The sequence below is a fragment of the Contarinia nasturtii genome, unplaced genomic scaffold (genome assembly GCF_009176525.2).
Source record: "Contarinia nasturtii isolate CC-2019 unplaced genomic scaffold, AAFC_CNas_1.1 Cnas_scaffold_1037, whole genome shotgun sequence".
Taxonomy (NCBI): domain Eukaryota; kingdom Metazoa; phylum Arthropoda; class Insecta; order Diptera; family Cecidomyiidae; genus Contarinia; species Contarinia nasturtii.
Genome location: NW_022198383.1, coordinates 2143507 through 2212596, shown reverse-complemented (window position 1 = coordinate 2212596; position 69090 = coordinate 2143507). Strand labels below are relative to the sequence as shown.

The window sequence follows — 69090 nt, the reverse complement described above, 5'->3', positions numbered from 1 at the left end:
ACTATTATTGCGATTGCCAAAATTCCAATTGAACACCAACGAAGAAATGGAAGTTGAGCTTGAAGAAATGAAAAAAGAACAAGCCAGAATACAATCATTAGGTAAAAATTCAGCCGTTCTTATGCCAATCGATGAATCGTCAAGCGATGACGAATTTGCTGATCAGTGGATACCCAATTTGGACGGTGATGAACCGGAGGAAGAGCAAACACCCGTATCACCGCCAAAACCAACGACCGACCAAAAGAAGAAAAAGAAAAATAAGAAAAAATCCAAGCAAACAGCTTCTTCTACCGTGACGGTCGAGTCCGAAGACAGTGAAGAAGAAGAAACAATGGTTTTGGAACAAATAACATAAGTAAAAATGCCAGTGTATGTTTTTAATTCGTTAAGATAAAATTCATCCGTTATTTTCTCTTTTTTTTTCATTTTTCTTGAAATAAATTACAAATTCCGAAACGTAATTCAAGTTAAGTTCATTTTATGAGTGATTTTTGTTTTCATCGTTTTTGTTTATTGATACTACAATTTATAATGCGTTTTCATTTAATTCTAATCGATTTTATCTCTCGTTCGATTTTGCCCTAATCATTAAAAACCTAACCGTCCCAAAAATGAAACAATTTTTTTCGCACAAAATTTCATACCAACAATTTCGTATGGGATAGATTTTCTCTTAGAATTTTACGTTCTATATATGGAAATGATTGCGTTGTCGACTTTATTTGCTTTGAACTGAGATTTGAGTCTTTAATGCACGAATTATAACTGAAATCACAAACGCTCAGGAAAAAAAAGACTACACAATTAATTCGATGTAATGCTACGAGAAGATTTGAGCGTTATCAAATTGCGATTGAATAATTTTTTTTTTTAGATTTTTCTTTACTTTTTTTATGAATACAAATGAAATCGATCAAACAATATACAATATAAAATTGGGGGGAAAATGTTATAAGCAGCTAATAAACTTATAAATCAATAGAAATCAACATGAAAATAATTTGTATGTGATATTTAAGTGCCGTCATTGCCTCCAAGTCCGTTCTTCTGGTCGAGCTTATTTGAATTTGATTTCACCATATAGATAAAGTAGGTAAGAATCTCTTTTTCTTTGATCGGTATTGTTTTGAAATGCTTCATGATTGTCTGTGTTTTGAGAGAGCGTGAAAGAGAAAGTGAACGAAATTAAAGAAAGAGTTCAAATGTCAATTTGATAAAGAGTTTAAAACAAGTGTGCAATACTTACATCTGACAATTGTGCCTTATTCATGCCAGGCCGGGTGGCTACTTTATAGTGTTTTTTATAGCGACGAAGTGTGTTCACTTGCAGTTGATATAGATCAACTTCTGGTACATCGGTGTCTGTTTCGTTGCTGTCGTCTTCTGATTCCTTCCGACGCCGCTTCGAACGAGCGCATTGAATTCGTCCTTTATGATAGTCACAGATGTATATATGTTGTGCCTGTTATACAAACGAAAGCAGAAAAAGAAGACATAAAAATCTCATTAGCACACCAATTAGCAAATTCATACGTCAACTGGCCAATTGAATTCAATACACTTGCAAAACACACAAGTCACACAAAGTCAAATGACGAAAGAAAAGAGAAAAAAACGACACATTAGTTTTATATATATATACCTGTGGGTCGATGCTGAGTTTTAGGCGTCTCGAAGTCACAGTTTTCTGTACGCGTTTACTGTACGATGCATTACCGGCCGCATTTCTACACCGTTCATTCTCATCGATTAAACAACAAATTTGATCTGTGGGACCACGAGAGTCCTCTTCCCCCGTACTAAAACCGTTCATTTTTTCTTTCTTTTCGCTTATAGCGTCTTTACTTAAAATACTGACTAATTAAATTTAAAAAAATAATTCGTCTCTTTTGAATATGACACGTGTTTCGATTCAAACAACAAAAAAAAACCTTCACTGCTGGCTTATATTGTTCCAATGTTATTTCGTTCTTCATTCAATCTCTCGCGCACAACACACACTGAATATATTATCTTCAAAACATAGTCTTCTGCCAATTGTTTCAATGTTTATTGAAATCGCACGCAACAAACAACACCTCCGACAGATATATTTTCACTTTCTCTCTACCGAAAACGTATACGAAACGCTTGAAATCTCCGGGACATAATTAGCATAAATGCTATGAAATTATGTTTGCACATTTGTGAAAATTTCGTAAATCAGCCAAAAACACGAAAGAATCAATGGGATTTGATAATGTTTGGTCACCGTATTGTCCACTGATTAAGCCGATCGAAGAAAAAAAAATTCCATACAAGCAGAAATGGCCTTTATTCCCTCTATTTTTTTTCCACACTACTTTTGATGATATTTTGCTTTTGTTGGAATCCAAAACTATTTTACCGAATAATTCGGTACACAAACAATTCCAATTCAATAAATATCCAATGGAAAATATTTAATCAACAAATTTTCTTAACAAATGAACACATTTTTTGCACCAAAATTAATCAAAAAAAAATTGTGTGTGTCGGAAAGTATTTGATGCGAGAGAGCGATTTTTGTCTGTTGCTCGAATGAATGTTAAACACTACGAGTCTTTATTATTTTGTATGTTGCTCAAAGAAATCACAATATACTAACACAAAGCCCCCAGCCGATCAGCAGCACCACATATATGCATTTACAATATATATATAGCTCGAAGATGCATTGGTGTGCGAACGACCGAATTTACGCATTTAGCGTGTGTAGTTGTGAATGAGAACAAACATAATGGTGTGTTCACAGTCGTAAAGCGCCATCTAAATATCGGTTCACTTGATAACGTCAATCGAATATTTTACATTTATTTTGGTGGACATTCGATTTGTTGACCATTTCTAAATCAATTTCATCATTAAAATGTGGCATTTTTTCTAAAATAATGGCAATAAATTCACGGAAATGTGTAAAATCATTGATCTAACGCGACCACTTGTCGTTGCGTTACTTTGTCACCGCAATAAACATCGACAACGTAATTTGGTGCTCGATTTGCATTGGTCGTTGTATGTTTACGATGAAGCGGCACGAGTTATTACGTCGTTTGCTTACTATCGCCTCATACCACTGTACAAGTCATCGGTAATGCCATTGAGATACAGTCATATACATGCGCACATACACAAATACACGCCCAAACCCGTGCACATGCACGTACACATCTATCACACAGCGGAATTGTAAATCGAACGACAGGAGAATGAGAAGACTCACTAAACAATGCTTAGTATTACATTGCAATTCGTGTCGGTTAGTACGGCCAAGTGATTAGTTCCGTAAGTTCACGCAGGAACGTTTTTTTTTTGTCAAGAACATACAGAGTCAAGATACAACGTACGTCTGAAAGCGGCGACATCGACAGCTAAAGAAACAAACAACACCACCAAAAAAAGAGTACACAAGACTATATAGCATTCGTAGCAATTTCGAGTAAACGCAAACTATTGATGCGTCCAATCTAACATTTAATCGGAATTTTCGGTTTTTTTTTCTTTCCCTTTCGTCAAGCGTGTTTTGTTCACGTTTTTCATGATTGTTGTGTGCCTTGGACTGTTTTGGAATTGGTAATCGTGTGACCAACGTTAATGTGTGATAAGAATTAAAATAAAATAAAAACGAAGGAAAGAAATTGCAAACTTATTCATTTATCTTGAATCACAATAATTTTCCTTCCGGTTTCAAATTCGATGTTTGCTTGGCAGTGATTTTTATCTCCATTTATTGACGGGGCGGTGTGTAATTTTGGGTGTTTTAATATATCGAATAATTTTTATAATTAAAAGAGAGAATAGAAATACACACAGACACATACGAAAATAAAAGAAATTTTGATTATTGAAGGAGTTAGTGGTAGAAGTGCAACGTAAAAATGGCTACAAATAATGTATTTAATAAGCTCAAGAATAAGGAGCTCACCGACGATGAGCGCACTGAAATGAAGGAAAAATTCGCTGATGTAAGTATGAAATATCAAGTGAAATATAATGAATTCGCAATTGCAAAACAAGTGTAAATTTTGCAACTAAACAATACATGATATTTTGCGTATTTCTTTCAATGGGTGTGCGATATGATATGAAACACTCTTTTTTTTACTTCGCGCTGACGTACAAAAGACACACTGTGACAGACAGACAGACAACAAGAATGGTTTGTCGTGTTCGCCGATCTCTTCGTAAGCATTTTACAATTTGCCAACGAAATGATTTACGATTTTCGTGGCCCTCGTAAATTAATTCATCAATTCAATTGCGGGAATGAAAATGAAACAAAAGGAAATAAAACCAACAATAAATGTTGAGGAAATTTCAATGCCGATTCGAAGAATGCGCACAATAAATTTCGCAGCGAAGCATTGTAAAAATCGACAGCATGACATTTCCATTTGGTGGAAGAAATTTGTGTAATTCCGAAACTTCATGTAATAATTTTTGGGCGGTACACACAGACAGTCGGTTTTGATTATGCGTCTTCTTCGATGCGTTTGTAGTTGTGCGTTTGTATTTTGCTAACTCGCCGAATATGGCAGAAAAAAAAGAAAGAGCTCAATGCAATGTATAAATACACATCATCAAATGGAATCGGCCGCTGCCGCCGCTCTCTCTCTCTCACTCATCACTCGATAACAAGTGAAATCCATTGCAGCTCATCATAATCGCAATGGGGAAAAAAACAAACCGTTTGATTAGTGTAATTTATGGAAGTAATACTGCAAGCTTCAAGGCAAATGCCATGTTATTTCATTTCGATTTATGTATTCCTGCATCTGGCTAGTTGCTGGCTGGTGTGCGCTTTATGAATACACTGCACATCGAGATGTGCTCGTACAAGACCATGGCCATTTTCTTCTTTCTATTTCAATGAAAAATGCAATAAAAAAAAACATACAAATTCGTTTGCCCACACAGTTAGTGACGTGCCCTTTTTACAATTCTACGAATCCAATCGCCCGTTAGAGCTCACGAAAGATAGAGAAAATTGAAAAAAAAAAAACAACGAACGAATGAAAAAAACAGCGAAGAAATAATGAAATATACAGTTTCTCAAAATCCAGACAATATGATTCCATTATGCGCCATATCATCAACATTGTGGCTTCTTGTGCTCCATGGACGCGTTTTTTTTTCGCTGATAGCGATATATTATTATTATTTTCGAAGTATTTTCTGTGTATATTGCGTTTCGAGGCGATTACAGAACATTAACCTAATGATATCACTCAACTATCGACAGTGAAATTGCCGAAAATAGGTATTAAGTGATTTTGAGTGTGTGGAATGCGCATTTCCCCAAATCAATTTTTATTTCTCTTTCAATTATCACTTAGTATTTTGTTTCCATTTTCCGATGAAGACGCTGGAAAGCAAATGGTTCACAAGTCACGAACTGCTTTTCATGCTACATTTCCCTATCTACACCAAAAATGTAATTCCATTGTGTGCGAGCGGTTATTTCAATTGTGGTTGCTAAAAGAAAAGAAACAGAAGCACACAGATGAAAAAAATATCATATTTCATTATGATTCGACTCATATTTTACATTAGTTGTTTTCTTCAGTTCAGGTTTAGAAACGGAATAATTTCATTAGAGATTTGATTGGCTGCTGCGAGCTGTCGACGTTTTTGTTTGACGATGTGGCTGCTTTCATGATTATCATCAGTGGCGAGAACAGTTAAAACGCAATTTAAGCCATCATTCGTTGCGAAGCACAAACTAAGAACGCGTTTAAGAACATTTTTCTTTCTTTCTCTCTCTGTCTCTCTGTCTCTCTGATGTTTCTTCATCGATCCATCTCTGTCTTGTGCACGGTTTGAATTTGCATTAATCGCGATTTACCGTAAATAACACACATAAATACAGCAGATGTGTGATGCTTATGATTTATAAACCATGTTCAATTACACTCACATAATTCTGTTCCACTTGCCATTTTTTATGGTGATCCGCTACTTTTTTCCCCCTCATATATTTGACTCTGTCTTTTTCTCTGGTTTTTGTTTTGTGCGCCCGCGCTTCTTCTCTGGTAACCGCGCACGATCACACCAAACATTGGCATCGCGGCAATTGAATTCAAGATCGTGGTACAGGGAAAAGGCATTTCGCGGCCGCAATGAAGAAAGAAAAGAGAATGTACTGAGATTTTGAGATTTTTTTTTTGTATTAAGCACTGCCACAACCGCAACTCGCGCGCTCAACATTATTGAACGACCGAACGAACAAATGAAAAAAGCAAACAAGCTAAAGATTTCACATATATATATTTAAGCAGCAACAACAACGCCCATATGTATGAAACGTTAATTTCATTGTGTTGCTCACTTCATCTTCCCACACTCTGGAAATATATATATATTAGTTCATATTTCTTGTGTCTTGTTGTTGTTGCTGTTTTGGTTCTCGTTTTTTGGTATATTCAATCTCGGTGCTTGCTCATTTTTTTTTTCACTTCGTTCATTCAACAAAATTGCCGCATATTAACTGGTGTATTATTGTTTTCGGGTAAAAATACTTAGAAGATAATATGAGATGATATAAAACATAACACCATCTTCATGCAAACTAGATAGAGAGAGCTAAGCAATACTTGTTGTTTGGAGAGACGACTTCCTTTCATTCAAACACTATTCATTTGTACTTTTATCCGGCATTTTTTGTTGTTGTTGTTTTGTACATTCAATTCAAGAATGGTTTTTTAATATATACAAATGCTATATATAAATATAAATATCATTTGAAGTGTTTTGTTTGTTTTTATAAATGTTTTTGTTTTCTTTGGTGAATATTTCCTTTGCGTATATGATGAACTTCGACAATGATGACGATGATATGTTCATAATGTTTAAATATCCGTACTTCCGATTGCATCTTGTCGTTCATTGTACACCACATAATATGAACTCCGTATGGAAATGGATTGGAAGTCGTTGCATATTTATTGATAAAACGTCTTTAAAAAACAGTTCGACCGCCGTTGAACTGGTTAGTTTCTTCCATTCACGAAACCGGTATCTCGTCGAATCTGTGTGTTGTTGTTATACTTTTTGTGAAGCACACGGCATCGTCCCCCCGACGAGTAAGTCGAGTGTATTTACTGCTTATTGTGCGTGGAATGTCATCGCTATGACATCAATTAAATCAGCTTGGTCGTCTTTTTCAGCGTGTGTTGCAAAACGAGTTTTATACGTTGCTTTTATATTGAAAAGCATCGTGGTACGATGTGAGGCATCAGTTCGTTTAAGAACAATCGCGGATGACACCATTCGTAAAACTTTGTCTATTCAAAGAGACATAAGAATTCTCATCTCGCAACTATTGCCGTATATTTTCTCATTTAATTCACATTCAACGGCACATTGTTTGACATCTGCGCCTCTCGCATCACACAGAACGGTTAAACGGTTTGCAAGTCACTGCACCGAACATGTGTGGCATAACCTTCCTTTATTGCGTTGTTTGTCTTTTATCAATCGATTTTAATTCAAACATTTCAAAAACGCTTCTTTCTTTTTTCTTCAATTTCACATCATTGTCTTATAATTTTTTTTACTGTCGTCGTTTGTTTATTGTCGCCATGCCATTGCATTGTGGCAGACGATTGAATAAAATGATGATGAATGAGTTAAATTGTTTGGGGCCAATCGAAATGTCGCATCAAGTGCATTCACATTATTTGTGATGGGTTCCTTCTTCTTTTGCAATCATTTCAATTAAAATAAATCCACAAAATGATTCTGCCAGACCGTGATATCTATCTCTCCACCCACTCCATGATTTGTAACAGCACAACAGAGTCTTTGTCGAGTTTGAACTGTTTTTAATTAAATAAACGTGCCCAACACCAAGCAACGTCTTTTATTTTAAGATTTATTATTCTGACTTTTTCAACATTGATTTTGCCTTTTCATTCAACGGCAGTTATATAATAAACAACTTTGACTCAGCAATTGCTTGAAACTATGGTGAAAAAACAATTGGCAAACTAAGAATCAATGCTAAAAAGAGAGAACAAACAAAAATAACCTCAAACATTATCTGACAAACACCGGCTTTTTTCCACCTTGTTTGGTTCTACCTTCAGAATTTGCATTTGCTTCGTGATTTTTTTGCTATTTCTCTATCCTTCTCGTTTCTGCTTTGAGGACAATCGATAATGTTTGCTTTTTTTTTCTCTTTTGAAACATAAAAAAACGTGCGCTCAACACACAAAAACAACAACAAACTTATGACAAAAATCAATGTTAAACGCACCGTTTTAACGATACAGTAATTAAAATTGAATGGAACAAAAAAGCGGGCAAACAAATCTGGCAAAAAGACATGTCACTATGTCACGTTCGATTCTTTATGCGCAAGTAATTAATGTGAATGCGCATGTAAGTTGATATTTCATGAGACAAGTCATATAATAAATTCTACTATGTGACAAACACAAAAAAGCACACATATATGAAATTCATAGAAAAAAAAAATTGAGATTCCATTTGTGCAGCGGCTCAGAACAATACGTTTTAGATGCGAGGGTTCAACTTGGTATAGTCGAGTCGGTAAATCACTAGAATTAGCAACATATGGGTTTATGTGCATTTTCAGTTGATTAAAATTTATTATTGTTCTATGATGAACTTTTGCATCCAACATTCGACAATCGTTCGCATCTCACGTAATCAATCAGCGTCTTTTGTTCACATTTTTTTTATGGGGTACACCGTGGCTACTTGTTTTCTATTTAACTACTACTGCATCTATGAAATTTGATCCGCTTAAACAATAAACAATAAGCACGCACACGTTTGAAGTGTACCAAACTCCATTTAAATGTACCAAGTACACACACATAAAGTATACAAAAGTGTCCGCATTTGCGGCCACTAGAATTTCTTGTTATTCGGAGTTGGTATACACGTATTCTTTATCGCGCAAACAAAGATTGTAAACAAACAAACTAAAATACACCGAAGATAGAGAGAGAGAAACAACAAAATAAAAAATAAACGTCCTACATACAAACTACAATATAAAAAAAAAACAAGAAAAAAGAGTAAACAGAACACAAGTTTTACGATGCGCGCGGCTTCGGAGCGTGCACAAAGAAATCAATTATTAATATCGATCCATTGAATATGAATAATGGCATGGTACAACGACAGAAATGCTAATTTCTTTTCGTTCATTTATTTCGGAAGGTTATTTCGCAAGTGCCGATAGTAGTCTGAATATATGCAATTGTTCTTTTAAATTGAGTTTCTTAAATTTTGAAATGAAATCAGGTTAGTCGAAAAAGTTGGAGCTAAAACACTTGGGTTTTTAATCAATGTCACCAGACAAACGAAAACTGAACCACACATTTAGTTTGTTGTGAGTATACGTTTTAATTTAATAGTGAACCGTGTGTTCTGAGTACGTAATCGTCGATGTGACATAATACCACATAGGAATTTCCTTCACTTTTTTTTATCGCGATAAAGCATTAATGACATCAGTACTGCACCCCGCGGTACCATCGTGACCGGCATAAAACAAACAAGGTATATTGACCAAAAATAGCACATTGCTAAAAAAAAGTGAAAATTGTGTCGACATAAAGACACCGCCATTATTCAATAGCAGCACCATTGCGACATCACATTGTTGTGGGCTGAATACAAAAACCGCTCGCTTGCTGCTTGTGCGATTCCATAAAACTATTTGCATGTTAATAGTGCCGTTAAAGCAAAGTATGCTGTGTACTTTACACACGTCGCATGTTATGTGATTGTGCTTGACTATTTTTGTGGTGAACCACCACCCGAATGGATGAAATTGCAATTAACCGTTTCATTTAATATTGCATTGAAGTATGCGATGATGACGCTTCGATTGTAATTCAAAATTAATGTCTGTCATCAAAACAAACCCATTCACTTGGATTCCGATCATAGTTTTCTTTCTACTTTACAATGCACACATTAAAGGTACAAATAAACCACATTTAGTATGGAGAACCATAGAGTGAAGAGACCACTTAATTGTTGTCTAGTTAATCGGAATATGAATTATACTGTGACTGTAGCAAACACACACATTTTGCATTCGACTTTAATTTGCTTAACAAATCTGAAACCACTTTTAATGAATATATCAATTTAATCGTGTTGTAAATTCGCCTCTAACTCAATCGTAAGCAAAGTCACATCAAAATTTCACTGACACACACAATAGCGGGAAAATACTGAATTTCTATAGTGAACAAAAAAAAAAAAGATGATTCACGACCAATTACAACCTATCTAGATACACTATCATCAAATATGCCGTCACAATGTTGAAAAACCTTAATAGGTTAGTCGGTAATTTAGCCACTTTCTGCAGGTATCACGGTTTTTTTTAATGACAGCGCTTTCATTCATAATTTTCGTGCGAGAAATTTCAAAAATTATATTTTGCCAGCAAGTTTTCGTTTATAAAAACCATTTTCATGTGTTAAGTATTCAACAATGTCGTGATTTTGTTTTTTTTTTTTTATAATCGTATGAATATATCGACGGCGGTCAGATAAGTCTGATGATGAATGAAGGGAAAAAAGAATGGAACATTCACCACAGGCGAAAACGTTACTCGACGTTTGTTGTTTGTTGATGATGATGTTGTTGTGTCGTAAAATGTGAATGACTCATTCATTTCTTCTTCTTCTTCTTCTTCATTGTGTGGACAAAACAACATAGGACTGAAAGCATAACAATGTAGATTGCTTTATTCAAACAGGTCCAACTGAATAATGAATCGAATTATCAAGCCCAATCAATGAATCATCCTTTTTTCCGATAAGAATAGAATACTGCCAACTGATAACGACGTGATTGTCTTTTTCATTAGAAACAAAAAGTGACACGTCAACGCAATAATATATGTTATCGATAATCAATAATTCAACAAGGAAAAACTTTCGCAAATATGCAAAAAATTCCAATCGTTTATTAAAAAAGATTTATTACAACCGAAGAAAAAAAGCCATGTTTGCATTATGACATGTTTGCGCTACACGATTAACCATCCAGTGGATTTAATTGCAGTGCTCATCATGCACGCGCTATTCACATCTGTTTCGATAGACGAGCTGCGATGATGATGATGATGATGTTGAGTTGGAATGCAATTTAGGAACCATTTTTCCGTTAGTCTCCAACAAACATAGCCTATACGTGTAACTGTGAGATCCAGCAAAAAAAAAATTCGATGCGATTTTTCAAAATGCAAAGAAAACAATAACGAGCAATGCTGCAGCGAGAGAGACCCATCATTATTATTTGCACATTGTACTCTATTCTATACGCAATCGTTGCCTGTAAACATATAAGCGGAAATTCAATTCCTCTGCTATGCAATTTACTGTGCTGCAACTGCACATTTAAATGGGCAATTTTATGTTAACACTTATGTTTCGATGGAGACGTTTCAATTCGATCTCAACTTGAAATTCAAGAAATTAAACGCGTTTAGTGCTTTTTCAAGTGTTCTAGAGCCAACACTAATGATGACTCATTTTTAAAACAAATATTTGTCACCAAATTTATGTGAAAGCATTTATTGCCTTTTTTTAATGAATGCAAAAACAGCTTCGCTCAACAAAAATCCACTCTAATCTCATACCACAGGAAATGAATCAAACACTCAGTGTTAACACAGTGATATGCATATATGTTGGATTTGTATGCGAAAAAAAGAACATTATTTCAATTATGATTGGCACGCTTGATATTTACATTCTGATGCTTTTTGTCACACTCAAGAATGTTCATTTTGATTGAAAATAATTTAATTAAATCGCTTTGAATCGAATTGATTATAACGTTTCCAATTTCATTTGGATTTTACTCGCAAATTGAAATAAAAAATTGAATAGTCCCATATGTTGTAATATTTCATTTACATGTAATCTGAGCAGTTCACTTTTTTTGAATATACCGTACAAATGTCAATTTTTTTTTCGATGCGTTTGATTCTTGAATGTCATATTTTCCAACTAAAATAATAATCCGTAATACTGTTAACTTCATGAGGTTTCGTTCATAATATGCATTTGGTTTGCTTTAAAAATAGCCCATGACTCATGCAGAGTAAATTCGTTCCTTGTGGCATTTGTCATCGAATCCTCTTTCAATTCCCTTTTTTCCCCATCGATGGTATATTCGCTCCTTTCATTGCAAATTACTCATTCGAAAAAATGTTTTGTATTTTGTGCATACATAACGTTGAACTGGCATGTAGTGGAGCGCAAAGAAGGAGAGAACAAGAATAGTGAAGTGAAAACAAAGTATGCGTCACCGCTGCTGCCGCTCATCATAACAAGTCAATAGGAATATGTACGTTGTGTTTGTACGCTTGGATCGTACCATACACGAGAGATTGATGTGAGACCAAAACAATGCATCATATAAGCGCTTGGTGTGGCTTTCGTGAACTTAATCACATTCAGTTTATCACAGACCCTTTAAGAGATCACTCATACTGTTGACTCTTTCTTGACTCCAAATAAAGGAAACTAAAAATAAGAGAAAAACTTATCAAAAGTGTTGTTGATATTTTTTTTAAACAAGCAAAAGTGTATTCTACTCTTATCAAAAATTCCTTTTTGAAGCGTATTTTCTCGGTTTTAAATAGAATTGTGAACATTTTAAACTTAGAAGTCGAAAAAATATAATTGTGAAAAAATGATGTGCATACGAGATTCCACTGAAATTCCATTCGTCGAGGTAAACGAAAAATTTCTCACCAACAAAAAAATAGTCTACTTTAAAATTGGCCATATTAAAAAATTCCGTTACCACCGGTCAAAATTCCAAAGTGATTTATGTGCGTGTGTCTTTCTTCCCATTTGGATTATATCGTTTCCTTGTTTCCTAATTGCTTTATTGTTTATTGTGCGATTGCCACTTTTTCTTGTTAATTAGTGAACATAATAGCGCGCATAGTGTTCACCATCAATTTAATGCAACACACAAAAAATAGAAATCACACTGGACCAGTTGAAAAATGTTGCAAATTTCATTTGTGGCACATAAAATTTACGGTATTTTTAGTTGCTATTTGCAAACACTGGATATTTTCTTGTTGACGAGAGAGAGAGAGAAAGAAATGGCTGGTTTTTCGTTCAAGTGTTCATCTAACAACATTAAATATTCGCAAGACGTTTTACTAAATTATAAATTGTCGGACGCTTGTTTGTGGTCAATTTAGTTAGCTTACTAGCTTGGTGAGTCATTCGATTGTGCTGAATCAATTGTACTTCACAAAGTGATCAGCTCATGCGAGTGGATGTGTTTGGTGAATCATATCATATATGCAAATGATATGGGGTTTATTTGCGAATTTAATTTTCAAAGAGAAAACGATTTAATTTTCATTCGAAATCGAAGCTGTAGTCATGAATAATGGATGCGCCAAATGGCAAAAATAAAATTCAATTAATCGCAACGATGCGATCGCGCGCCACATTATCAAGTAACGTTAGGTGATTGCATATTTTGTTACTCATTTTGATCGCTGTCGATTGTGAGCACGAAGCAGAAATTTATCTATATCTTACGTCACGTACATATCGATTGAAAATCGGCCACGAGAAAATCGAAAACAAAACAATGTTCGAAAGCCGAAACGCGGTGAGAAAAAGTGTATTGTGAAACTCTCGTCAACATTCACTAGAAAATGTTATCTTTTTTAGAAAAAAAAAAAATAAAACCCATCGTAAAGTACATTTAATTACTTTATTTCACACCACTTAAATGCGGTTCAGTTAAAAATGCTAGGAAAATTTAAGAAGTCTGCAACGAAAAAAAAAAACAAAAAACACATACACTTAAGTAAGAATGTAAAGAATGCGTTCATCGGCTTATATTAGTCACATTGAGATCGTCATGATTTTCTGCTATATACTCGCGTATGAATAATCCATATCATCATGACCGGTTCAAATACCTCCTTTCAACTTGTAATGCTGCCATCGCAACATAATCGGGCTGGAATCAATCTATCAAGTATTTACCGTGATTCCATTTTTAATTCTGTTACAAATGCGATTGTGTCTTGTTCGAGACGGAGTCTGCCGTCTTTCATTCCAGAGATGCAAGATAAGTTGATCAGAACCGATGAACATAAAAAAAACAACAACTCCGCCGCACAGAATGAAAGAAAAATGCGGAGAACATGCAACAGCTCTGACACTATTTCGAATGTTTCTTTCTTTCTATTCGGTGTATTTGTTGTACGCAGATTGTTTGATTTGGGTTAGAGTATTGTTTGTAATTAATTACAGTAACTGTAACAGTTTAGCCACGACTTTACGGCGAGGCCGCTTTATTTCTGTGTGTACACATTCATTACATTGCAACGAATTAATTTTTCGTACGCATGAGAAAATACGGCGAACAACGAAGAGAAATATACATACCAAACACATTCATTTCGTGATCCCATTAATACATCACATTCATACGGCATCTTCCAACTTGCGGTCTCTTTTCACATTCAAGATGCGACGTACAATCTGCAAACGGCTACTTCGCTACCGACAATCATCATGGCAACTGATGATGATGATGTGGGGCATTTTCTTTTTGCTTCAAAGCATGTTCTGCGTATCTCTCTCTCTGGTTTTTTTTTATTTTCTTCTGTTTCTCTTTTTCGTTCGCCGCAAAATTCAAACACACATCTAATTAAAAAGAATGGTTTAAAGTGAAATAACTATACGCATAATTTAATACGCACTCACATTGATTGGCCGCTTACGAATAATTAAAGTTGGCACAGATGTGGAACCAAGTGAAAAGTAATGGAAAAAAAAGAGAAAACCGTCTGACTCAAGGTCATTTCTCAGATCCAAAACGACCTTTATCCACACCGAATCAATTTCAATGAAATGAAATGTTTCAATTGAAATGAGAAATAATCGCTTGCAGACATATTTCTGGCCACACCGAACTTAATACGAACTGACATTTCTTTGTTATTCATTATGACTGCTTTTTTTTGTCTCTATTTTTAAAAATGGGCAAAAATCCCCGGCGGCTCCGTCCCATTTTCTAATTTTTCTTTGCTGCGTTCGTTTTTATCTCAATAATTGTTTTACGCAGAATTACTTTGTCAAACAAAATGTTTCTCGAAGTAAAAATAGAAAAAATTATCGACTGATAATAATTTGCATGCATTAACAATGTAATTCTATTTTTTTTCGTTCGCCGTATGGAATATGACCTCTCCATTAGTGCTTCTATTTATACATCTTTTTTTCCTTATCAAAACAATGAACAGCTTGGTTCAAGCGATAATATCGCTTTAGCACTAAGTTGTTCTGCTCATTGCAGTGGTCAAACTAACTTTGGTGTGACTTTTAAAAAACTATTTTATTTCATCGAAAATGTAAGTGACATCGTGACACGTAGACGCGAAATCTTCAAAATAGAACCAAACTTGTTTACACATAGGTTCCAAAAATGTAAAATAAAAACTGGTACATGACGTCAGCGCCAAACAACTGATAAGTCATATCTAATTGGCGCACATTCCTTTAGGCAATGATCATAATTCAAAACAGAAACTCCAATTTTCACTAGTTTAAATTTTTTTGGAATTCCCAAAAGTTGGGAAGCGAAAAGATTCACTTGAAAGAAGAAAAAATGGGCTAGGCGGTTGATAAAGACGGTCGGGATAAAAGTTATGTCAATATAATGCCATTTCGTGTATCGTCTTTATGGAAGAAAAGAGTGATTTAATTATTATTAGCGGTTGAATGTACAAAGTAATCAGCTGATATATGTACGTTGTGCGCAATAAACACATTCCGTGTGGTTGACAAAGGCCAATTTTACTCATGTAAATTGAATTCATTAAATGCCGCATACAACCTTTTAAATATTAACACACAAATAAAACAAGACAACAACTCATTCAACGAACGTCAATCTTGAAAAATAATGTGAATCACGACAATTGCTGTTGTTAATATCGAGAGATAATGAGAGAGAGAGAGAGAGAGAGAGAGAGAGAAAGAACATTGCAAAGGTTTACTATAAAGCCGATTTGATAGCCTTAATCCGATTGCGTAATGATTATCGCTGTATTCACGTTCTTTGTCGTTTCCAATGTAAGTCTAAGGTATAAGGCTAGAAAAGGCTTGTACAATAATTTTTAAGCAGACATTTTCGAAAACGATAAACATTTTTTTCTTGTATTCTAATAGAAGAGAAAAAAACGTCATAAAATCAAAGAGACCACGTAAAATGATAGTACAAACGATAAAAACAATTTAAAATCAAACGATTATTAATTAACATGAATTGATGACTCAAATGACTGACTGTTTATGATTAAATCACAATAAGGTGTGTACTCTACTGAGCACCGTGCCCCGTTCAAGTTTCAAGGTGAACTTGATTAATTGTGTTTATCAATTGGCCAAGCGATCAAATGTATGTCAATAAATTGATAAATTATTTCTCGCACATTCTCTAAAAGACTATAAAGACTGTCTATGTCACTGACAAACCAAATAAAAACAATCTCCGTATCAATTTATACGGGGCCGTGTAACCGAATATTTTATTTTGAATAATAAAAAAACAATATTCTCTCATGCTCGGAATACAAATGAATAGTTCTTTTTAAAAAGGTATTATTCCTTCCACAAATTTCAATCTTCGAGATAGTAACTCTATCCGAATGAGTGTTGTTATCGAATGGATTGAATAAAAATGGTATAGAATGATGCCTCCCACGTTTCGTGGCAGAGAGGAAAAAGTGATTTTAAACCCACACGACTACATCCAAAATAAAATTTATTTTTGAATCAAGTCTTGCCGGCATTTCATACACACCAAATACGGCATATAACCAAAACCGATTTATTTATCTTTGATGTGTTCTCTATATTTTCAGATTGATAAAAACAACGATGGGTTCATTGAACTGAACGAGTTGAAAGATGCGCTAGATCAATGCGGTTTTAAATTGCCGGGGTATCGAGTACGTGAAATGATCGCTGAATATAGCAAACAGAATGTTAGCACTCAGGGTAAATTATCGTACGAAGAGTTTGAGGCATTATGTACGGATTTGAAGGCAAAAGAAGTGGCCAGCACATTCAAAACGGCCGTCTCGAAAAAGGAAAATGTTGAAAAATTGGGCGGCATGTCAAGTCAATCGGCTGACGGTACAACACATTCGGTGCGCATGGAAGAACAATTAGCATTTTCCGATTGGATCAATTCCAATTTAATTTTAGACAAAGACCTAAAGCATTTGTTGCCAATTGATGGTGAAGGCAAGACATTGTATCAAAAAATCAAGGATGGCATATTGCTGTGTAAAATCATAAACCATTCGTGCCCGGATACAATCGATGAACGTGCTATAAACAAGAAAAACTTGACCGTTTATCGTGAATTTGAGAATTTGACATTGGCTCTGGTTTCCTCGCAAGCAATTGGTTGCAACATTGTCAATATTGATGCTCATGATTTGGCTAAGGGTAAACCGCATTTGGTACTCGGTTTACTTTGGCAAATTATTCGTATCGGTCTATTTTCACACATTTCACTTGACAATTGCCCACAAATTGCAACACTTTTATTGGATGGCGAACGATTAGAGGATCTTTTGAAGTTATCACCCGAAGCAATTCTATTGCGTTGGGTTAACTATCATTTGGAGCGTGCCGGTGTTGCCAGACGATGCACTAATTTCCAAAGCGACATCACCGATTCTGAAGTCTATTCATATTTATTGAAACAAATTGCACCAGCCGATGCCGGTGTTACGGTTGAAGCATTGCGCGAACATGATTTGAGTAATCGGGCAGAGGTTATGTTGCAACAAGCAGCCAAACTGAATTGTCGCAGTTTTCTTACACCACAAGACGTTGTGAACGGTGTGTACAAATTGAATTTGGCTTTCGTTGCCAATCTGTTCAACAATCATCCAGGCCTCGATCAACCCGAACAAATCGAAGGACTCGATGCAATTGAAGAAACGCGCGAGGAGAAGAGTAAGTTTTACATTTGATTTTGACGAATGGATCTTTTGCTAATATTTCTTTCATTTTTGTTCAGCGTATCGAAACTGGATGAATTCCATGGGGGTGAATCCACACGTGAATTGGTTGTATTCAGATTTGGCCGATGGTTTAGTAATCTTCCAATTGTTCGACGTCATTAAACCTGGTTCAGTGAATTGGAATCGTGTGCACCGTAAATTCTCTCCGTTGCGAAAATTCATGGAAAAACTTGAAAACTGTAATTATGCCGTTGAATTAGGAAAACAGCTGAAATTTTCGTTGGTCGGCATCGCTGGGCATGATCTTAGTGACGGAAATGCAACATTGACTTTGGGTAAGATAGTAAAACATTGAAATTTAATGCGCTTTCGTACAAGATGTTGTAAATAATCACAAAAATGAATCGTTTCAGCATTGATTTGGCAAATTATGCGCGCATACACATTATCGGTGCTAACAAGTTTGGCCCATTCAAATACGCCAATAATTGAAAAGGAGATTGTTGCTTGGGTGAACAGTAAATTGGAATCGGCCGGAAAAACAAGCAGCATACGAAACTTCCAAGATTCAAGAATAGCCGATGGCAAAATTGTCATCGATTTGGTCGATTCAATCAAACCGGGAAGTGTCAACTATGACAATATCAAGAGTGGTGAATCTGAAGAGGTAACATTTTTACACAATTCCATACGATTTTTTTTCTCTTGGCGCACAATTTTAAATACGGACCATTTTTCATCCCAATTTAGGATCATTTGGCAAATGCAAAATATGCAATTTCAATGGCACGAAAGATTGGTGCTCGTGTGTACGCGCTTCCAGAGGATATAACCGAAGTAAAACCGAAAATGGTGATGACAGTATTTGCATGCTTGATGGCAATGGATTACATTCCAAACATGGATTCGGTGCAGAATCAAAACAACTCAACACCGGTCGTTGCTACAGAAACGACATACGTTCAAAGTAACGGTGACTAGGCGCGGTCATTTTTGTGCACCACGCATTTCAAGCACAATAACAAATAAATGATAGCATTCATGTAGTATTCGTGATTGAATCCCCGATTTCATTAGTTTGATAAGAGAGTAATGGAAAAAAAGCAGTTGCAATTAAATAGCAAAACGAACCAATGAATAGAAACGAATTGAATAATAATAATAATGATAAAATAAAAGCGAAATGGACAAAGAGTGAAATATCGGAATAAACAAATGGGAACGAAAGCAAATGGCACATAGATTAGAGTTTATTCTCGAAGTTGAGTTTATTGCTTCGGAATTTGTATTTTAATTGTATGGCCGTATCTTATCACTGAAGATAACCACATTTTTTTTTAACAAAAAAAGAAAAGTGACTCTTTTTTCCAAAGAATTTTCGACGGATGCAAAGTTCTTAATAATTGTTTGAAAAACCATCAGCAAAATATTGATTGATTAACATTTTAGCTAAAGAAATTCTTTCTTAAGAAAAAAAAAACATCAACAAGATGCAAGAACGTCGCATCACAACATTTGAATTGTGCGTTGCAAAATCGACATTTGTTCTCGAATGTCAATGATTATGACAAAATGCACTTCATTTTGTCGCGTTGAATGGCGTTTTTGATGCCGATTTTTTTCTATTTTATTTGGTTTTGTGTGCAATAATTTAATATTATTTATATGCGATTGAAGAAGAAAAAAACTCTGATTGTAATTTATGTAAAACATTCTTTACCTATTCAAAATAATATTGTCCATTACATCATTTCATGTATTTTGCTTGATTTAATATACAAAAGTCAGCGTTTATCAACTTATCGCTCATAGAGCCCGTTTGAAATTAAAACAAATAAAGAATGTTGAGCGTACAGTTGATGAATAAAAGATTGTGGGCATTTCAAAACCATAAGTTATGGTCCATAACTACATCAGTATTATCATCAAAATGTCAACTCTTTGAGATGGTTTTCAAATGCTGTATATCAACTGTATAATAAATAGAATTGTATGATTTTATCGGTTCGATTATATTTTTTTTCTATTTGTTTTATATTTATATTCAATAAATTGAATTTAGTTTACATTTTTTTTACATATATATAAAACGTACCATATATGAAATCATTTCAGTTATTGTAAATTTTCAAAATTATTGCCCAAATTATAAACTACTTCAAAGATGCTTATTATTACGTCTATTTTGCTGCTTAGAATAATTACGATACTTTTGAAGAGAGTTCCAAATTATATGGAACAGAGAAGAAGAAAAAACAATAAGTTCCGCACTTATTATCATACACAATGAACATAAGAATTATATTGTATACAACAAAAAAAGGCCAACAATTTAACGAAATAGAAAGAAAATATTTTTTAAATGCCTAAAAACATATTTAATGACACAACATTTTTTTTCATAAAACGTGCCATGATATGACTCTTTTTATTACGTAAGAGAGTGAATGCAGAATAAAATACAAATGAAGTGCATGCAGTTGAGAGACAGTGGTTCCTTTTATGCTCAGCAGAAAAAAACATGCACATACACACACACAATTCAAATATAATAAACCAATTCAATTTCATTTACAACCAATTAAATTTTGCTGACAAATGTATTTTTAGCGTAATTTTAATTGCAAATAACAAATTTAAACATAGACGATTTAAACAAAAAAAAAAAACAATGTAGGCTCATTTTTTTGCAAACACGATTAAACTATAAAATGACAGTTTATTCATCGAATCGGATAATTTGTTTAACTGTAGCTTGGACATTATTATTGGATAAGCATTAAAATATTAATTTGTAAAAAAAACACATACATACACACAATTTCAATTAAAACTAATTTTTTTTTCGTAATTTTATTGGCATAAGTATTGTAATGTACATGTGCGCATCGAAATTATGTAATATTATATCAAATATGGAAATATTGATCAATAAAATAATGAAAAACAACTAAAATCCATATTCTCTCCTTTTCTATGATTATCCAGCTATATGTTTTTGTTTGCGATTGCATTTGCAATTTGAAAACAATTGATGTCAAATTGATCATGTGTTTTTGTTTGCGTTGGCCCTTGGACGGGGTGAATTTCGGAATTTTGTTTTGTTCTCGGTCAGTTTTAAACAATAGATAAAAACAATAACATTGACCAAGTTTGTATTGCATATCAAAATCGATTTAAAGCAGAATATTTATTTCAATTTAACATCGTATTGTTATTCAGCTTCATTTGATTTGCCGAATTCTCAATGTCATTTTATAAATAAACAAAGCATTTGAAGATTTCCTTGAAAGAGACAAGACTTTACTCTCGCAATTACGAATCGCTGGAAAATTCCCTTTAAATTTATGATTCATAATAATATTGGATTTTGTCTTCGAAAAACTGTCTTATGTTGCAATTCTGCCAATAATATCTGTTCCCACCTGTTTTTTTTTCTCGTTCCTTTATTCGTTCGTTCGTTTGTTTCTGTATTGTTTGGTAGATGTCAATCATCAATTGAGTGAGAAACGAATCAAGCAAAAAAATCGATTCGTTTGTGCTTCTATTGTATGAAAAAATGTATGAATCAATAAATAAATTTCTTACCTAATTGTTGTGCATATTTTCTTTTGGCATATTTGCTCAAGGGGCACATCGATCCGTTTTGGTCAATTGTTGAATCAGTCGCACGCTTGATTGAATAACATCAGCCAAAAACTGACACAGATCACATTGCAAAATGTGCACGAAAGAATAGCATAATAATATACATAAATTCCAATCTAATTGTCTTGCAAAGTAAACCAAAGTATAAAAGTATATGACGGCTGCTGGACCAAATTTAGTTGAACCTTTACCGTCACACAGTTAACACAACATCGAACAGTGTTTTATATAAATGATCGAAAGATCATATTTTCATTTTTATTCTCTCATTTTAACAATACAATGGAGGTATTATAATATTTTTCTTTCAATTTTGCTTCTTTTTCGTTCATTCGGTTGCAAGTGATTTATTTGGTGAAATATTTTTTTCTAAAATTATTTTCTAGATTATAAATTGTTGGCTTCTAAAATTGACAATAACATGGATTATATGGACAGTTGAATGCAATGCAGTGGATAAATCGAAACGTTCTATTCAAACTGATGCGTTAGACAATGTCGAATTCATTGGACGTGATGTCAGTTCAATCACACACATGGAACTTGAAGATGATAAACGTATTCGACGTGACAGTGACTTTGAACGTGGATACGATGAATTTTTACGAAATTACCATAAAGATAACGGTATAGAACGCCACGGTCGATATCAAGTTGCGGAAAGCGAAGAAAATGAGAGTGTAGACAGTTCGGCAGACGAGAGCGATGAAGATAATGACAATGATGACGACGATGGTGAAAGTGAATCGAGTGAAGAAAGTCGAAAAAAATATAAATCAAAACCACAAAAAAATGGCAAAACAAAAACGAAAAAATCCGAACAAAATGCGGGAAAAAAGAAATCGAAACATTGTAAAACCGAAAAAAAGGGAAATATGGTGTGCAACATTTGCTATGACCCGAAAAATGATGCAAAAGCCGAATCGTGCTCATACAATTCTGATCCAAAAGAGAAAAACTATGCCTACTCAGAGGATACAAGCTATAGCAATCGTGACAAAGATCCAGAGAGCTTAGAAGGTGCCACCAATGACGATGAAAATGATGACCGAGAAGGTAGTCCAAGAAAGAAACGACCACCACCGCCAGTGAAAAAATATCCAACAAATCATCGTCATCAACAACCACAATATCAACAGCAAGGCCCGCGATTCTATGGAACTCCCCAACCAACACATTCCAATGGATATCAAAACCAAAATGGATACCAAAATTACGGTCCTCAAACATTTCTACCGCAAGCCTATCAACCAATTTCTATGCGACCGATATCAGGCGGACGACCGATTCGTATTCGAATAAAAAACGGACCACCACCCCCATCACTTCCACCGCCGAATGTTGCTTTGATTCGTTATCGCACCGTTGAACCCCCCTTTGGTAATCAGCACATTCGACTAATTACTTATCCAAGCGGTCCTGGATCAGGATACTTACCGCCTCCACCATCATCACCACAGCAACAACAATACTACAATAACAATAATAACCATCGTCCAGTGTCGGCAGCGCAAGAATTAAGACCGCCACGTGATATAAATCGTGATATAAATGGTGCGCATAGTGAAAGTCTTTTATCGAATGTAACGAAAGAACACTTATTCGAATATTTGCCGAATCATATGGTGAGTGGTGCAGCTGCAAATCCAAAATATGCGGCATTCATAAGCAAAGATTGGTCAAGTTGTAGAAAAACGGTTGAAATGAATCAAGTTTGCTTTGAGTGTTATGTGGATGGTGAACGGCGAAAAGAGTGCATGTTTGCAAATGTGAATCGGCCGGATAATTTCTATAAATCATATTCAACATCGAAAAAATTCAATACCAATCATCCGTATGCATATGATCTACCCATTCCGTCCGTGTCAACGCATACCAAGCATAGCCAAAAAAAAAGTAAGTCGCATTCCACACAGCGCAACAAAAATCCCGATTATAGTGTTGAACAATTTGGCGGCGACGATGGTGGTGGTGGTAATGATGATGATCGATTCAGTGATGATTTGAAATCGAAAACACATGAAAAACGTCCAAATGATTCAGACGGCTGGGATTTAAATCACAACAGTAAACATGAGAGACCGCAAATAAGACCAATCCCAACATCAGTAGCTGATATAATTTATGGCACAGTGAAGGCCGGACAAGAACCATTAGCTCTATTTTTCAAAACCGATTCTACATCATTCGATACCATCAATAATCTAAACAATCACACAAATATCGATTCAAATGCCAATAGAAATTTCACAGTATCAACGTAAATGCAAATATCGCCAATGTGTAATGTGACGTGACTTGACATACGCCAATGGTTTTCGATATGAATTCTTTTTTTTACTTACGAGCGACTGTGTTATGAATATTAAGAGCACAAGTGTCAGGCATAACACCCATTTCACTCTTGTGCTTCTGTTTGTGTGTGTTTATTATTTTTTTTCTGTTTGACTCAACAACTGTTCCTATTGATTGCTATATGACGGAAACCATTGATTTAACTGCCACAATGACATAATATTATTTTATGCTTGATTTAAAATTAGAAACGCATGCTACAATTTATACAGTATGCTTTGATACAACTTTTTTTTCTTTCTCTCGTTTCAACGAAATCAAGTGGTTTCTGCTGTGCTGTCACAGATAATAAACACAAATATTTAGACATAAGATTTGAATTTGTATTATTCGCGATTCTTTTGTACTTCACCGCTGAATGGAAATCATTTCTTAATATAATTTTTAATATCAACTAATGTAATTCAAACCAACAAAATATTGAATAAATAGAAAACGAAAGTTTTTGGACAATCAATCAATAACTACGATTTTTTATTCACTATTTTTTGGAGACATAATGGGGCCCTTACTTCTTGACTGTGGAGCTCGTTTTCCATGTTACTGAATTGAACACTATTTGTAAGTAGCTTAAAAAGTTGTGCATTTAAAAGTATAAAGTAAAATGGCTTGTATATAGTGGTTTTTCATGGAAAAGCTTACTACATTTACATGGGCTCGATAAATTAGTCGCAGTAATATTATTAAATATACATAATTGTAAAAAAAAATCTAATTAAAAAAGAGTGAACCAATAACCTTTCAGCAACCTGTCATTTGATTCCGATAAAAATATAAACGAACTACTTGATTTTCGCTCAAAATGAATTATATATTTCACATTAAATATTTATCATGTGGGAAAAGGCTTGTGGCGGTGACGCCACACAACTGACCACAGTAGTACGTCGATTATCATTAGCATTCGTTTGTAATAAAGCATATTATAAACTCATTGAAATAAAGCAATTTGATGATGGAAAATACATACTGTGCACTTATTTTCATTTGAGGTATTTATAGAACCATTTAATAAACGCATCATACCGACCTTTTGAAAAAGTAAATAATATTTTTGTGCATATTTCAAGAGAGAGAGAGAGAGAGATAGAGAGAGAGAGAGAGAGAGAGAGAGAGAGAGGAGAGAGAGAGATAGAGAGAGAGAGAGAGTGGAAGAGAGAGAATGTGTTAAATGGAAAAAATTATCAACGATGAAATTGTAAGCGCAATTAAATTTCAAAATTGTGAGTTTTGGTGCGTTTTGTTTTCAACAAATATGAAGTAATACATAAATATAATAAACCCTCTTTGCGAGCCTGCTTTTGAGATTTTTTTCAACAGATGTTTTTGTTACACGAGTCAATTTCTACGTATAAATATGACAAAAATGTGAACTAAAAACACAAAATATGAATTTCTTCATTGTATCAGTTTCGACGATTCATTTGAGCAACAAAATACCCAATAAGTAGGATTATCAAATATCCACGTGTAAAAATGATAAATCGAAATTTTATTATCTTTATACTTCTTGGTACTTTCATTCCAAACATTATAAAAGCGCAAAAAGGGACATCTATGACTTTTCCAGAAAAAGAGAAAAATAGTGATAATTTGGTGAATTATTATATAAAATATGTACCCGAATCAAAATATGAAGAGGCGATTTATTTGATGGAGACATTTTATGCCAGAGATGAGCCGATTTTTGCTTGGACGAATATACGAAATAATCTTACTGTAGTTATTCAATCAGATAAAAATGATTAAATTCAATAGGTCCAACTATGAAGCAAAGTATGGTTCGAAGATCCGAAAATGCTTGGTTGGCTGAACTAAAAGAAGGCAAGTCGGTGGCCTGTTTCAAAAAAGGATCAAATGAGATGACTGGCTTGCACATACTATATGTAAGTGTATGCATTTTTTTAATCAATGAAACAAACATTTCAAATATTTTATTTTTAAAAGAAAACAGTGAAGCCACTTCGTACTAGCAATACAGTGAACGCTAGGTATAGTATATTTGACGGGTACGGAGTGAAAGAGTACTTGAAAAGCGAGGTCTAGTGGTTTTACACGATTATCGAAGACGGGAACAAACTCCTTGAGTGCGCTGAAATAGTTTGTAAGGAGCACGGAATAATGGTGATATCAAGCATTTTTACTTCCGAATATTCAAATCAGAGCATATACTGAGCATAGATATATATCCGGGATATTTTGTGAGTATCCGATATTTATCGCAGCCAGACATTATAATGGAGTGAAAACAATAAAAGTGATTGTTATAGGTCTAAGTATAAAACCATTTACATTACTACAATCACTATAACAATAACTTCTATTGTTTTTACTTTATTTCAAAGTCTGGCTCCAATGAATATCGGATACTCACAAAATATCCAAGATATATATCTATGCTTAGTATATGCTCTGATTCAAATAAAATGGCCGATTATTGTGGATTTGAGGAAATATTGAACAGAGGGTAAATGGCTTGTAGCGGTATATTCAAGAAAATGTGCCAGTATTATAACTGATATTATAAATTATTTTCAACCCTTCTGATGGCGGCGTGGCAAATCAAATGATTTTGAAAGCTAAGAAGTGTAATTTTAAAACCACCGAAAATGTATAAGTATCCATGAATATCAACTACTGTTCTCCATGATAATGATTTAAATATTGATTTGTTGCATCTTTTCGACGAAATATAAATTGAAAATTTTAAAAGATAAAAGGTACTATAGGTATAAGGTATTGCACAAAGTACTATAGGCACCATGAAGGAAACTGCTTAATACTTTTTCGGCTTGATTTTTTTTTTGTAATAAAAGTATTACATTTTTTTCACTATATTACAGGGTGCGCCATAATAACTGTCCCTTTTTTTCAATCGTTTGTTTTAATACTCAAATGTCTTGCGATTCACTCTGTCGTTTACCGTTATGTTTATTGGTGTTTACTCTAACTCTAACGATACTGCGCATTTTTGTACAGTGTTTGTTTAGCTTGCAATAAGAATGGATGTGAAACGTCAACTGGTACTAAATTTGCACAAACGGGGCTTGAGACAAATTGATATTTTTCGACAGCTACAAAATGAAAATATCAACTTGAAATTTTTAAAGCGCACAATAAAACGATACAAAGAACGGGGCAGCGTTGATATATTGAAGAAAACTGGACGAAAAAGATCTGTTCGTGCCAAAAATCTCATCAAACGTGTGAGAGAGAAAATTCGCCGAGAACCTCGAAGAAGTGGACGAAAGTTGGCTCATGAGCACAAAATCAGTGAAACTTCAATGCGACGAGTTTTGGCAAAAAACCTGAATATGAATCCATTCAAAAAATGTCGACGACATGGTCTCACAATCAAAAATAAAGAAGCCAGAAAGCAAAGATGCAAAGAGTTGTTGCACCGGCACGCAAACTCAAACATTGTTTTTTCAGATGAAAAGTTGTTCCTTTTACAGCCAAGCCTCAATTCGCAAAATGATCGTGTGTACGCAACATCAATCATTGATATTCCCGAAGTTAAAAAAACCATTGAACGATTTCAAAATGTTCCACAATTGATGGTTTGGGCCGCCATGTCGGCCGACCACAAATTTCCACTGGTTTTCGTCGAAGAAGGCGTAAAAATCAATGCCAGAGTATATATTCGAGAAATATTGCGTAAAAACTTATTGCAACAGTCTCAAAGACTATTCAGAGGTGAACCATGGGTATTTCAACAAGATGGTGCACCCGCACATCGAGCAAATACGACACAACAATGGCCACGCACGAATTTTCCTGATTTCATTGACAGAGACTCATGGCCGCCATCGTCTCCTGACTTGAACCCGTTCGATTTTTTCGCTTGGGGAAACATGTCGTCGAAGCTCAATGATCTGAAAATTACGAAACGAACCACTTTGGATGCATTCAAAAAGAAAATAATAAAAATTTGGAACGAAATTCCCATGGATATGGTGCGTGCCGCGTGTCAATCGTTTTCGAAACGTTTGCGTTTGGTAATCCGAGGAAAGTTGGGAAGAATTAAAGTCAAAGGCTGAATCATAATCTCTATACCTCATTCTTATATCGAATAAAATTATATCTCGATTTGATTCAAATTTCTGTGTTTTTTGGCTAGAAATAAAAGGGACAGTTATTATGGCGCACCCTGTATATGATTCAGGTGCTTTTGGTTGAGCAATAAATTAATTTTTTTTCTCTATATTTACTTAAAAGTCATAAATTCTATTTCAATATTAACGTCCCTGAACCTATTGATAGCTATAAAAAAATTAAGTCAATATACATATTCCGAGGCCAATTTTCCGGTAATAAACGGTTAATAGTTAAACTTACTAGAAGTAATTTGCGTGAGATTATTTCAACGTTAAATTACCATATGTAAACGAATTTTTTAATGATACGATGGAATCTTAACAATAAAATATCGATTCAAATGCGGAAATAAAACCCACATTCGACTAAAAAGGAAGTTTCATTGTATTTCTGAAGTTGACTGAATGAATAACGATTTTCTAATGTCATTCAAAAACATCGTTTGGATTTGAAATAAAAAAATGTTGTCCAAGAAAATTTTTCACCCAATTACAATAATTCAATTATTATTTTGTACATCATTCACGTCAGCGAAAATTCAATCAAGTGAAAATGACACCGTGAAAGTACTTGCTGTTAATTTTCCGCCATTCACACACTTCGACGAAAGTCATGGATTTGTTGGAGGAATCGATATTCAACTCCTAAAAACAATTAACAAGAAAATGAATTCAAAACTAACTATCAGCAAGGTTGATAGTTTTGATAAAATTCCAATGGATGAAATAGAGTAAGTTCAATACAAATTTAAATTTTAATCCATATTTTTAATGACTATTTAACGTATAGAGAATATGATTTGATCATTGGTGGTATTCGTTCTGATTATATCGATTCCAAGAAATTTGTTGCAAGTCCACCTTATATGCAAGATGATTTAACATGGTGTGTGAGTCGAGCAAAGGAAATACCGCGATGGTTGAATATTTATTACATTCCAAAAGATTGGCAAACTTACGTAATTGGTTTCGCCTTGTACGGAGCCGGGATCATTTGCTCATTCCTCTTAACAACATTTGGTGAAAAACCAATGGATTTATTTCTTTGCGCAATTTCTTCCGTTGCAGTAATCACTTCAAATAATCAACCAAACGTACCAAAAAGTCCAATCAAGCGCCTATATTTTGCAATAATTTTGATAGCAGCGTTCATAGACGCACAGATCTTTGTAGCATTTCTATTCAAGTACATTAGAACTACACTTTATGAAACCCAAATTCGAACAACTGACAGTATTGCCCAATTTCGTCTCGCTGGAGATCGTCAAATTTTGAATGAATTGATGATAGGAAAATCGGTGAGATAACCATTCCACTATAAAAAAAATATTATCTTTGAATAAAATGTTCTTCAAAGTTTTCACAGGAACAATTGCACAAATTTGAAATTTGTGATGACATCGACAAATGTTTGCATCGCCTAAACTCAACTCTTGATGTTGATGAGATGTTGGCAGTCGCAACCTCACGCCTCCATATCAAATCGATGCCACTTCTGCGGAACATCTATTGCTTTGAGCAATCACAAAATATTCGCAGCTATCTGAATACATTCATGATTCGTTCTGACTTTTCAAACAAACGCGCATTCAATGGCATACTGAAGAGAGTTGTAACATCAGGACTAATTGACAAATGGAAAAAAGATCTAAATCTCTATCTTGAAAATGAAGCAAATGAAAACTATGAGGAAGCGCGCAGCGTGAAATTAATCGATTTTGGTTTTGCGTGCATCATTCACGTATTATTAATATGTGTAAGTGGAATGATGCTGATCGCAGAGAAGGTCATTTACAAAAGAGTCAATTCCATAAATACGAACAAATTTTGGAAATTTTGTGATAAAGTCATATGTGGACGAAGATGCTTTCTGATCGCACGAAAAATTGACGATGTAAAAGTACCTTTTAAGAAACAAAGAAGTTGTGATGAACTTTTTAAGAGTGTCAATACTCTGCAGCAACGAAGACGAACAATATAGTAGCAGTAACTTTTCAAAGTTGCTAGCTAACACGTATTATGTGAATTCAAACAATTCAACAAACATATTCGATGTTAAACTACATATATATTGTACTAATTATTATGTGAATACACGTAAATATTGCTTAAATGTGATTAAAATCATTTTGATTGTATTTTTGAAGTTTTTTATTGGGTACCGATGTCATAAAGCAATAAATGCAATAACATACGAGTTTGTTGTATCTTATACTAAGGCATCCAGGTATTGAGTGACTTCTATTATGCATATAGTTTTGGATCAAATTGATCACTATCTTTGAAAATCAATTGAAGATGACACCATTTCATTGGTCGAAAGGATTATCCATTTTTTGTGAAATTGTTGTTAAAACACGGTGCCGACCCATATTGCAAATCAAAAAATGGAGAGACGCCCATGTCATTAGCCGAACAAGTGAGGTTCGATGACTTGGCCCGAATGATGGATTTCATATAAATATAAAGAACCATGTCAATTTTTCATATAGCGAGTGAGCCAGCAGTTTTTGACTGAGAGTTTGTCTAACCCTACATTTGTCATAACTGAGCAGAGTGCGTTTAACTCTCAAACGGCACATTTGCATCGCATGCATGATCGAAAATAAGAATTAAATAAATTGAAATGGAAATATTAAAAACGATGATAATACAAAAAAAGTATTAATCATTCAAAATAATTGGAATAATAAAAATAAAATAAAATAATTTTTATATTTATATCATTTGATTTTTCGGGTGAATCCTTCTATCGTGAATTAAACGTACGTTGTTTTGTTATGATAGCCGCAGGGTTTGACAAATTTGCACGCAGTATCATAATGGTTATTTTAACAGCTATATGAAGCGCCGAATTTCCCACATTATCGGTAATGAGTAATGGAGCCCCTAAAAGAGAAGAACATATAATATACAGGATGGCGCATATAATAGGCTCACTCTTAGAGGGTGTATATTCGAGGACACTGATCGTAATCCTGGATATGGTTATTTATAATATAATAGTATAACTTATTATCAAGTCAGTCACCTATTTTGTTTTCTTCAAATATACAAATAACGAACTCATGAAAATTGTCTTAATGTAATAATAAAATTATAATAGACCACAGTCTACAGCATTGTTTATTTCATATCTTATTTAACATGCGAAATGACCATTAAAAATCAAATAGAATATTTTGCTAAAGATTTGATATTCACTTTGATCTAGACTTTGATAGTGTTTCACATTTGACATTTTCAATGATGACTTGTCGTGTAGATTGATGAAATCAATCAATTTACCTATAGAATTCTCAAGTGAAAAGGCTTCATATTATATCACAACGCATTTGAAGACATTCTTGAAGTTTCTGTCAATCATTTCGGATTAAAAATCGTTTCAAAATTTATTTCAGAATGTTATTTCAATTCACGACAATTTTTGCTTTTTTTATTTTAACTAACGGTTTTGAATCAAGAAATAAAACGCACAAAATAAATGTTTTGGCAGTTATATTTCCTCCCTTTACTTATTTCGGACCAAATCAAAAGCTCCAAAGTGGTATCGACATGTTTGCCCTTAAAATAATTGCTGATCGTTTGAAACTTGAATTGAATTTCACGAGAATAAATCATCCAAAACAAATGTCAGAGGAGAAATTGGTGTAAGCTATTTCGGATTATTTTACCATTTATTTTATATCATTTTCGCTTCATTTCACTCAGAGAATATGATTTGATCGTCGGTGGTATGCATTCCAAAAATTTCAATGCGAAAGGATTCATCCCAAGTGTACCATATATACAAGATGACCTAACATGGTGTGTGAGTCGGTCAAAGGCTAAGCCTCGTTGGAAAAACATATACTATATTCCGCAAGATGCACCAACGTATATCATTGGAGTAATTTTATTTATTTTGGTAGTAATTGGTACATATTTGTTAACAACATTTGAAGATTGTCCATTGGATATCTTTAAAACAATGATAATCTCCGTGCAAGTGTTGATTGGTTTTGCAACGGTATTGAATCCAAAAAAGTTCATGTTTCGTTTGTTATTCACCAAGTTCATGTTCATTGGCTTTTGGCTCGTTCAGATTTTCAGCGCGTTTTTTATTTCATACATTTCTCGTATTATGTATGAAAAGCAAGTCAATACTGTTGATGAGCTCATCGATAACCGTTATCATTTGGCTGGACAAAATTATGTTTTTGATTATTTGAATAACAGTGATATGGTAAGATAAAATGGTATTAGTTTAAACCATCGATTTCAAATCTCTCTCTTTAGTTTCCCCAGGAGCAAATGAACGTGTTTGACATTTGTCATGACATCGACGAATGCTTACAGCGCGTGGAATTTAATGACGATTTGGCAGTTGCAGTTTCACGTTTTCATACAAAAACTTTACCATTTCATCAAAATATATACTGTTTTCATGCGTCAGAAAACATTTATAACTATTTGACGAGCATCATGATTCGATCTAACCTAACATTCAAGTTCCAAGTGAATGATATTTTAAATGGAATATTGAATGCTGGACTGTTTGCGAAATACCAAAATGATTTACATCTCAATCAAGATCCACCAATTCCTGATGAAGAAGTGCGCAAAATAAGCATGAAAGATTTTTATTTTGGACTAGTTCTTTGTGCACCAATAGTATTAATCAGTTTCACTGTTTTATCGTTGGAAAATATTATTAGTTGTAAAGTTACATCTAAAAATGGCAAACAGTTTTGGATAACTTTGGAGAAGGTTATTTGTGGAAAAAGGTGTTTTATGCTATTGAAACCAAACAACGAATGTGCACGTAATTGAACGGCATTCATATGAAAGACATGAAAAATCATATTAAAATATTATATTCTCAACTAACTCTTCGACACAAAATAATATTGAGATATTTTCATCCAGATGAATCAGCTGAGCCAGATATCGCCAGGAGCTGATATTGAGTGAAAACAATCCCTATAACAATCACTTTTATTGTTTTTACTCCATTTCAGCGCCTGACGAGATCTGGTTGAGCTGATTCAGCTGGCTGAAAATATCTCAATAAATTGTCTGGTATTTTGTTTGCTCGATTTAGATTTAATCAAAAACCATAGTAAACACATGAATTACTTGGACATTTATATATGCTTGTCAGATTAAGTGTATTTATATAAGGGTGTTTTTTTGACCGATAGAACTTTGAATTGAAATAAAAAATATACTATTTTTATTTTGATCACGAAAATTGCGCTATTTGATAGATTTGGTATATCCATTTATGATTTAAAAATAATTTTGGGTAATGGTCTCCACAACTACGTTTTACACAGGACAGTAATTTAACCAAAAGATTGTTATCATACATGAGCACAGGGCGGGGTGTAAGCCCGGATAACCCCCCTCTTAAATCTTCCGAGCTAACCCCCTTCGACGGCAGCAGAGAAATCTTCCGATTTGCTGGGGATTTTTCACAGGGAAGTGAAGACCTGAAGATCACTTTTTTGACGAAAATCCCTAGCAAATCGAAAGAATTTTTCGCGAAAAATCCTAGCGATTTCAAAGATTTCCTTCCATTTCTAAAGTTGATTAGCAAAAAAAAAAAAAAAAAACGAAAAAATCCCGTTTTGCTAAGGTATTTCGACATAAAAATAAAGAGGCTTACGTACGCAAGCTGACTTTTCCGCATGGAACCGAAATTTTGGGAATAAACTGAAATCATGGTCTTTGTATGGTTGCAGTAACTTAAATTACCGTGAAAACTTGTGAATATTATTTTCTTATCAAAATAAATAATCACACCAAGTTTAAAGAAATTTCAATCCAAAAAATAGCCTGTTCAAAGTTTCAGATCATTACGGTACCACGAAGGCAAGTCTTTCATACAAAAATGAAACTTTTTGTGGATTTTTGTATGAAAAGTGTGTGAAAAATTGATTGCATCTTAAAACTAACATCAGATTCGGGTTTCTCCCCTCACTACACATTCATTCAGCGTTCGAATTGAAAGAATATCATTTTAAGGCATTTTTCTCATAAGTGCCTCTTCACAGTCTAAGTTTTACATCGATCAATCAATGTCGTTGAAAATTTGACCAGATTTATCCCTCGTAGTGCCCAATCATCCCGTGAAGTCACATTTTGAATTTCATGTCTGAGCACGAAACCATCGTGTCACCAAAATGGTTGAGAAATGATCAAAAATGTATGGATGTGGGATTGTGGGTACTCCATTCGGACCAAAAAAATTACACCGGTCAACAGATATTGCTCAAAAATTAATCAGCACGTCTCCTAGTAGTCCCAAATCATCCTGCAAAGTCAGAATTTGAATTGAGTTTTTGGAAGAGGATTTATCGTGTTAACAAATTTTGGCAACACGCCACAGGACACAGGACACAGGACACATCACACAAAGCGACGCACATTAATATGCCCCAAAATCATCTCCAATCGTGTTTTCTACATAAAATATGCATAGAAAACATGTTTTGGGATGACTTTAATTTTTTGGCCTAATACAATACCTTCCCTACACTAGGTGTGCGGAAAAGTAATTCTTTCGACTAGCATAAAAAAATGCAGGCAGTATAAATATACAAAGTATAAACGCAGACGCAACATATCCATCGCTGTTCGCTATGTATGAAGCATGCGAGTACATGTTCGTGTGTGCATGTGACCATTGAGAGACGCACGCACATACATTGTATTTATTGAGCGCAGAACAAAGCGAACAGCGACGGATATGTTGCGTCTGCGTTTATACAAAGTATAAATATCTTGTATAATTCTATACGCGACCCGGTCCCTGATTCCCAGAGACACGTAATTCGGAAAGTAGTCAGTTTTAATTTCTTTGTTGTTCCGAAACGGGCACATCATTTGATGAAGATCAAAGATTTTTGTAATCAATTGGTTCATGCCATCGGCTTCGCCATTATCATCTCCATCACGTAACAATAATTTCAATTTCATTTCTTGCATTCCTTTTTCGATGGATTGATTCAAAAATTTATTCGGCACATGGAACTCGGTTCCCAGTAGGTCTTGCACAACCTTATTCTTTGCGTTTTGCGCTTCGTTACGGAAATGCTTTCTTGCTTCTTCTAGTTCCATGTCCAATACATTGTCTTCAACTTCAAATTTATCTTCGATTAAGTCTCGTAAGACTTCATGTGTGCACACCTTAATTTTTAATGTAGCTGGCTTTGTCTTTGCTTGTTTTGGTTTAAAAAGATTGGCGAAGGCGGAGGTTTTCGATGTCGTTGGTGCGATACTTGGAATGTGATGTGGTGATGTGGTCGGTGGTGCTGCTTTCGTCGAATTATTGTTGGCTGTATCGGTATGATTCTGAGCGTAAGCTAAAATAAAAATGTCAATTCATTCTTTAAAACTAACGAGCAATTCAATTTTTAATCAAATGACACGAATTTTTCAGTTTTATTAAGAAAATGCATGTCATATGTGTTCAAAAATCTTACCTTTTGGTGCGGCGACACTTGGAATGTGAGATAGAATGTGAGATGGCGATGTCGGATGATAGTTTTGTTGATGATAACCTGCATGTGTGGCCGGATAATTAGGGCCACCTGGTGTACCTTGATACTGTTGCGAATAGATATTTTGACCAACTGGTGGCGGCAATTGAGCATTTGGCGCTGTTACAAATAAATAAAATTAATATTAACGCGCAGTTCAAAAGAGAATCTTGAAATTTAGTCATTTACCTGTACTGTTCTGTACTTGGGGTTGAGGAGGCTGAGTATAGTTTGGATGTGAATGAGCTCCTATAAATTGGAAGAAAAAAAAAACAAAATTGATATTGATCGGTCTTTGAACAATTGTTCAATTGTTCACGTTACCTGATACTGATGGTGGCATTGGCCCTGGTGGCTTATAACATAGTTGATTTGTCATCACCAGGGCTGTAATTTTTACTCTGTCAGGGTGCGCACATAGTAGTGTGTACACTCATATTCCATGTGCGACGCACACAATGCTTGTATTTTCAATGTGCGACGCACACTTAGCCACTAGTTTGACATTTTTGACCGTTGTCCAAAAATTTTAAACCATCCTTTGAGATGTCAAAATTTTGTGCAAGAGTGCGTCGCACATTGAAAATACAAGCATTGTGTGCGTCGATAGGCGATAGTCTATCTCATCCGCACTTTCGTCATCTTAATAAAAAAAAAACAAATATTTACATTGTTGTTTCATTGTCATCATTTTTTTCTTCAGCGGTAGCTTCTAAAGGGAAACAATATCGAATTAGTGGATTCAAAAACAGTGAATTCAAATAAATACCATAGACAAAAAATGTAAATGTACCCAATTCACACTTGAATGTACATGAAATTGGTCGCTTTGGCGACGGGCTAATGTCGTTGTTTGCCTTTCGTTTTGGCGTTGAATCAATGACGCGATCATTATCATCCTTAAATTCTCGCTGATATTTAACAATATCGTCATCATCAAAACTGAATGCACATGAATGCGGTCGTTTTGGCGACGGGCTAATGTCGTTATTTGCCTTCCGTTTTGGGCTTATTGTTAAGTCCAAAGATTCGTCTTGTTCACGCAACTCTTTTACAACAAATGCATTTTGAGAAAACTTTATAATTGACCCTGTTTCAATTTCACATCGTGTGCCGGATTCAATCTAATAGCGCTAGATATTCCCAGCGTATGTACACCATTGCTGCCCCGTTCACCGCATACCGCATGCGGAACACACTTTTTTGTACCACACACAGCGACTTGCGGTGAACGCATCGAATCAGCATCTGGGCAGCAATGCTGGACAGATGTTGCGAATATCTAGCGCTATTCAGACAACAAAAAACATCACTGATTTAGATTTAATCAAAATCCATAGTAAACACATGAATTACTTGGATATTTATGTATGCTTGTCAGATTAAGTAAGGGTATTTTTTTTACTGATAGAACTTTAAATTGAAATAAAAAATATACTATTTTTAATTTGAATCACGAGAATTGCTCTATTTGATAGATTTGATATATCCATTTATGATTTAAAAATAATTTTGGGTAATGGTCTCCACAACTACGTTTTACACAGGCCAATAATTTGACCAAAATATGATTTTTCGGTATCATCTTTTTCGGTATGATTCGTATCATTTTGGAGCTTCTGCAGGGCCCAACCGACGAATGTGCGGCATCTTGGATGGTTATGCCCAGGGACCGGTTCGCGCATATTTCTATGCAAGATAGCTATGCTAAGCATAGCGGAGACTCAAGCTATATCTTATGCGTACGTCTCTCAAAGCACGGCTTCCTGCATACACGAACATGGGTATGTTCATACAGAGTGGACGGCGATGCGTCGGTTGCATTTGCCGCTATGCTTGGCATATCTATGCTACCTAGCGTATCTGAGCAAGCATGGAAATATGCACGAACCGGTCCTTGGTTATGCCACATCAGTTCTTGTACCAACTGGACTTTATAAGCCTTCAGACTAAGATCTTTTCGCAAAATTCCGGATAAAGACCACCTTGTTGTGCACGTCGTCAAATTGATAAAAAGAACCATTTGTGTTTCTTAACGATGCCATAGCACCATGGTCACAAGCATTTATTGTAGTTCATCGAAATGAAAGTCGAGGAAAAAACAAAGAAAGATAATTCCAACTGATATGTGCACAAAAATCGTTACATACCGAAAAATATATTCGTGCAAAGCTCACCATATGTCAGCTTAATTCTTAAACTTATCTTCTCTCATTTTCTTCGGCTTTTGTTACTTTTTCTCTCTTCACTTTAACCACATTTCATTTGATCATTTTCGGTAAGAGCCGAATCTAATTACAAAAGACACTGCAGTGCAGAGACATCGACAAGGAGGTGGATAATGCCACGGTAATTGTTTGAAGTGAATTTGTGGCAAAAGCAGTGGAGAAGCAATCTAAAGTGAAATTTATGTGAAGCAATTGACAATTGATAATATTTTCTGTTTTTAACATTTCAACATCGGATGCATTTTTTCGTCTCCGGCTAACCACTTTCTTTTTATTGTCATATATACGCCTTTGCTGTTTTAATAATTGTTTCTAGAATTGTTTATTGATCTTCACACAAGAAATAAACCTGTCAAATCATTTTAGGATTCCTGGTAAAATATTGCGGATGTTTAAGGAAACCTTACAAATTCATTATTTTTTTTAATAGGAATCCTAAATTAATTTGTTGGGTTTATCTCTTGTGTGTGTTTATAAGCTTTCAAGCTTCACAACAAGACTTGAAAATTAAGCACTCTTATTTTCGAAATTTAGAACAAACTGAGTCAGATGTCCCCTTTTTCGTTTTATTTTTTGATACGAACTTCCTGAAAATACCTCATGTAAAACTATACGATCTTTTCCGATACTATTTGACGGTAAAAAGCGTATCCTATATATTTGCGGCGTATGATAAATATGAATCTTCATAGATGTTAAACATCGCATTTCCTCTTTCCATATCACTTCTATCTATTTTACAGTCTAAAAGTTGGTATGATTTCTTACCCTTCATTACGCAAAATTAACTGTTGAGTCTCACTGAAATTGAGAAATATGTATGCCATTCTTCATATATTTAATTTCACATTAATCTTTGTATGTACAAACATTGTTGTAAATGATGAAACATGTCAATGGACGATTTTTTCATTCATTATTTACATTGGGCATTACACGAAAGGCATTTTCATTTTTAATCTGACATTCTAGCAATAATTTTCAATCTTAATTTGAAATGTTCTCTCATTCATATCATTCTCTTTATTACTTCTCCATCTCAAATTTTATCATATTTTGTTGTTTGGAAATATTTCTTTGCACAGTTGAACCACGCCTGAAATGGCACAAAAAAATCGTTGTCCACACATTTCACAAAAAAATAACGAGCTGGTATGAATTTTGAAATCATATTTCATCATTGCGGCAACGATATGGGGTGGAAACGAAACGAAAAAAATATAAGAGACTGTCGTTCATCTGTTTCATTCACAGTACAATAATGAAGCTCCTACTGACTGTGATTTTTGTGACAATTTCACTCCTGGTTAATATTTTATTTCGTGATTTAAAAAAAAACTCAACCATTTTTAGTGTAGTTTGAATGAAATATCAGTTTAACTGATTTTCTTTTAAATAAGTGAGAGATCAAGTTCAACAGGGTTTACCAGTTACTTATTGACTGTTTATAATAACAAAATCATTGAAATCGTACATGTCGACGATTTTCTTTGATTTTTATGTAAAATACATGGCGATGGTTTTGATCGGGTGCTAATATATGTGAAGTTTATTTAAATTCCGTTAATATTTCCAACATTCATTTTGTATCGGCAAACCCTGCTAAATGAAACTTATCATCATTTTTTAAGTTTTAAATTCATTTTTGATGATTATAAATAACATATAATTTTTACATCACCAAAGGCCATCGCAGAAGCAAATAGTGGTGGGCCAAATCATGAACCAGGTAAAACATTAAAGTAATTAATAAAACGTAAAATCTCCGTAAAACATCGCCATCAATAATTTTTGTTATTTTTCTTATAAAACTGATTCGTTTCAATTAAAGCGATCACACCATTGTTGAATTTCAAAATTCTGTACACACTTTTTTCTTTATATTTCTTGCACGATTTCACATTGCATCAGATTAAATTGCAGTTGTTTCATCGCCAATTTTAAACGGCATCTGTTTTCATTTCATTGAGAAATCAGCCGTTTTTTTTGCATTACATTTATATTCCATTTCGATTCAGATTCTTTCATCATTAAAGTGATGAAATTTTTATGAAATAAATGAATTTTTATCATTTTTCGAATTAATTGAATATGGAAATGATTTACATTTTTACTGAATATCTTTTTCTTTTCTTCAGCTCATGCACAGGGACACAAGCAACATGGTAAAGTTTTTAATGACAACATATTTAATATTATATTCACTAATTCAACGCTTTATTTGGATATTTAGATAAACATGGCAAAAAACATACAAGTAAATAACGACGAAAATTGATTTATATAAAAAAATATGATTATTCAAAACTATTTCCTTTTATTTTGTGCAGCCACAATACTCGTGATTGATAGAGGTACATTAAAGTTCTTTTGATTTCTGTTTTGAATGTAAACATTTTTTAAGCACTTTCATTATTATTGAAAAGGTCATTCAAAGTCATCAAGCTCTTCGAGTTCGTCCAGCTCTTCGAGTTCGTCCAGCTCTTCCAGCTCTTCGAGTTCTTCCAGCTCTTCGAGTTCGTCAGACAAAAAACATAAGGGTATGCTTACATAAATTTTAATTCGTACATAAATTCCATTCAGAAGTCCGAATTACAATTTTTCAACAACAAACATTTTCAGTTTGATATACATAACTGAGAAAGGAATTGTGCAAAAAAACATTTTCTTTAGTTACATTTTTTTTATGATTTTCACATTTTCGTGTTTTTTTTTTTGCAAATTTAAACGGGCACAGTAAAAGCAAGTACCAAGGTGAAAGAGACTGGTAAGTTCAAAATTCATTTCAAAAGTATACTTTTGCTATATTAACTGTATATAGCTGTTACTTATTACTTTGAAACGCATTTACATTTTCAGATGTAAAGAAGAAAGAAGAGGTCAAAGTTAGCGGTAAGTTGGTGTAGATCTGAATTCATGTTGAAAATAAGCTAAAGAAGGAATTGAAGCTTGACAGAGAGAAGAGGAAGCGATTATTAGTCGTTGATCACTCTAAACATGTTTAAAAATCGAATGTTTTTTTTATTCCTATGTTCTTTAGCAAAACCTAATGTAATGGAAAAGAAGAAGGAAGGTAGGTTTGGATTAATGGTTTTGTCTGAAAAATTATAATTGATAGTATATCTTTGCACGTGTATTAACATTCACACAAACGTATATTTTTAGTTGAGAAAAAAGACAAAAAGGAAGTCGTTCACGGTAAGTTATCCACTTTTCAATTAGATGTCCAGAAGTTAATGTAAATGATTCTACAAATGAAACAGATACTGCAAAGGCAACAGCTACGGTACACAAGGAAAGTGGTAGGTTTGAAATCCAGTTAATGTTATACTATTTCTAAAATTTCTTCTTTTATTTCTTACTTTGATCTTGATTCACATTTGAATATATGTTAAAACTATGTTAATTTCCAGATGTGAAGAAGAAAGAAGAGGTCAAAGTTAGCGGTAAGTTGGTGTAGATCTGAATTCATGTTGAAAATAAGCTAAAGAATGAATTGAAGCTTGACAGAGAGAAGAGGAAGCGATTATTAGTCGTTGATCACTGTAAACATGTTTCAAAATCGAATGTTTTTTTATTCCTATGTTCTTTAGCAAAACCTAATGTAACGGAAAAGAAGAAGGAAGGTAGGTTTGGATTAATGGTTTTGTCTGAAAAATTATAATTGATACTATATCTTTGCACGTGTATTAACATTCACACAAACGTATATTTTTAGTTGAGAAAAAAGACAAAAAGGAAGTCGTTCACGGTAAGTTATCCACTTTTCAATTAGATGTCCAGAAGTTAATGTAAATGATTCTACAAATGAAACAGATACTGCAAAGGCAACTACTACGGTACAGAAGGAAAGTGGTAGGTTTGAAATCCAGTTAATGTTATACTATTTCTAAAATTTCTTTTTTTATTTCTTACTTTGATCTTGATTCACATTTGAATATATGTTAAAACTATGTTAATTTCCAGATGTGAAGAAGAAAGAAAAGAAAAAAATGATTATTTTCTAGGGGGTAGACACAAACTAAGAAAAATTAGGACTTATTAGGTCGTGTCAAATTTACACGTTATATGCATATCGCATGCGATTTACTAAAAAAAATTAGGAAAAATGAGCAATATTAGAGCCCGTGTTTCCCCCTAGATTCTTTTTCATCGAAACCTTCAACAGGATTTCAAATATTGCTTTTAATTGCTAATAAATTTTACATCCATTTGTTTTTTAGCAAAAGTAGAAGAAGGTAAGCTTCAAATGATGATGAAAATGATTGAAAAATAATAATTTTTAAAATAATGATGATACATTCTATTTCTTTGTAATTTAATGAATAATTGAATAAACGTTATTTTTTAGTTAAGAAAAAAGACAAAAAGGAAGACGCTCATGGTAAACAATCCCTAATCCAATAATGATTCAACGAGTTGAACTAAATTTTTATTATTATCAAAAACAGCACATGCATCTGTGAAGATTGTTGGAAATGAACAGAAAGTGGAGAAGACGGAAGGTAAGATTCAAATGGTGCTTAAATTAAGGAAGTCTGTAAAACTAACGAACGTAATCTTTTTAGTGGGGAAAACAGAGGAAAAGACAGAAGTAAATGGTAGGTAGATCATTTTCAAATGAAATCTTGTCAAAATCACGTAATTTTTTCATTAACCAAAAAAGACAGTGCACACGCATCTGAAAAGGATGTAGTTAAAGTTGACAAACATGTGAAGAAGGAGAAGGAAGGCAAGTTTTGAATAAAATTTTAATTTGAATATATGTAAACATAATAAAATTAATCTTTTTAGTTGAGAAAAAAGTTCACAAAGACACTCATGGTAAGTGTCTTTTTTTACCATTTACAACGATATCTCTAGAAGTTAACGTGAATGTTTTTTCCTATCCAAAACAGCAAATACTCCTACAAAGATTATTCTAATAGATGCACATCATAGCAAAAAGGACAAGAAAACGAAAGAAGGTAAGTTTAAATATTGCTTAAAGGAATGCATATTTGAACAAATTTTATATTTTTAGTTGAGAAAAAGGACAAACACGTTCATGGTAAGTAATCTTTTTTCAAATAATATCTCAAGAGGTGTATGTAAGTTTTTTTTTTTTCAAATTATCGTAAACAGAAAATGTATCTAAAAAAGTGATTGTAATAAAGACGGGAAAAGACAATGATCATAAGAACAAAAATAAAGGTAAATTTTGAACAGTTTGTAGATTTATTGGGGCAGTTCAAAAATTGCATCGAACGAAGAAAGATTGGATAATTCTATAGAAAAATAATTTCAACAATATTTGAAGTTTAAAAAATGAATTTGATTACTTCTCATTACTTATTGTAAAACATGTTTCGCATTGACTTTTTATAAATTATAGGGAATAACTAAAATCTTTTGACTCGAAACCAATTTTGAACAGTCTCAATTAATACCACTGCTTTGGAATTGAATGAGTATTTAAACAAATCGAATATTTTTAGTTGACAACAAACACAAACATGAAGACACCCATGGTAAATAATTCGTTCTACAATCATATGTTCAGACATTAACGTGAATATTTTTCTTTCATTCTCAAAATCAGCAAAGGTTATTATACATGTGGGAAAAGACACGAAGAAAGGTATGTTTAGATGGGATTTAGATTTGCAAATTTTGTTATGTTTTCGTTAGCAGCATTAGATAAATAATTGCTTATTATGAAAATATTATCAAAAACTAGCCACAAAGTTAAAAAACATATAATAATAGCAGAACATTTTAATTTTAATTGAAAAGATTCAAGTTCGTCGAGCTCTTCCAGCTGTTCCAGTTCGTCAGACGATAAACATAAGGGTATGTTTGCATAAATCCTAACTAGTACATAACTTACAATGTTGTCCTGATACTAACGTTCAGATGCGTTCAGATAAAAAAAAATCATAGAATTTCAAATGTTCCGCTTTGAATCCGTTTCTCTCAATCAATTTATTTAAAATATTTAATTTTTGCAGATGAGCATGTGACAAAATCAATAATCATCAATCAATCATTCGACACCCCAGGTTCAAGTAAGTTTCAATGTGATTCTCATACATCTAATTTGTGTTCACTTGAAAACTGCCATCAAGAGTATTTATGCCTAATTTTCGTTTACCTCAGCATCATATTGCCGCCGTAATCGCTACAGCTATGAACCTTATTGTGAGGATGACAAAGTTCATTGTAATTGCCAATGCAAATGTCCGTACGATCCAAGCTTGCCGGATTGTGAAGACCTGTATGGAGACAAATATCCGGGATTATCATCCCCGTTTGAACACTCCTGGCCGTCGATGTACTAAGCATTTTGGCTGGCACACAAAACCCTGGAAATAGCTTTTATTTTTATATATTTTTCTTATATATTTTTTTACTAACACACTGTCGCATATTCTATAATTTAAGATACAAACCAAATATAACGCTTAAATGCGAGTATAATGGAATTTCTTTTTATTTCTTCTATTTCGTAGTTAATGCAATGAAAATTATTTCTTTTATCATAAAATCATTTATTTTTTACGATGAATGTGTATTGATTCTTACAATTTAAATTGATAAGTAAAATTAATTAATAACTACTTCAAGCAGTCGGAGGAATTTTTAAGCTACACAGTCATGTAGTGGGCCTTGCAATGAACTGTAAATGAAATGAAGAAAAAACAAGTTTATTTTCAATATTTTGGTTAAAACAAGAACATTTTTTTAATACCAATGAACTCTGAAACAGGATCATTGTCTCCTTCGCCTCTCATTGAGCCCATAATTTCTTCATTTTCCACCATGGGTAAAAACAGTTGCACAAATTCCGGCGAATATGGATGAGTTATCGTCTCAAGAACCTACAAAACAACAAAAATTCATTCCATTGTGTAAGTACTGGAAATTGTTTAAATATCAAAATAAATACCCAACAAAAAACACTTGCCTCGGTTACAAAATATCGAATGAGTGATGTGTCTGTGTCGCCTTTCTGGCAGCATTGTTTGATGTACTTAACAACAGGCACAACACAACCCCGCGTCAGTAGATTTATCATACGATCCAAAAGCATTTTTCTCAATTCCAACTGGAAATGACATAAATTATTTAAAAATATATTTTTTTCACACGTTAACCAATCGTATATTACCTGCACCAAAATTTCCAATTCATCTTGTTTCGATTCGAATAATTTGATGAGAAGTTTTAGGATTTGCTGATGAAGCGACAAATGAACGTTGGCCACTTCGTCCAGTATGGCTAAATGCATGGGACAACTGTCGGTGGACAGTTTGAAATATGAATGATCGGTGACCGTATTTTCAACCCAACGAATAACACCAACACCAACAACTGGAAATCGAATACACTCGTACAGTGTTTGCAATTCGGCAATTAATTCCGTTGAGCCGAGATTAACGTTGCATATTCCGTGCACTTTCTCAATGGCTTGCATGGTGCCCTTCAATTCATCTTTATTGATATTTCGTTTATTGCCCTTTTTTGTGTATGTTTCGCACACACTGGCCGCATATGCCAACAAATAAATGTATTTGCTTTTGTGCTCTGGATTGATTTTGACACCGGTGCGAAACAGTGAGTCAACCAAAAGATCCAAAAATTGTGGATTTCGAATTAAATCAATTGGTGGCGAATCGGATGCCGAATAATTTCGAAACAAAACGGTTATGTCGGCTGGATTTAATGTATTTCGCGATAACATTGATGTTAACGCCTGACATGCTGCATTTGACGTCATTGAAGAGAAGAAAAAGTGACAATTAATTTTATTACATTGATTTATCAAGCTTGTTGATAATCTTAGTGTGACTATCTTACCTTGTGGATATGCTGCCGAACCATTCAAAGTCATTGTGATTGGTGTCACATTGTGGTTACTAGACACAAAATGGTAATTTCATTAGTTTTTTCAATAAATAGTTTTCAAAATGACTTTCACTCACTTTTGAAGTGCATATTTGGTAATTTCCTGAGATAAGCGTTTCATATTGAATCCACCTTTTGGTTCCTGAGACAATACTTGAATCAACACCTGACTATACACATACGTGTGTTGGCCATGGCACACCATTCTCTGTGAAAATGCAGAAAAAAAGAGAAGATTTTATGATTAAATGGTGTCGCTTACGCCAATGAATCTTATCAGTATACTAACTGCGCATTCTTCGATATTTCTCTGTACATCGTCTGGATTTGTTAGGAATTTTATTATAGATGTTTTGAGTACACGTGAATAAACTTCGATTTGTTGTGCAGCCGTTGATATGGAAGTGATTTCACTTTGAAATCCAGCATCTGATATCAATTTTATCGTAAAATTCAGCATCAAACAGTCTGGATACTCTTCGGCTAAACGATAAATTAATGAACGCCACGTGTGATGTTCAACCATTTCGGTCAACCAGGCTGGTGTCTGGAAATTGATTTAAAGTAAATAAATACTATGTTTGCAACGATGATTTGGTCAATGCCAAATCAGCATTAAATTCATTTTCAATTATTACCTCTCCCTCTTCGGTGAAAATGGTATCGGCTTTTTTCGGATCGAATGTACGTAAAATCATGTCTTTCAAGTGATTTTCCACCATAGCTTGTACATCTGTAACACAAACACCGGCCAAAATTAACCATTCGGCTAATAAATTGGCCATTTGAGCAACGGCCGTATAGTTTTGTGACAGTTGATTAATAACTTGTTCTGGAGTGCCGCCGGCTTGAAAATATCTGTTCAAAATAAGAATAAATGACATGTTCTTCTGTAAAATTCAAGTGTTGCACGAACCTTTTGAGTTGTGTAAAAATGCCCGGCTCCATAATATAATCCGATGTGCAAAACTTTGACAAACATTCGTCAATGACTTCTTGTGGATTTTCCATGGGCTCATCCGTATGTTCCATCTAAAAATTGAAAAAACAACAACATATTTTTGTAAGCCATCTGTGTAAACAAATACCAAATAATGCATAATAATTTCACTTACTTCATCGTCCACCTTGTGCCGTCCCCAGCCATCATCGACGAGTTCTTCGTCAATCTTCATCTCAAAACTTTTATCCATTGTTCTAGCCAAATAAATTGAACTATTTTTTTAAAAAGAAATGTTTTTCAACATAAAATCCGCTTATTTTCGTCACACAAACGAAGCGTCGAATTGACGGTCTCATGTTTATCTGTCAAAATTTGCCATAATGACGCCATATTGGTTTATCGCATGTCAAAGTTGTACTAAAGTGTTGCCATCGAACAAAAATACATACAAAAGACAGAAAAACTGTTTTTTTTTTTCAAACACACTAAAAATTATTTTTATTCTTTATAATTTGAATAATAGACAAAAATACATTTTAAGTCACAACAATGAACAGAAATTTAACGTCTTTTATGGGTTAAAAATGAAAATATCACGATATATTGTATAGTAACTGATTGTGTTGTTATTATATGCTTTGTTTTGTGCATTTAGTTAATAGCGATTAATAGCATTTGCTGTGTCCGTTTCAATTTGAATTCATCAACGTATTTCCTTAAATGAAGTATAAAATGGACATGAATGCCATGTAGAAGGTGATTCCAAAGTGCGTGAAAAAGCAAATGGCACGAGCTGGTTGTGGAACAACGTAAATTGCATAGACGAATGTATGCACGAAACGAGCCACTGTCGTCACACGAAACAGCCAAATGGCAACCATTGCACTGGGATCAGTTAGCACGTAAAATAGACCAACAGACAAAAATGGTAGAATATTTTCCATGTCGTTGAGATGAGCTCTGTGATGAATGCATTTTAATCAATTTTTTATTAGTTTTTTTTTTCGCTATATGTTTATTTTTGAAAATGAAAATACCTTTTAACGCGATCGACTTCCTCATTTGTAGTGAGTTCAGTAACTCGCATCATAGCCATATCCTCAGGGCTGGCTGCTGTCTGTGGAATACAAAACATACACAATTAAATTCCGTCAGACATATGTTATTATGATACGAAATGAATCAACAATTTTTTTCCCGTTTTTTTTTTTTTTTCATAAAAAATTTAATTTATTAATAATATTTTTTTTTTTTTCATTTTTCTTTACAATATGTTATTTCTCTTAATATATTACGGAGTTAAGTGTTTGATCTGATCAATTTCACACGCACCTTTGATCTGTATCGATGAATCGCAGTCAAAGTGGACATTAGAAGAAATTTTATGGTCAGTACACTGGCCCACATGATAAATGCACTAAAGACAGGATTGCCTTTATCAAGCAATTGGAATGAAAATTTAACATCGCCCATTTTTTTTGATAATTGAGAAAAAACAAATAACGTCCGATCGAAGATGGAAAAATCAATAAAAAATAAAATTATGCAAGCACTATAATGTTGGAGTTCTGACGAGTTGCTACTGTACACCGCGGGCTACTTTTGTCCACTGTCTGGATAGTAGAATTTTTTCTATTCTGATATCATTAGGTTCTGTTCATGCAATCCCCAGTGGAAATATGTCAAACGCGCCATTAAATTTTTTTCATTACTTTACTAATATTTACTTAAAAACAGCATTTTGACGAAAAGCGATCTTTGATGATAAGCAAAGTCACGATGATTTGCAAGATTGTCCAGAAACCATACAATGATTTTTAGATAGGATAGATGCGAAAGATCTCCGCAAGATCCAGATCCAAGCGTGCGTACGCTGCCGCATGATGCATACATATATAATACGCACGCAAATTCGTTATTCTTATTTCCCCTTCTTTGATTCGCATGCCATAGCATTACGGAGTAAGGAATGTATGTATCATGCGGCTACGTACGCACGCTTGGATCCGGATCTTGCGGAGATCTTACGGATCTATTCTATCCAAAAATCATTGTATGCCAGAAACAGATGAAAGAACAGCAAATACAACGATATTTATAAATCAGAAACAAATTATGACACACTTTTCGTAAAAGTATTTATTCGGAATTGAAAATTCTTATTCTTCTTATTGCGTGTAGTATTTTTGAATTTTTTTTGTGTAGAATCATCTTTATAATCAGTATTAAATTATTTTATTGCTGTGTGCGTTTTCTTATTATCTGTACATCAATCAGAAGTACGATTGAAATAGCCACATTTCAATTGCTACAACTGTTCATAAAAAATGATAGCAAATTGAAATTTTCAACAGCATTTTAAAATTCAATGTTGGAAAAATATTAAAAAAATAGCCCCATAAAATTGAAATTAGCTCTATGTTGAAATTGATTAAGTAATTTCTTTAACCAAGTAAATTTGGAATAAAAAAATATATATTTATTTATCATATCCTACTCCATATTTAATTTTTTTTCCCAAAAATTTACATGCTATAGAGTACAACTGAAATGGCCATATAGATGCCAATTAAGTAGTGAATAAACCAAGAAATTCCGCGGGCTGGTTGTGGCACCACAATGACCGTATATACAATGGTATGAACGATACGAGCAATAGCGGCGACTTTAAATAGTGTTGTGGCCAAAAACACCGATGGACTTGTCAATACGTAAAACAAACCAACGAATAAATATGGCAAAATATTTTCCAAATCATTCAAATGTCCGCTAAAGAAAATAAAATGTACGCTTAGACTTTGATTGTAATAGAAAATAAATCACGGCATTTGACTTTACCGTCGAACTCGTTCAACCTCTGGATTATTGGTATTTATTTTAATTTCACCACGAGCACCCATAGCCACCGCATCCTCTGGACTAGCCGGTGTCTTTTTATTTGGAATAAATTTTACAACATTATTTCAATCTTAAATCGCTTCTTTTTCATCCAAAATATACTAACTTTGTTTTTGAATCGGAAATACGCAGTCCATGGACTCATGAAGAAACATTTTAAAACCAATATTGCACCCCAGTATGCGTACGAGCTAAAAACTGGATTGGAAAAATTCAACAAATCCACGTTTGCCATTTTTTTTAAGTAATTCAAATAACACACAGGAGCACAAAATATTTTCTGGAACTTTTCACATGAAGTGATAATTGAGAACTGAACTATTATTCACGATGACAAGTGATTTTGACATTAAGTAAAAATTAAAGTATGTTAAGTTGTGTCCGTAAGAATAAATAAGGCAATACATAAACGGAATCTGAAGAACGTTACATAATTTTTTTTACATAGTACAACTCCATACAAAAAAAATTATGTAACGTTCTTCAGATTCCGTTTCTATATTGCCATATTTAATCTTACGGACACAGTTGTATTGTGTATGATAAGCCGGTTTTTTATGTTTGAATAAAATACACGAACAAATGTTGTGACAAATACATTCAAATGGTCACAGTTCAACAAATCCACTTGATTTTTTTCCTTGTATATAAACACAATCTCTCTGGAATTATGTATCGCGTTAAGTATCTACATACGAGTGTCGCGTATAAAAGACGCCGGTTTTGAATATGTATTTGTTTTTCTAGCATAAGACCAATAAAAAATGATTTTCTACATCGGATCGTGTGCTTAATGTTTCATTGCCTAGTTCGAATACTTTAAAATTGTTTACCAATCATTTGTACAAAATATACTTTGATCATAATGCAATATTAAATCAGGTGTCAAAAAAGACATAGCACCGTTGCCATTAAAGTAAAAAAAAACACCACCGATTTACTTATATTCGATATTTTTATTTGGCACAATTTCCTACATTTTCTACTTTTTTACAATAGCGATTTAAAAAAATTACGGTATATTTTTGTGTTTGACGGGCATAAATGCAATGAATGCTTTAGAATGTGAGCAATGTTTCTTTTCTAAATTTTGAAATAATTTGGCAATTTACATGACACGCATTAGAATCGCGACAGCCATATAAACCGTGCACATGAAGTATGTTGAAAAGCAAAGAACACGCGCTGGTTGTGGAACTGCTTTTACGTATACATAGGTATGGATGATTCTAGCCGTGGCAGCCGCTCTGAATAGAACACAGGTACTGAGCGTCGGTGGATCGACCAACACATACAAAAATCCAATGATAATGCCGGGAAATAAGTTTTCCAAGTCGTTGCGATGTGCACTACAACATTTCAAACAAAAGCCGATTAATTTAACCTCACAATGTTGAGATCGGGAAAAAATTATGGATTTTTTTCTCTTTAAATTACCGTCGTACGCGCTCAACATCATCATCATTGAAACGAACATTTCGGCGGCCATCTGGTCCATCTTCTGGATTCGCAAACGTCTATCGAAAGGTAATTGAAATCATATGCAATTAAACGGTGCGATATTTTTTTTTTTTTGGCGGGAGGGTAAGATGGCAGAACTAACCTGTTTTTTTAAACGAACATATGCCGTATAAATCGACAAAAACATCGTTTTCAATAACAAAAGCACCGTCCAATTTACATAGCATGCAAACACTGGATTCTGAAGACTAATCAATTTAAATGTGGCTGGTACAACGGCAGACATTTTTCTTGATTTTTTTTTTGCGCTGTTTCACAGGATTAAATAGCTGTACTTTGATGTTGCACCTCGTAAGGTTATGCGTTGAAAATCACAGCCAAATACTTCGATAAACAGAAATGAACTTGACTCTTTGGTTATCGGCACGTTACTGACCACGCAACAAATGTGAATGCTCAACAAGTATGCAAAATGCAGCACGCAATTCGTCTATGCAGCACGGTTATGCTTCATCAACCGGCACGCAAATGTATTGTAATACATTCTTGAATACAAATTGATTTTTGAATGTATTGCTGGGTAAATGGTCAGATGATTGTGTGCCGTAAGAGAGTTCTTCGTATATTTTGAATCGGTTTTCGGTTATATTTCACTGGCATCTCAGAATGAAACCGTTTTGACATTTGTCGTGTGAACCGATTGACGATTTATTATTTATTTGCATTCCATTCAAATCAGTTGACATATTGGACATTTAATTATGTATGAGATTTTGAAAAAAATATAAAAAATGTATCGATTACCGCAAATAATATGAATATATTATATTTCGGTGAAGCAATTGAGCGATACATTTAATTGATTCTCTTTAAACAATATGCGAAAGTTCTCAAAACTATCAGACTTAAAGACGATTCATACAATAGACACTTTCCATTGGATAGGGTGTATCATTTGACCCAGTTCTAAAAATCAAAAATTTCAAATTAACCTACTATTATATCAACGACAAAGACAAATTGGACAATCAAAGAAATCAAAACTATTTTTATTCAGAAACTATCGTATGTCCTAGAACATATAATTATCCACCTCAGTCCATATTTAACCTAATTAACAAAAAATAACAAACCGTGTTATACTGTAAACTCAAAACAGATCATTTACAAGAGAATACATGAATACTTTAGAAGGATTTGATTACTATGTGCTGAGTCATTATTAACTTTTTAGTATCTAGTTACTCAAATAATCAAGAAATCAAAGTTGATCATAAAATCTATTATGAAATATAAATATTCACTCACATTTTCTCAAATCAAAGGTGAGGATTAAATTTTGTTGTTTTGTCGGATTTTGCCTGGAGAAAAGGCCTTTCCAGATAAAATGTTTGGTAAACAATCTCGAGCTAACAATAGAATTTTTTTGTATTTAATCAGTAGTTTGGAAACAAACCATTTGGAGTAGTTTAAGAATATGCACACATATTGGTAAATTAAATCGATCGAGAATATTGCAATCAAATTGATTGAATCAAATATAGGACTGTTGATATTCGAGTAACATTATTGTTGTTTGAATAATTATTAATTAAAAAATTAATTCGGAGGTACTGTTGATATTTTTACTTCATTTAGTGAATACAAAAGATTCCAAGATAATTTACACAGAGTATTACTCAGAGCTGCTGCCATCCACAGCATATCAAAATATCTTGCTGAGAATGCGTCGTCCGTCATATGCGAATGTATGTAGCAGTTTATACATCACAGCGAACAAGAATACATGCATTGTTCTCTTCACGATTATGTCACTCAAAACATTCAAACAATTGTATAGAGAACGATGCATGTATTGTTGTTCGCGGTGATGTAAAAACTGCTACGTACCTTCGCATGCAACGGACGACGCATTCTCAGCAAGATATTTTAATATACTGTGGATGGCAGCAGCGCTGAGCAAAACTCTGAATTTACATATAAACACGTTCGTGATTTTGATTCTCTAATAGAGAGAAAAAATTTGAAGAGATAACAATGATGTTATGGTGTGTTCCCTTGTTTGAAAAATATTTTTTTAGAAATTGGAAAATTGAGAATTCTACGTACAAATACATAAATGTAAAGCGGTTAGTATTTGTGAAAATGTAGGTCATAAATCGTGACTTAGTAAAAAAAAACATCCATTTCCGAGGTGCACAAATGAAACTCGAAAGAAGACCTTCACTCAAGCACGTCAATATTCTCTCCAAATAACAACGAAACTCAATTTGTTTTCAATTTCAAAAAATCGGAAAAAGTGGGGTACATTTTCAAATGCACAATTTTTCATCAAAAGTCAATGAAAAAATATTATTTATCGTTGTGATATAGAAAAAGAATGTACAATTGCTAGCTCTTGGTCAAGCGAAAGCAAAAAACTACTCTTTGTACATTTGTTGGGCTATTTTTTTCTTCACGATAAGGTGTTTTCAAATGTTGTTTTTTTTTAATTTTGTTTCGATGTTATATACATTCAATTTTTACCAATTCATATGAAAACAACTTACAGCTGTGATCTTTACCTGAAAATAAAATCAAATGTCCAATATTCTATTCAGTTAAAATATATAAAAGTGTATTCACTCTACCAAAGAATAATTGGAGTGAATATGGTAAATTCTTATTTTCTTCTAATAAATTTAGCAAAATCCACTTACCCCAGTTTTCATGCGAAAAAACGCGGTGAATGGCGCCATCAACAACATCTTAATTACTAAGATGCATGACCATGCAATATAAGTTGTAAAAACTTGGTTTTCTGGGGACATCAATTCCACAATTGTTTTCATTTTGGTTATTTTTTCTTTCGTTTCAAACAATAAATCTTTTCGAGTATTTTTGTTTAAAGAAACGCTATTTAGTATTTTATTTTGTGTTAGGAGCTTGTTTGTTAAGATTATAATCGTTTTTATTGTTGTCTTAAAATGTTATATCTCAAAAAGAGGTTGAGATCAATGTGAATCACTTGAGTAGAAAGAACGAGTAACAAAAATCCGTAGACCGTTTCAATTGACGAACAAATTTCAACTGATATGAAGATATTGCACTCATTACGCTCAATATGCGTATTGATTTCAACGGACTACATTATGGTTTTGAATAATTGATGAATTTTAAACGTGTATACTGACCGCCACCGTCATCGCTTTTAAATGCTTGGATGATTCATTGTGGGAACTCAAACAACTGACATTTTGAAATGAATACCGTCATTTATAATCAGAAGCAGTTCGTTTTTTTTAAAATAGAATTCTATTTGAATTATTGGAGTAGGTCAAGTTTTTTTCACCATTTCTTGAAATTGTGGCTATCTACCATGGAGAGAATAACCAATGTTAGAATATATTATAAATTTCTTCCACTTCCGAAATAATTTTACGATAACTTTTATTTCTTCTCAAAAAACACACTTTTGAATGGAAATGTCATTAAATACAATTATAAGTTACCTCGATTGTGGTTATTTCTTCAGTCAAGACACATACGCATCACTTTTTCAAAACAAAAATGGTGTTTTGTCTTTTAAAGTTTTCAACGAAAATTCGTGATTCCATTCTTTGGAGTAATTTAAGGTCATGACAACCGTCAAAATGTGATAGCTTACTATAAATCCGAAACAAATAACTTTGCATCGGAACCAAACCATTTTAATAGTCACCTTCTCTGCTAAAGTGCATGGCCAAATGTGTCGCCTTCTGAGTGGAACGAATAATAGAAAAATTACTTCGATTGAATGAATAGCTGTATTATTACTGTTGATTATCAGCTCAGTGACTCCGTTAAATTTCCTTCATAAATTCGTTACCGGAACATATATTGTGGTCTTATTGTCATATCAATTCGGAAATTGTGGTGTATGTGTGAACTTGGATATCTGATTGTTGATCATGTAACCTCATTTTTCAAATCTCTCTTCATTCAATTCGAATTTAACACAAAAGGAACATTCTGGAAGTGTATAATGCCCAATTTGTGAACCGATTGATTGTCAACTTTGAATAGTTGACATCGCTACTTCTACTATACATGTTCATATTGATTTATGATTGTCAGTTGAAGGTTAGACACGGGCACAATGTAAGAAGCGTTTCGACATTGCATTCGAAACATTCATCGATTTGCACCAATGAAATAATCAAAAGTACAACAACCATGTAAATTATGCAACGGACTTTTTTTTTGTACGGACCCTCTTCAAACATAAATGTTTGATGAAATTAATCGTTGGATTTTTTCAATGGGTGCTGCATTTCAAATAAATCGCTATGGTGCGAATTTCCACCGGTTCAATTACAGAAATTTCTAATTCTTATTGGTGCAATTGATCGATTTATTAGAATAGAGAAATCAAAAATCGTTTGTGTGTGCGTGTGAGCGCGCGAATACTCGTGTTTGCCGTGGCACTTCCAAAGACACATCGCATTTTTGTTTATTGTAGCAATCAAGTCATTTATCAATAAATCGCCAGCACACAACGCTTCGGCCGCAAACACTTCCAAAACAATTAAATGCTAAAATGTAAATGGCATTAAACGGTAGTTGATTTTCTGTGTTATTAAAAACGAGCAAACAAATTGAAAGTAAATGGGCTTTGGATTCTTCGCAGCGGTGCTGTGGTTTGGGTCGACACAATAGAACGGTAATGCTTAAGAGAATGAGCGTTTTTGTTGTTGTTCGTCTTCAGTTAAATTGAATGAAAAACACACTGTGCACGGCTTTCAATTGAATTGCACACAGAAAATTGGAAACGAGTGCTCAGCATTCAAGCTCAAGCAAAAAGAAATAATACCGACGCGAGAGAGATAGAGAGAGAGAGAGAAAGAGACGCAATCAAATTGCAGACGCAACAATTACTAATTATGTATTTATATTTTAGCTAGCCTCCTTTTTTATTTGTGGACGCCATTGTACTACTCTGCAATTGTTATATTGCGCGTACGCGGATTTCTGTTGATCACACATTTTATTTCGCTTTTCCACCAAACGCGCAAACAAACCATGTGCCCAGTCAAAACATATGTTTGCTGGTTAGCTAAATCTCTGCCATACGAACAGTGCGTATTTGGATTCACAACAGTTCACACCAAAACAAAAAAAAAACAGTGCACCTTTAGTTCAAAGCTGTTCACGTCAGAAGTAATGTGAATAAAGTGGTTTATTATGATTAAAGTTATTGAAAAATTACATGGAAAAGTAGCCAATTAGTAGGATTTAATTCAATTTTCGGACATTTTTTCGCATGTTTTTCGAAATTGGTACGAGATTTTTTATTAATAAAAAAGAGAAACAAAATAATATCTTGATGAAACAAAAATTTGAAATAAATTGAAAATGTAACGGGCGACGGAAAGTGATAGTGGCTTAAACTCTATTCAATAGAGTAAAACTCCTGCAAGTAGACAATGGTTTGAACATTTTAAACAGAAAAAACAACGTTGTGTGTCCGTTATCGTGAAATAAGTCAAAGCTTTTCGCTTCTCCTTTAATTTGATCATTGTGAATTCGAATGAGTCATTTTTAGAATTTTAATTGTTTCGAGCTAAAAAAAAAGTTTCAATAAAATTCCAACCGAAAATTTTCCACTATTTTTTTTCTGCAAGTCATTTTTTCACTGTAAACAACTTTTTTTCTGCTCATGAAAAAACAATTTTCTACCGAAAAAAATTCACAACAGATGCGATTAGTTGAATAAGATCAAAAAATTTGTTTTGCCTATACATTGCATTGAATTTTGCAGATTACGAAATCGATTATTCCATACAACCTGCGCCGAAAATCGCTCATACACAACGAAGAGACAACGTTTCTAATTTTGGTCCGAAATCAACAAATCGCTTGTCAAGAGAAAGAGAGACAGTCGAGAAAAAAAGGTAGCGCAGCCAAAGACCAAATTGTGTGTGCAATTTTTCAATCACACGCATAGTTAACTCTCGATCTCAATTTGTGGAGTGAATCGACAACGACGACGAATGTGCGGCCGCGTAAACACATAAAATTGGCGCGTGGAAAATAATAGACTGCATGAATGAATTGAACAAAACGAAAACTAGAGTAGAAAACAATCTTTTTTTTCTCAACAAAATGACGCATGTGATGCAATCGATGAGATGTTGTCTATTTGAATGCTACAAATTTAACGCTTTGCTTATTTTGCTGACATTGGTTTTACACGAGCGAATTACAGTGGTTTTTGGTATAACAGTAAATCCACTTGATTCGATCATCTCATCGTCGTCAACAACATTCGATTCCGATGAATACCGACCCAGTGAATTTGCATCGGAAGTCCATGATTTGAATAAAATCGATTACAGCCAATTTACCAGCGGCTACAATAAATACGTTGGTTCACATGAAATCGTAAGTAAATACAATGTCATTTCAATATCAAAATAATGGCCATTCTGAGAGATGCATCTTCAAAATGCGACGATCATGTTACAAAGTTTGTTTTACTAGTCGTTTCGGTTTCGATGAAGAAAAGAAACGCTGATAACCTTTTGACCATTGCTATTAGTACGACAATGTAATGTAGTTCTTATCAATCGTATATTTTTCATTGAAATCATTTCACAAACATAATTACGATTTATTTTATCCGTAACATTCTCATAAGAGTTCATCATAAGGTTTCAGAGAAGAAAAAAAAAACGTGAAACATCAATAATTCAAAATTGCATTATTATCTTGCTTCTTCTGTTTTCTATCTGGCTGTAATCACAATTGAGTCCGTGGCTGATTCAAAGTACAAACTCTCTTCGAATTGAAATTGAAAAGGTCACTTGCATGAATTGCATCTTGCATGTGCCTGATAATAATTATCATCGAATCAATTAGAAATGACATTAAATTGATTAACAATTGCAATTGATTAAAATTAAAGCCAAACTGAATTCTGAAAATCAATAATCAAATGAAATAAATGACAATGTTAAATCGAAAACGGTTTTCATTCAAGTATGTATGTATCACTAATTGATAACCGATGAATCACAAACTGAATGAGCAATGTTCGGATGATGATTTTTTTTCGATCATCCAATTTTAATTTAAATAAATCTTCTCTACGTGACCATTGGTGTAGCCATTTCCAATTGGTTGCCAATCAAACCAAATGTTTAGAATGAAATTCGTAGAAAAAGCAGCAAATTGTTTTCCGATTTGAGGATGCAATATGCTCAAAACCAGTGAATCGTAAATAAATTGCGAATGTTTTCTTTTTTTCCAGACCGACACCGGTCCGTATGTGTTTGAATCAACGGTAGGCGGTGTGAATCAACATTCTGCCATGGTTAAACAGCCGATTAGTGAAAATCAATCAGGTAATGTGCTTGCTAAATGTTCGTATTTGTTCGACAAGGTCACTGACTCTATATTATGTGGTTTTCAAGTAGATTCATTAAGTGAATTTATGAAGATGTTTTCAATTCCGTTGCATCACTCCGTATTCGAAGTACCGAATTTTTTCAACAATCGTATATCCGTTAAATCACGTTACGTAACAAAGGCCATACCACCGTTGTCACCGCCACCATCGTTTCCAGTCCGTCAGATTGTAACACGACCGGCACCGTCACCAATAACAGCCATCACCGATGGAATTAAAGATCGATTGAAGGCAATTTATCCCGGTACACTGTGGTGTGGTGACGGAAATCAGGCCAGCAACCAAAATGAAATCGGACTATTTCGAAACACCGATATTTGCTGCAAACAACATGGTATTTCTATTTCTCAATATCAATTATTTCGACAGGAAACAATTATAAATATCGAATTTTGTTCACATTTTCAGATGAATGTCCTGCTTTCATAAAATCGGGTGGCGAGTTCAAAGGTCTACGCAATACCGGATTATTCACACGCACACATTGCGCCTGTGACCTTAAATTTTACAATTGTTTAAAGAGAACCGATACGTTAATTTCGAATAAAATCGGATACACGTACTTTAATATCTTGCGGCCGCAATGCTTCCGAAAGGAATTCCCAATTGTCGGATGCAAAAAGTGGTAAAATTATTTTTCCGATCCATTAAAAATATGGATTTTCTTTAAATTCTCAACTATTTTTTTCTTTCAGGATAAATAAAAAATGTGTGATGTACATGGTAGACGGTCAAAATTCACCCGTTTGGCAATGGTTCGAGAATAAATTATTTTAGCTTTATTATTGAACAGACGATATTCAACTGCTCAATTAGATGTTTAGATTCGCTTAAAAGTCGTCATTTAGCTTAATACTAACTAGTGAATAAAGGAACTTGGAAATAATGCGATGTAATGGTATTTCTTGTGTGCTGACTTTTCACATAGCACGTGCATATAATTAAATATTTAAAAAAATGCAGATGTTTTGATTTCCATTGGTTGATGCGATTGATAAGATCCCAGTTGAAAAATGTATAGTCAACACACATCACGTCTGTATAGTGTGTCGCTATGTGGTTACTGTTCTATGGGCTCAAAGTTTAAAATGTCTTGCAAAATTCCCCTTATCGATGCTTGTAAGTGATGATTCAATATTTTTTTTGCGACGGTCGAAGTCAATTTCATCATAACAACGTGTATTTCTCAAACTTATGGAGTATAGACATTTCAAAAGCAATATTTTTTGGTACACGACAATTTATATACTACGTATAACATCCATAACGAGACTTGCGATTCTATTCTGGGAAAATTCATCACTGAAAAAAAAATATATTCCAATACGTCATAGATGTTCGACTTTAGACTTTAATCATTTTGAAGAGATGTCACGTAATGCGTTGAATTTTAAACAATCGAAAATTGGAGTGGCATCCATCGTATCGTTGATTTAGTTTTCGGTTTAACCTTCAAATGACACTTAATTTGTCTTTTGTGTCGAGTGTCTCGTATCAAATCACTACTTACGCATTTATATAATAAAGTCAATGGCATTATTTATGACCAGGATTAACTACATTTGAATGGTTTATCATTCGATTGAAAGATTCAATTTAAAATCAACTAAATATTTTACACAAAGATCTCTATTTTTAAAAGTAGTTCATTGACATCACAGTTGCTCATTCATATACAACAATTAGCGAAACATCAGTACTAAAACAATAGAAAAAAAACCGTTACAAAAAGTGCATATTAATTATGAGATTTGAATGTTTGGGGTGCGTATCGAGTCAGGTTTATCACGTTAAACGTACCGTTGCTGTAAATAAAGAAGAAGAAAAAACATGATCAATTGCTCATCATCACATTTTATAAGTTATTTTGTAAGCGCGCGACTTTGGCACCAGTATGGCGCTCACGTAGAGTCATCCAATTTATTGAGGAGAACTCAAAGTTCACATTTAACCGGAATAACGACAAAACCAAAAGAATTAAAGAGCATGCGATTAAATCACAACTACAGACTTATGTGCTCCGAAGCAAATCATTTCACACGTAAGCACATACACAGCTAATCGCAGACAACCGGCTACCGCATTCATCAACTTCATTCTATCTTCTAAAACGCAGACATATTTAAAATGTTTTGTGCGCGCCGTTTGTAAGTGCGCTTTAAACTCGACGCAACGCCAATCACAGATCGTTCGAGTCTTTGAGACTCTTTGTATTCTCTTTCGTTGGAATTTCTAAACGATTTTTACATACTCAATTATGCGCATTTGTTTTTTAATTTTATTTTATTAACAATCGCATACACAGTCATAACACAATCAACACAGACTGGTCTTTTGTCGCCAGTGGATATTCATACACATACACAGAAATCGTTCGGACGCGAACCTGTCTTTTTCTCTCTGTGTCTTTTTTCTCTATCTTCGTTGTTCAGTCCAATACACTGTAATCGGTTGCGACGCAGCTTTTTTTTTATTCATTCTCGCACATTTTATGTCCTTTTCAAGCGCATGCGACACGCCCGACACGAAAAAATGTGTTTGTTGATGCACTGCACCACAGTGATCATTTTGTCGTTTCTATCTTTCATGTATGCGCTCTCTGTCCCACACGCTCATGCTTCGTATGCGGCAATAAAATTGATAAAACCGAAACAACTCACCATCATTTTGAGAACTGAACTCAATCGAAACACATGTGTTTCAAACTTTACTCATCCATATATTGTGCGTAAACTCATTTCAATAAAGAAGCAAAGAAAAAAAAAATTGTTTGAAAAAATATCGCAATAAACGTACCATTGTAACCAATTGTCTAAGAAATAAAACTGGTGGTTTAACAGCAACAGCAACAATTATCTTGTTTTTGTTCACACATTTTAAATTTTGGATTTGTTTGTGAAAAAGAAATAGAAAGTTTCGGTTTTCGTTTCGAACTATATATCTATACATATAAATTAGTTGGTGCAAAATAAAAAAAAAATAAAAGAGAAATAAAAATGGCCCTGGAGAAAAATCAAAATAACTTAGCTGTAGAATACAACAACATTGCGAATAGTGATAGTGCTGCGCTTCTACCACATTTGGAATCATTTGAGAAAATGCTGAAATTGCCAGTTGTCGAAGCCGCCTGGCATCAGGGACAAGGTGTCTATGGACGTGTTAAAGGTAAACAATTTTATTTTATTTAAATTCCATTGTGAAATTAGAATTTTTTCTCCCTAACAACAAAACCACATGCCAAATTTAAGCGATGCGATGAAAACATGCACAAGAAATACTTGTAAAAACGTGGTCTATCGTCATGCGATCGAATTGCGTACGAGACAGCATTCAAAGTGTGCATTAAATAGTCGACACCATTTTTTTTTCGTGTTATATCTGAAATATTACAGTTACTCGTTACGTGCTGCATTGCGAATCAAAAGTTAAAACGTTAAAGTTTTTGTCAGTCGTATCCATTTGAAAAAATCATTTGTTAATTGGAATAATTGTCACCAATCCATAACGAAGAAGGAAAACGAAAAAAAAAAATTAAAAAAATAAATTACCGTTCAATTCAATGCTATCGCATGTTCCATTTTTTTCCCTGCAAATTTAACTGCCACTGAAAGTCACCATAAATAGGTTTTTATTAACATTCGTTGATTCCATTTAGTTTGAAGGTGAACGAATACATTTTTGCAGCGGGAACGAATGAAAAAAAAGGTGATATTTTTCCATTTGTTCTCTATCAGCGATAAATGATCACGTTCAAAACATGAACGAAGTAAAAAAAAATGTGCAAATTGTCGGCGAAAAATCAAGCAAGTGTTTTGATATTATTGCGATTGCCCAAAAACATGCATAAGCATCAAAAGACAGTGCTGATTTGCGATTTTCAATTGGAAAATGTTTATCGTCAAATTATTATATGAATTGCGTCATTTTTTTTTTCTGTTCGCAGTGCATAAGTACTTAAATGGATTTTCGACTTCTCTCTCGCTCTCTCCTTCTTCTATGCCCCCTTCAAATAATCAAATTGTTTTCGTTATTTTCAATTCGTCTCGAACAATTGTTCAAACATACAAACACAAAATTGTTCGCATCGATGTAGTTGAAACACTTCCATTTGAAAGAAGAAAATGAAAACCGTCAAACACTTGAACGCATATCGGCGGTAATTATCACATTAGTGTGCAACCAATAACCCCAGAGTGTTCTCTAATCGAAAAAACCGACCAATGCTTTCGTTCATTATTGCGTTAATTGGTTGAAAATGATCGTACAGCCTCAGTAGAAAGCACTTGATTCCTGCATATTTTTCTCACATTCACTGTCCGCCTGTGAACTGAATGTAATTTGAACGATATAGATCTTTTTTTGCTGTTATTTTCACTCGTGTAAGCATATGAACATCTCAATAGGTTATCACAAGCGGGTCTTGAATTTTTGTCATTGTATTTCATTTGATTAAGCATGCATGTGACTTTTTCTATATTTTTTTCTTCATATATTACAATCCGCTCGTTTCTCGTTCAAGACCTCTATCTTATCATTTTCGTGAAATGTGTGTAGTATTTGACATGTCATGAAAAAAAAAAACTTTTATAGTTGCATTTTAATGATGTAAAGTCATAAAGTTTACTGCCTATATAAATTGGCAAACGGTTTTTTCCCCCAAAAAAATTGCATCAAACACTATCATACAATATGAATAAATGGCAAGAGAGTCAATTTTGTGTTGATCTGAAAGGCATTGAAATGTTTTTCGTTGATTGATTCAATAGATGTTCATCAATTAAATTCAAGCGCATTTCATGCGCGTTCCACATTCGGTACAACGCACTTTGACTGTTCAAAACGAAGCGAGCGCACACTGTCAATGCAATCATACACATAATATACAATTTGCATCGATTTGAACGGAGAGAAAGAGTCATTGTATGGTGTTTGATTCTTTTTAGTGAAATAAACGAGCCTTCTTTTCAATGCATCGTCATTCACTCTCTCACACACACACACGCCTACGCATTGTAGTATAAATAATCGATGGCGCACTCTAGCATCCATACACACACACACACTCAGACATAAGCGCATAAAGCAGCTTAAAAACATTTCGACACAGCGAAGCCACTCATTCTATGTTAAATATGATATCGAAACATTTTCTAAAATGACACACAAATCAATCGTTTGTCACTGTGGTGCGAAAATTACACACAAACGATATGATTATCGTTGAGATGGACACTTGCCATTGTGTGTGTGACTATTTTTGTTCAATTGAAATAACTACTTCAAATGGTGTGCCTGAAATTTTCACATATATACTCTGGCAAACACAGACACAGAGACATTCACAAATCACACAAATTCGCATTTATAATCTTTGAGGCTCTTACTCAAACACTTTTCGCACAATAGAGTGGCATTCGCACTCTCCAACAATTTCAATGTATTTCGGTTGCTCTGTGTGTGCACATTTTCTGTATAGTTCTTCTTGTCTGTGCTAATTTAAGTGTATAAAAGTGCAAAAGCGCGGAAAGAGAGAGCGACAGAGCAAACGAATGGTATGAAAAAAGAGCAACAACAAAAATCGACAAAAACTCCATCATACGGCGGCATGTAGTCGACGGTATAATTTTTTTCTTCTTCGTCTTCGATTAAACATCATTGAATGCAATGACCGTTACGCGTGCGACTACATGAAATCTAAATTGTCGAAATTGATCATGCACATTGGGATCGCTTTAATGAATTCACACTTATACACAGCAACGAATAAAAAAACGGCCAATTTTGATTTTTATGCTCAATTCCAGTTGGCAGTGAATATGCGTGCGCAAAACAAAAGTCTTATAATTTCCATCCAATTGATTATCATTATATTCACGAGGGAATAACTTATGAAAATAATTTTCGTTCATTAATACATGACCAAAATTGCGAGTGATTACTTTGTAAAGCGTTTTGAAAATAGCGAGCACGATGATGATCACGACGACGACGACGGTTGTTATTATTCGTCTCTTGATACTTGTTTTCATTTTTAAAAATAAATCGTCGCTGGTTGTTACTGCTTATATTTACCACCCGGCAAATGCAAAAGAAAAATGAGTAATGTAAGCATACGATGAATTCGTGTGTTGGAATGAATTGAGTCGGTTGAGCGTAAATGCGTAGCATTTTTGCAATTTACAAGCGAACAAACCTCGATTCGCAGATCTCTTTCTCTTCTTTCATTCAAGGTGAATAAAAGACATGTATAATCACCTGAACATTGAACATGCGTGTGTGTGTAACGTTCTTCGTTGACCGAAAAAATGCATTCTGATACAGAATGAAAATGAGAGAGAGAGAGAGAGAGAAAGAGAGAGAGAGATAGAGGGAGAAATGAGCACATAAATATAATCGCTGAAGTAAATATTTCGAATCCTGTTTCAACCAAACAACCTTATTCTACATCGGTGTCTTGTAATTATATTAATTTCTGGTTTCGTTGCACCCAAATACTCGCTTTTGTTATCTACTGTATGTTCTCTCTCTCTATCTCTCTCTCTATCTGTCTCTTCTCTTTGCCGCTTGATGTAGCTTTGCTGTGTGAAATGAATTTGTCTGCCGTTTAATTTGAGCTAATAATCTGTGTGTCTGTCTTGTTTTGTGTGCGTGTATACATAAGAATTACGAGTGCATGTTCACATTGCGTTTTATCAGCGCAACGGTCATTTCGATTAAAATAAATGAATAGTTTGTGTCGACATGTTCTTCTTTCGTTCATATTTACTGTCTTTCGACTCTGATCTCGAAACAAGTCCAACTGCCATACCCACAGCGACAATGTGGAACTATGTGATTCAGATCATCACGTATCTATTCGAAACCAGAATCTCAGAGCATGAACTTGTTCGTAGATAAATGCAACCAAATGCTGAACCTGTTTTCCACACGCATGTTAAATGAATGAACAAATGTGACGAAGAAAATACAATTAAATGAAAATTCGATACGCGAACGCGTCTGATTCACTTTTATTGAGAATAATATCGAAAATATGTAGCTGCCGATTTGCTCTTTCCATTTTCGGCTAGCTGTTTTTTACATTAAACCATGGCAGTGCAAGGTAATTAAATCGACAACTCCAACAAAGTTCGTGATTTGTTCAACAAACTTGCATAAATTAAAAAAAAATTACACGGTTATTTTTAGTTTTACATTCAGAGTCATCACTTTTTATCGACGAGTATGCGTGTTAATTGAGCCGCTTTTTGTTGGCATGATTTTGCAAATAAAGTACAAAAAAATATAAGCAAAAATTTGGCACTGATTTGTGTTATCTTTATATTTGCAGGTTATAATCCAATTTTCAACTGGGCATTCCAAGCGGCTGAAGATGCTGTACATTTAGCGGTGAACACAGCTGCACCAATTATTTCAACACTTGATCGTCCCATTCATTATGTCGATCAAACACTGTGCAGTGGCATCGATAAGCTTGAAGCAAAAGCACCAATAATCAAGGAACAACCACAGGAGATTTATCAACAAGCCAAAAATAAGGTGGTCGATGTTGTACAACCGACATTGAGCCGTGTATGCTCGATGCGTGTGGCCGGTCAACAAAAAGCCCATTCACTCAAGGATTTATCATGGCAAAAAGCAAACGAAGTACTCGCCACACAATACGGTAGCATGGCCGTTTCCGGACTCGATACCACATCAGCATTGGCTGAACGCTTACTCGACTATTACTTCCCGAAAAATGAGAACGATGCGGCTGAAGATGACAACAGTAAGTGTGCATTTATTTTCGATTTTTGTTATTATGATTCGCGGTAATCGTTCACGTGAACAACACCATCAATAAGTAGAACGATTTGAAGTGGTTTCGAAAAAGTCCGATAAATATTACACACATCACAATTCGATTGCATAACGATGGAAATATACCACATTTCTCTCGTTCTCTCTAACTCCCTTCCTCTCTCTATACATACATCTGTCTTGACTTTATAGCCGTGATAGATTCGAGTTTCGCAAATATCAAAGTCCACATTTTATTCGCGATGGTTTGCTTCTGTTGACAATTTATTCATAAATCTGTTGCTTTTTCTAGCAAGATAAAATTCGACAGAATTTTGTTATGATATTAACACACACTGTCCAATGAGACAAATTATAAATCGTCTATATAAATATGCATGGTCGCGATGTTATTCTCGTTTTTCTTTTATGTTTGTTCCTTTGTTTATCATCAAGTTTTGTTGTTGTTCCTTGATACAGTTCGTTTAGAGTAGAAGTAGTTGCTTTGAAAAGATAGCATTAAACTTGATTGACAGTGAACTTTGGACCGTATACGTACTACACGTCGCACAAAACATTCACTATGCGCGCGCGTTCGCCGGTTCGTTATACAGAGTAGTAAGTTGTTGTTTTTGTCGTTCGTTAATGTGAATAGTTTGATGACGAAAACCATATGGTCGTTAAATTATTTCTCGGTTTCGAAAATGCGACGCGCTCGGTCTCTTCACGCATTGTTCATATGACTTATTTCAATCAAATGAAACGAACGGCAAATTTGGCGGTATCATTTGAATGGCTTAGTTTTTTTTTTTGCTCACACGATCAAAAAAAGCGACAACAACAACAAACAATAACCCCAAAATAGAAATGTCATTGAAATTCAGTCAAAGTCCAATTCCGGATTCCACATTAACACAAATATATGTATTTAAAACATAGTCATTCGACGGCATACGGATATTATGGGTTGAGTATTTAAAGTTAGAGCACCAAAATGACCAACTGAAATTCAGCAAAAAAAAATCCAAAGAAAAATTGTGTACTATCAGCTAAAATTATCTGCGGATGTGGAATATGATCGCGCAAGCTTGCTTACTTGAAGCAGAGAGAGAGAGAGAGAAAGAGAGTGTGTGACAAAAATGAAACTCTTTTCATTAGAAATAAATTTTTTGTGAGCCCCTTTTTCCAATGAATCGATCCATTTGATTCGCAAGTACTAATCATTTTTTCTTCATGACATTTTTTTTGTTTCATTTTCCAGCACCAATCGATGCAAATGCTGATCCAGTGCTTCATACATGCCAAACGGTTGGACGTTTATCAAATAAAGTTGCACGCCGTGTTTATCGCACCGTATCGCGTCAAGTAAAAATGTTGAAAAAAGAAGATGTACAGGAATATGTGGCGTCATTAATAGCCGTATTGCGACTAACCCAATATTTAAATTTCATCAATGAAAAAGTTCAAGCGGGTCAATCGACAATAGCCATTGGCAGCGAAACCGAACAAAATGGACAGTTGAACAATAAACAACAACCACCACAACAGCAACAGCAAAACAACCATCACCCATCAAACAATGAGCAATGAACACTTTAATAATTCGTCAATTTTTTTTTATTTAAGTATAACATTTTTTTTTGCTTTCGATTTCGATTCATATCACACTCAAACACACATACGCAAGTGAGTCAAAGTAAAAAAAAAGAAGAGAGAAAGAAATGAAGAGAATAAGCGAGTAGAATGAACTCAAACATACGAAAAAAGGGCAAATCAAAAGCGAAATCAAAGACCAAACAACAACAAAAAAGATAATTTAAATCAATAAGAAATACAATAGGAAATAATCGATATCAAACAAGTATACTTTTAATTGAAAATGTTTCACAATTCGAAGTGCACAGAGCATGCTTTGTTGCTAATCGAATATCGGGAAATAGATTGTGTTCGAAATACGGTGTCTCGTTGTCGTTGATTATGCTCAACACGTTGCGGCCAAATTGTGAGTTAGAATAAATATTCGTTGTTATTGCTCGATATCTAGAACTTTCTCTAGTGATCGAGAAATGTCGATGACAACGATTACGATGAGGTGAAAATCGTTTTGAGCAGACACTACAATTGTGATAGGCTATGATTAAAACACACTTTTATTTCACATATTTTGGTGAATCATCCGAACACACCAGCACACAATCGATTCCGCACGATAGAAATGGAAACGATGGCAAATGTGATATTCTCCATTTGGGCCAAAAAATAAAACAAAAATCGTATCGAACATTCATTTGATTTTGAAACCGATAAATTTTAATTCTATTCAATAGTCATTCAAATAGAATCGTAAACATTTATGAGCTGTTTTCAATTTTTGTTTTGCTTTTAGCGTATATTTTTTTTATATTTACTTTTCCACACCGTGTGAAAGGAAAAGCAGTCTTTTTTTTTTTGTTTTTGTCAATGCACAAATCATCGATTTCGTGATTGGTTCAAAGTCAATGCGAAAGCTCTTTTTTTATGTTGTTCACATATTCTTTTTTACACACATACACATCCACAAAAAAATATTCGTTGTTTATTTTATTTGTGGTGCGTTGCAAATTCCAAAAAGGAACACTGAAGAACATAAATTTCTTTTTTTCTTTTTGTTGTTCAATAAAATTGTAGCAAATATACGTCAGGCATTTCATAAACACGTGGAAAAAATATTATAGCGATTAATTTTTTTTAGATTAGCTAGTTTTCTACATGAAATTTATTGAAAGAAGAAAGAAAAAAATTGTG

The 69090-nt window shown here is 33.9% G+C and overlaps 11 protein-coding genes across 19 annotated transcripts in view; 6 read left to right on the top strand and 5 right to left on the bottom strand.

The window, feature by feature from the left end:
- Positions 1 to 464, top strand: part of LOC116343850 (exosome complex component RRP45) — a 1632-nt gene extending 1168 nt beyond the window's left edge. The window contains exon 4 of the mRNA XM_031772124.1: positions 1 to 464. This exon is cut by the window's left edge and continues 294 nt beyond it. Coding sequence (XP_031627984.1) covers positions 1 to 358 — 358 coding nt within the window. The 3' untranslated portion in view covers positions 359 to 464.
- Positions 376 to 2581, bottom strand: LOC116343851 (histone deacetylase complex subunit SAP30 homolog). The gene is made up of 3 exons (XM_031772125.1): positions 1646 to 2581; positions 1250 to 1465; positions 376 to 1149 (listed from the first exon to the last, which is right to left on the bottom strand). The coding sequence occupies exons 1-3, from the start codon at positions 1814 to 1816 to the stop codon at positions 1018 to 1020; spliced, it is 519 nt and encodes a 172-aa protein (XP_031627985.1). The 5' UTR covers positions 1817 to 2581; the 3' UTR covers positions 376 to 1017.
- Positions 2582 to 3251: 670 nt separating this feature from the next.
- LOC116343839 (plastin-2) lies at positions 3252 to 19532 on the top strand. Of its 2 annotated transcripts, none has more exons than XM_031772101.1 (5): positions 3252 to 3986; positions 16937 to 18044; positions 18109 to 18387; positions 18466 to 18719; positions 18803 to 19532. In XM_031772101.1, exons 1-5 carry the CDS (start codon positions 3900 to 3902, stop codon positions 19031 to 19033), a joined length of 1959 nt encoding a protein of 652 aa, XP_031627961.1. In that variant the 5' UTR covers positions 3252 to 3899; the 3' UTR covers positions 19034 to 19532. The 2 variants fall into 2 exon arrangements, with proteins under 2 accessions (XP_031627961.1, XP_031627962.1); XM_031772102.1 differs by lacking the exon at positions 3252 to 3986 and adding an exon at positions 12497 to 12759.
- Positions 19533 to 21897: 2365 nt separating this feature from the next.
- LOC116344111 lies at positions 21898 to 24555 on the top strand. Of its 2 annotated transcripts, XR_004201379.1 has the most exons (3): positions 21898 to 21988; positions 22087 to 24020; positions 24056 to 24555. XR_004201379.1 is itself a non-coding variant. In XM_031772521.1 (2 exons), exons 1-2 carry the CDS (start codon positions 21983 to 21985, stop codon positions 23962 to 23964), a joined length of 1884 nt encoding a protein of 627 aa, XP_031628381.1. In that variant the 5' UTR covers positions 21898 to 21982; the 3' UTR covers positions 23965 to 24555. The 2 variants fall into 2 exon arrangements, 1 of the variants encoding a protein (XP_031628381.1); XM_031772521.1 differs by having other exon boundaries at positions 22087 to 24555.
- A 14594-nt stretch (positions 24556 to 39149) lies between these two features.
- On the top strand, positions 39150 to 44370 carry LOC116344204 (pre-mRNA-splicing factor CWC22 homolog). Of its 4 annotated transcripts, none has more exons than XM_031772649.1 (25): positions 39150 to 39212; positions 39593 to 39635; positions 40045 to 40071; positions 40140 to 40163; positions 40237 to 40260; positions 40333 to 40446; positions 40644 to 40673; positions 40766 to 40798; positions 41500 to 41532; positions 41625 to 41657; positions 41723 to 41761; positions 42130 to 42144; positions 42258 to 42290; positions 42358 to 42411; positions 42475 to 42507; positions 42573 to 42638; positions 42701 to 42730; positions 42805 to 42873; positions 42930 to 42956; positions 43031 to 43099; positions 43384 to 43416; positions 43488 to 43526; positions 43682 to 43738; positions 43897 to 43953; positions 44045 to 44370. In XM_031772649.1, the coding sequence occupies exons 1-25, from the start codon at positions 39168 to 39170 to the stop codon at positions 44224 to 44226; spliced, it is 1209 nt and encodes a 402-aa protein (XP_031628509.1). In that variant the 5' UTR covers positions 39150 to 39167; the 3' UTR covers positions 44227 to 44370. The 4 variants fall into 4 exon arrangements, with proteins under 4 accessions (XP_031628509.1, XP_031628508.1, XP_031628506.1 ...); XM_031772648.1 differs by lacking the exons at positions 41500 to 41532; positions 41625 to 41657 and adding exons at positions 40947 to 40979; positions 41072 to 41104; XM_031772646.1 differs by lacking the exons at positions 41500 to 41532; positions 41625 to 41657; positions 41723 to 41761 and adding exons at positions 40947 to 40979; positions 41072 to 41104; positions 41170 to 41208.
- A 58-nt stretch (positions 44371 to 44428) lies between these two features.
- On the bottom strand, positions 44429 to 47090 carry LOC116344203 (negative elongation factor D). Its single transcript, XM_031772645.1, has 10 exons — positions 46909 to 47090; positions 46710 to 46825; positions 46432 to 46651; positions 46083 to 46340; positions 45871 to 46001; positions 45746 to 45804; positions 45057 to 45649; positions 44853 to 44993; positions 44637 to 44766; positions 44429 to 44564 (listed from the first exon to the last, which is right to left on the bottom strand). Exons 1-10 carry the CDS (start codon positions 46984 to 46986, stop codon positions 44533 to 44535), a joined length of 1758 nt encoding a protein of 585 aa, XP_031628505.1. The 5' UTR covers positions 46987 to 47090; the 3' UTR covers positions 44429 to 44532.
- A 217-nt stretch (positions 47091 to 47307) lies between these two features.
- On the bottom strand, positions 47308 to 54149 carry LOC116343945 (microsomal glutathione S-transferase 1-like). 2 transcript variants are annotated; one of them, XM_031772277.1, is made up of 3 exons: positions 53795 to 54149; positions 47774 to 47853; positions 47308 to 47696 (listed from the first exon to the last, which is right to left on the bottom strand). In XM_031772277.1, the coding sequence occupies exons 1-3, from the start codon at positions 53924 to 53926 to the stop codon at positions 47453 to 47455; spliced, it is 456 nt and encodes a 151-aa protein (XP_031628137.1). In that variant the 5' UTR covers positions 53927 to 54149; the 3' UTR covers positions 47308 to 47452. The 2 variants fall into 2 exon arrangements, with proteins under 2 accessions (XP_031628137.1, XP_031628136.1); XM_031772276.1 differs by lacking the exon at positions 53795 to 54149 and adding an exon at positions 48069 to 48629.
- On the bottom strand, positions 49158 to 49959 carry LOC116343943 (microsomal glutathione S-transferase 1-like). The gene is made up of 3 exons (XM_031772274.1): positions 49741 to 49959; positions 49575 to 49666; positions 49158 to 49505 (listed from the first exon to the last, which is right to left on the bottom strand). Exons 1-3 carry the CDS (start codon positions 49867 to 49869, stop codon positions 49262 to 49264), a joined length of 465 nt encoding a protein of 154 aa, XP_031628134.1. The 5' UTR covers positions 49870 to 49959; the 3' UTR covers positions 49158 to 49261.
- Positions 50571 to 51563, bottom strand: LOC116343944 (microsomal glutathione S-transferase 1-like). The gene is made up of 3 exons (XM_031772275.1): positions 51238 to 51563; positions 51072 to 51151; positions 50571 to 50983 (listed from the first exon to the last, which is right to left on the bottom strand). Exons 1-3 carry the CDS (start codon positions 51379 to 51381, stop codon positions 50743 to 50745), a joined length of 465 nt encoding a protein of 154 aa, XP_031628135.1. The 5' UTR covers positions 51382 to 51563; the 3' UTR covers positions 50571 to 50742.
- Positions 54150 to 56206: 2057 nt separating the features above from the next.
- LOC116344217 lies at positions 56207 to 59410 on the top strand. Of its 3 annotated transcripts, none has more exons than XM_031772666.1 (6): positions 56207 to 56273; positions 56875 to 57497; positions 58366 to 58459; positions 58532 to 58858; positions 58933 to 59149; positions 59220 to 59410. In XM_031772666.1, the coding sequence occupies exons 2-6, from the start codon at positions 57159 to 57161 to the stop codon at positions 59299 to 59301; spliced, it is 1059 nt and encodes a 352-aa protein (XP_031628526.1). In that variant the 5' UTR covers positions 56207 to 56273; positions 56875 to 57158; the 3' UTR covers positions 59302 to 59410. The 3 variants fall into 3 exon arrangements, with proteins under 3 accessions (XP_031628526.1, XP_031628528.1, XP_031628529.1); XM_031772668.1 differs by having other exon boundaries at positions 56207 to 56278; XM_031772669.1 differs by lacking the exon at positions 56207 to 56273 and adding an exon at positions 56426 to 56542.
- Positions 59411 to 61178: 1768 nt separating this feature from the next.
- On the top strand, positions 61179 to 68116 carry LOC116343639 (lipid storage droplets surface-binding protein 2). The gene is made up of 3 exons (XM_031771836.1): positions 61179 to 61689; positions 65855 to 66295; positions 67568 to 68116. The coding sequence occupies exons 1-3, from the start codon at positions 61521 to 61523 to the stop codon at positions 67894 to 67896; spliced, it is 939 nt and encodes a 312-aa protein (XP_031627696.1). The 5' UTR covers positions 61179 to 61520; the 3' UTR covers positions 67897 to 68116.
- The last annotated feature ends 974 nt before the right edge of the window (positions 68117 to 69090 follow it).

Coding starts and splice junctions, on each gene's coding strand:
- LOC116343943 (XM_031772274.1), bottom strand. CDS start 49,869: ATGGCAAACGTGGATTTGTTGAATTTTTCCAATCCAGTTTTTAGCTCG. Junction 49,667..49,740: donor ATTTCCGATTCAAAAACAAA/GTTAGTATATTT, acceptor CCAAATAAAAAG/ACACCGGCTAGTCCAGAGGA. Junction 49,506..49,574: donor GAGGTTGAACGAGTTCGACG/GTAAAGTCAAAT, acceptor TATTTTCTTTAG/CGGACATTTGAATGATTTGG.
- LOC116344217 (XM_031772666.1), top strand. CDS start 57,159: ATGAATGAATTGAACAAAACGAAAACTAGAGTAGAAAACAATCTTTTT. Junction 58,460..58,531: donor GATTAGTGAAAATCAATCAG/GTAATGTGCTTG, acceptor GTTTTCAAGTAG/ATTCATTAAGTGAATTTATG. Junction 59,150..59,219: donor ATTGTCGGATGCAAAAAGTG/GTAAAATTATTT, acceptor TTTTTCTTTCAG/GATAAATAAAAAATGTGTGA.
- LOC116343639 (XM_031771836.1), top strand. CDS start 61,521: ATGGCCCTGGAGAAAAATCAAAATAACTTAGCTGTAGAATACAACAAC. Junction 61,690..65,854: donor TGTCTATGGACGTGTTAAAG/GTAAACAATTTT, acceptor TTATATTTGCAG/GTTATAATCCAATTTTCAAC. Junction 66,296..67,567: donor TGCGGCTGAAGATGACAACA/GTAAGTGTGCAT, acceptor TTCATTTTCCAG/CACCAATCGATGCAAATGCT.
- LOC116343851 (XM_031772125.1), bottom strand. CDS start 1,816: ATGAACGGTTTTAGTACGGGGGAAGAGGACTCTCGTGGTCCCACAGAT. Junction 1,466..1,645: donor AACTCAGCATCGACCCACAG/GTATATATATAT, acceptor TTTGTATAACAG/GCACAACATATATACATCTG. Junction 1,150..1,249: donor ATAAGGCACAATTGTCAGAT/GTAAGTATTGCA, acceptor CTCAAAACACAG/ACAATCATGAAGCATTTCAA.
- LOC116344203 (XM_031772645.1), bottom strand. CDS start 46,986: ATGGATAAAAGTTTTGAGATGAAGATTGACGAAGAACTCGTCGATGAT. Junction 44,767..44,852: donor TTCGATATTTTGTAACCGAG/GCAAGTGTTTTT, acceptor GTTGTTTTGTAG/GTTCTTGAGACGATAACTCA. Junction 44,565..44,636: donor TCCTGTTTCAGAGTTCATTG/GTATTAAAAAAA, acceptor TTTCATTTACAG/TTCATTGCAAGGCCCACTAC.
- LOC116343945 (XM_031772276.1), bottom strand. CDS start 48,209: ATGGGCGATGTTAAATTTTCATTCCAATTGCTTGATAAAGGCAATCCT. Junction 47,854..48,068: donor TTCATCGATACAGATCAAAG/GTGCGTGTGAAA, acceptor TGTATTCCACAG/ACAGCAGCCAGCCCTGAGGA. Junction 47,697..47,773: donor GAAGTCGATCGCGTTAAAAG/GTATTTTCATTT, acceptor CATTCATCACAG/AGCTCATCTCAACGACATGG.
- LOC116343839 (XM_031772101.1), top strand. CDS start 3,900: ATGGCTACAAATAATGTATTTAATAAGCTCAAGAATAAGGAGCTCACC. Junction 3,987..16,936: donor TGAAGGAAAAATTCGCTGAT/GTAAGTATGAAA, acceptor CTATATTTTCAG/ATTGATAAAAACAACGATGG. Junction 18,720..18,802: donor AGAGTGGTGAATCTGAAGAG/GTAACATTTTTA, acceptor ATCCCAATTTAG/GATCATTTGGCAAATGCAAA.
- LOC116344204 (XM_031772649.1), top strand. CDS start 39,168: ATGAAGCTCCTACTGACTGTGATTTTTGTGACAATTTCACTCCTG. Junction 40,447..40,643: donor GTCAGACAAAAAACATAAGG/GTATGCTTACAT, acceptor AAACGGGCACAG/TAAAAGCAAGTACCAAGGTG. Junction 43,954..44,044: donor ATTCGACACCCCAGGTTCAA/GTAAGTTTCAAT, acceptor CGTTTACCTCAG/CATCATATTGCCGCCGTAAT.
- LOC116343944 (XM_031772275.1), bottom strand. CDS start 51,381: ATGTCTGCCGTTGTACCAGCCACATTTAAATTGATTAGTCTTCAGAAT. Junction 51,152..51,237: donor ATGTTCGTTTAAAAAAACAG/GTTAGTTCTGCC, acceptor ACCTTTCGATAG/ACGTTTGCGAATCCAGAAGA. Junction 50,984..51,071: donor GATGTTGAGCGCGTACGACG/GTAATTTAAAGA, acceptor GAAATGTTGTAG/TGCACATCGCAACGACTTGG.